Source organism: Bos taurus, chromosome 29 (assembly GCF_002263795.3).
Source record: "Bos taurus isolate L1 Dominette 01449 registration number 42190680 breed Hereford chromosome 29, ARS-UCD2.0, whole genome shotgun sequence".
Taxonomy (NCBI): domain Eukaryota; kingdom Metazoa; phylum Chordata; class Mammalia; order Artiodactyla; family Bovidae; genus Bos; species Bos taurus.
Window position 1 is genome coordinate 46,257,675 of NC_037356.1, and position 68,296 is coordinate 46,325,970.

At 55.9% G+C, this 68,296-nt stretch overlaps 3 protein-coding genes and 1 long non-coding RNA gene across 7 annotated transcripts; 1 reads left to right on the plus strand and 3 right to left on the minus strand.

Annotated features, from left to right (window-relative positions):
- Positions 1–742: 742 nt before the first annotated feature.
- MRPL21 (mitochondrial ribosomal protein L21) lies at positions 743–10,691 on the minus strand. Of its 2 annotated transcripts, NM_001076514.2 has the most exon segments (7): positions 747–860; positions 1,942–2,045; positions 2,381–2,433; positions 3,925–4,088; positions 4,702–4,787; positions 6,729–6,786; positions 10,581–10,691. In NM_001076514.2, coding segments are annotated over 7 exon segments (630 nt in total). In that variant the 5' UTR covers positions 10,681–10,691; the 3' UTR covers positions 747–795.
- An 84-nt stretch (positions 10,692–10,775) lies between these two features.
- IGHMBP2 (immunoglobulin mu DNA binding protein 2) lies at positions 10,776–35,370 on the plus strand. 2 transcript variants are annotated; one of them, XM_003588070.6, is made up of 15 exons: positions 10,776–10,889; positions 12,848–13,017; positions 15,824–16,007; positions 16,594–16,691; positions 20,155–20,318; positions 21,322–21,522; positions 23,442–23,589; positions 27,126–27,300; positions 28,833–29,015; positions 29,277–29,395; positions 29,805–29,899; positions 30,811–30,934; positions 31,537–32,364; positions 33,686–33,858; positions 34,309–35,370. In XM_003588070.6, the coding sequence occupies exons 1-15, from the start codon at positions 10,804–10,806 to the stop codon at positions 34,504–34,506; spliced, it is 2,946 nt and encodes a 981-aa protein (XP_003588118.1). In that variant the 5' UTR covers positions 10,776–10,803; the 3' UTR covers positions 34,507–35,370. The 2 variants fall into 2 exon arrangements, 1 of the variants encoding a protein (XP_003588118.1); XR_001495477.3 differs by lacking the exon at positions 34,309–35,370 and having other exon boundaries at positions 31,537–33,509; positions 33,686–33,776.
- Positions 21,522–38,867, minus strand: LOC112444924 (uncharacterized). Its single transcript, XR_009493377.1, has 3 exons — positions 36,202–38,867; positions 23,933–26,782; positions 21,522–22,747 (listed from the first exon to the last, which is right to left on the minus strand). It is a non-coding gene; the product is annotated as an uncharacterized lncRNA (long non-coding RNA).
- A 10,059-nt stretch (positions 38,868–48,926) lies between these two features.
- Positions 48,927–60,214, minus strand: LOC507247 (mas-related G-protein coupled receptor member D). Of its 2 annotated transcripts, XR_003033256.2 has the most exons (4): positions 59,591–60,214; positions 56,250–57,205; positions 51,851–54,147; positions 48,927–51,743 (listed from the first exon to the last, which is right to left on the minus strand). XR_003033256.2 is itself a non-coding variant. In XM_002699436.6 (3 exons), the coding sequence occupies exons 2-3, from the start codon at positions 57,201–57,203 to the stop codon at positions 54,121–54,123; spliced, it is 981 nt and encodes a 326-aa protein (XP_002699482.2). In that variant the 5' UTR covers positions 57,204–57,205; positions 59,591–60,214; the 3' UTR covers positions 48,928–54,120. The 2 variants fall into 2 exon arrangements, 1 of the variants encoding a protein (XP_002699482.2); XM_002699436.6 differs by having other exon boundaries at positions 48,928–54,147.
- Between the last annotated feature and the right edge of the window lie 8,082 nt (positions 60,215–68,296).

Here is a 68,296-nt window from a genome sequence, read left to right on the forward strand (position 1 = left end):
GTCTGGGAGCACCCTCCCCAAGTCCTTCCATCTGCCCTCCAGCCCTGGCCACTCTGGTTCGGGACCCTTTCCTTAGCACAGGGGTGAGCTGCCTGCCTGACCCACTCCCACGGGCCTGGGCAGCCCCCACCCTCCCAGGATCCCGAAAGGCTGCTGTCAAGATCTAGTCTGGAACTGCTCTGGCCGCTCTGCTCTGTAATTCACGTCCAGCTTCCAGAAGGTGCTGTGCTGCTGCCCTGGGGCTCCAGGCGCCGAGCCATGCCACCCACCAGCACCGTGACCCTCCTTCACTGCTGGACCCAGCGGAGCTGAAGGACGAGGGCGGGGGCTCAGTGCCCAGACCCCTGGTTTGAATCCCAGCTTCTCAGGAAAGCAAGCCACTAGCAGCAGTGACTGGATTACCCAGGAGATGGCACTTCGTTCATTTCGCCCAGAAGCGGAATCCGGATCGTGTTTCTCGCAGTCGGCTCTGGGCCCTAGCTGTGCCCGTCACGCCCCTGTGGTCCTGGAGCACCGGGGGGAGGGCAGCCAGTAACGCCAGCCTGTCTTTACAAAAGCGTCCAAGCTCCAGCCCCAGGAGGGCCATGCTTGTGATTCTTCCTGAATTCCTGGCATCTCTGGCTCAGGGAGGCTGCTGCTTACTAAGAATAAGCTCTCAGTCAGGGCGCTCAGTTTAGAACTACCCACAACGGGATTTAGCTTTTCACATCAGAGTTTTCTACAGCAAAACATAGCAACCTGGTCTCTTCAGAAAACAGATTTATTTTTATATTTCTATAAATATCAGCTGGACGGTCAACACAGACGGGGAGCAATCTCGATGGTGTTTATCCGGAGGACGGTCTGCGGGTTCACGATGACTGAGAGAGAGAAAAGGGCCGGGGCGTCGGTGCAGACCCCGATGCTGGGAACGAGCTACTGTGAGACCAGCCACCGCCCGCTCAGCCCATGGGGGTCGGACTCAGCGAGGTCCCGTGTGGTGTGTCCCTGGGGCGCACAGACCACAGGCCTCACCACTGATTCCCTGAGCCCCGTCAGATGCAGCAGGGGCTGTGACAGCCCGGGAGCCCTTGCTGCGGCTCCTGGCCTCGCCCCTCCACATGCCTGGAGACCCCCACATGGCATGGCAGGTGGGGAGGGCAGAGGCATCTGATGACCCGAGGCTCCTGGAGGAGAGCTTTCCTAATGACCTGACTCTAGGAAAGCTGGCGCTACGTCACCGGTGCGTTTTACCACCTGTGACTGAGGACTGGACCGATGCACATCTGCAGGGGGTGGGCTCCGGAGGATTCCAGCAGCCAAGGATGCTCCAGCCCGTCACACTAGATGGCAGAGTGTCTGCGTGTAACCTACACACTCCCTCCCATAAACGCTAAACCATCTCCAGATCACGTGTGTGGCCTAACGCTCTGTAAACGCCCAGTGAATAGGTGGAAACACAAAGGAAATTCTACGAAAGTAGTTGTGATTCTGCTGGTCTCACTCCTGTTGCAGAAACGTGCCATCGTGCAAGCGCGTGTGTGCCCATGTGGATGCGTGTGTGCCTGGCAGCACAAGAATGGGCTCCGCCCACCTCCGGGATGTAGGCGGCGGTCTCACCCTCCCCCTCTAAGACTGTCCCCCTGGGTGGAGGCGGGCAACCCCTGCACTCTGGGCAACGTCTCCCAACAGGGCGCCCTCGGCCTGCTTGCCCACTTCCCGGGGGGACTCCAAACGTGCTGCGGGGGTCTCAGCAGCCGCCGGTGCTCCCGGCCGCGCCTCCCAGGGCCGTGCCCTCCAGTTGGTGGCCTCTTCCCACCCCCGTCAGAGTGGGGACAGGGCCGCGCCCACCCGCTGGTCTCCAGGCGCCACAGAGGGCAGGTGCCCGTCCAACCCGCCCAGGGCAGGCCTCGGGGCAACACCCGGAGGACGGGGGCGTGGGCTCCGCTTTCCCCCACTTACTTCTCTTTCTTTTGTAGTTTTTCCTTTTCTGAAATCTCATGTTGACTCTCGGCCACGATTCTGTCTTCTCGATGACCGTGGCTTCTACTCGAACAAGGTCCTTTCTAGAAGACAGGAGAATAAACAGTGATGTACCTTCTTATTTTCCATTTTCCTGGTACTTTACACGTGAGAACTTCTAAAATAAAACTTCCTTTTCTGCAGGTTATCAGTGTTCCCCGCCCCCGCCCCCCACAGACACTACACGGTGAGGGACGGGGTCGTCTCACAGCCAGTCCTAAAAGGGCCAAACTGCAGCGAAGCAGTAACAGGCCAGAGACGTGGCCGGGACGCTCTGCACGCGGGGCACCAAACGCCCAGGAACCGCAGGGTCCACGTGTCGAGCTTGGGGCTGACTGGGTGTGACTGGGCCCCCGCCCGCCCCCCGAGGGCACGTTACCCAAGCAGGGGTCTGCCGAGGAGAGTGAAGTCGTCGGCCCCAACCAGCAGGACCTGGAACGAAACAGGCGCATCACCGAGAGAGAACAGCCACAGAACAGAGTCGCAGGACAGGCGAGACAGAGGCAGGCTGCAGAGGGGGATGGGCTCGCCGCCTCCTAGGGACACAGGCCCGTATGACTGGCACAGGCGGACGTGGGGCCTGGTGGCACATCCGGTCAGCAGATCATCTCCTCTGGAAACGGACTTAAACCTTCTCACTGAAGCATATACGTACGGGGAAAAATGCACAAACCAGACGGTGGGGGTCTTTAAGCAGTTGACAGTCCTGCAGATTCTGTGAAGATTCAGGTTCAAGGTTGTTCTTTCAATGACCCCAAAACCCTGCCCCCGCCAGGCAGCAGGAGGGCAGCCGCGCCGCCAGGGCTGGCCTCAGATGGAGACAGCCCTGCGACCCGAGTGCGGGGGGTCTTATTAGACGCTGGGAGACTTGTCTGGAATTTTACAGATCAGAAGAAAATTCGATCGCACTAAACCTAAACGTGGAAGACAGCCTGTTTTGTAAGAACATCCATGGACTCTGTATGTTAGGCCCTGACAAAGAACCTTGACCCGCTCACTCTCAGCCTGACGTGGTCTCTACTGCTGGGTTTCCTACATCATGAAAATCATCTTTACTGGGTGGGGCCTCCTACGCTTTTGTTAGTGTGAAATGTTTCAAGATAACGTCTTTTAAGAAACCCTTACAGATACAGTTCGGAAGTGTCCGATTTTAGACGTAAGAAGCAAACATGCTCTTGTCCCTGAGCCTGTGATGTGGCCCCGGGGGGCCCCACGGAGAAGGCGCTGTGCTGGCCGCGGGTGTCCCCACAGCACCTCATTCAGCTCTCAGTCACGTGGTCCTGCTCAGACCACAGGCTGCGGGAGGACCACCTGAGAAAGGGGAGCGTGATGCTGCCTGGGTGTAAATACACCAAGAAGCTATGGTCACAAAGGAGGAGTTTTAAATTATCAAGAAAACCATCTGTCATTTTACACCTTGTCAACAGTTAACTATGTCACAGAAACGGGATCTGGTGCGGAGATCTCGTATTTTATCTACAGCAGAACAGGCAAAAACCAAGCAGGCCCCTGAACACAGCAAACAGAATCCTAAGTGGAAGCTGACAAGCATGGCTAAGAACAGCACAGACCATGGAGTGGGTCTGGAGGCCAGAACATGACCGGTGTCCGGGGGGACGGCTGGAAACCAGCGCTCACTGTTTAGGACAGCAGCGGCCGCCACACCTCACGCCAGGGGAGTGCGTGAGACAGACCCACAGACACACACTCCTCCTTGGGGAAACGTGCCAAGCGTCTCCCCGTCGGGAGGGACCCTGCCAAGTCAGGGCCGCCCTCAGGGGCATCTCCCCTTGCCCCCAGGCTCCCCCACGCCCACCCAGCCAGCCTGCCCCGTCCCAGGAAGGGCGTCAGCCTTCTCCACCAGAGGCGACCCTGGGGAGCAGGGACTGAGTCCCAGATACACTGAGAAACCCATGGTCTCACCTTCTCCAGCCGAATCCGCTCTCCGCAGGCAATGTCTAACTTGTTCTCAATTAGAATCAGGTCTTCAGAGGTGACTTTCCACTGGTGGCTGGCAAAGTGCACCACGGCGAAGAGCCTGCCGTATTGGCCCCCGGCAATGAGCTCGTTCACCTTCTCCACGACCTCTGCAGGGGGAAGGGTGGCCAGGGTCACAGCTCTGCCCCTGCCCGCATGCCCTGCGCCCCCGAGAGCCGCGCGACCCTGAGCATCCATGGACTGGTGGCAGGGCGCGTGCCGGGGGCTCCTCCCTGCTCTCCCACCACATCCTTCAACCATATCTAAAACCAGGAGGAGTCCACGCGTTGCTGTGCATTTCCAGGTTTTGGAAACCGAGGACACTCACTGCCTCTGAGCGCTGGGCGCGGCCGGTACGCTACCCTCCTCCCGGCACCCAGATGGCCTCCTGGCCCCCGGCGCTGGGGCCGCTTCCACTGAGGAGCATCCTCCTTGTTCTCTCTCCCTGAACACACACGTTTCTACCAACGGCGGGGAGACTGGGCTGGACGGACCCCTGCCACCACCTGTGTCAGCTGCCTGCTACTCAGCCGGTGCCCTGGGAGGCTTTGCTAACTGAACGAGGGTTCGGATTCTGGTGTTAAGTGAACTTCAGCGTTCCTGCCTTGCCGCATCCTGTGAAGGGGAACACCCACATCGTGCCCGTCTTGGGCACCTGGAAGCGTGAGGCCCCTGTTCCGTGGCCAGGAGGCCGCCCCTCCCCCCGCTTCCGCCCCCCCTTACCTGCGTGGTGTCTGGCCTCCTCTGCAGGGTCTGGCAGCACAACTTCTGGCCAAGGTGGTGAACTCAGTGAGGTTTTAGGAACGTATCTGTAAAAGTATTTTTGCATGCAGGTCACACACACGTGAAAAGACAGTTCCAACCTGTGAGCCACAGCTGTGCTCAGCACGCCAGAAAGGACAAGGATCCAGCACGTCTCCGATGCCTGAGTGGCTGGCAGGGCAGCAGCCCCCACATTTGTGGGGGAGCAAAATCTGCCCCCCAAATGTCTCTTAGGCGTGTGGATTACTTCAAGCTGAAAACAATCAAGGCCCAAGACTCTGGAAGAAACTCTGGCAGGAGGCAGGCAGGCCTGGGGCTGCACGCAGGCGTCTGGAGATGGCGGGCCTGTCCTGAGACAGCTTCCCCAGAAAGGGTGCGGAACACGCGGGCCCCGAGGACGGGGGCTACTCTGTGTCCCACGGTCTCTGCAGGCCCCACAAACATTTATCCACCAAACACTTGCTTTTCCACCCCGACGTGGACTGCCTTCTCCCGCTCTTCAAGTCCCAGACCCCTACCCTCAACATCCTCTTTTGTCTTTAGCTGAAGGAGCTGTTTCAGCAGAGGGCTTCAGTCGTTCTGGCGAATGACTCGTTTCTCCCAGGTCTCTCCCGTGTGTACAGGTTATTAAACTTAGGTCTGATTTTCTCCTGTTAACCTGTCTCCCATCAACTGAACTCTTCGACCAGCCAGAAGACCCTGGAGAACTGGGGACACTGCTGCTTCCAGCACAGGCCAGGGCCCCCGGCACTGTCATGGCAGGTATGCTGGACACAGATGTCCCTGTTGCAGTCAACTGGCCCCCAAATTAGGTTGTGTTTTAAAGCCGTGAATCGTGTCTGAGGCTCAGGACCCCGGGTGGCCCAGCAGCAGCCAGCCAGACGAGGGACAAAGCTGCGAGGGGGCCGGGGCAGCCGTGACCGCTCAGAGCAGCGCTGGGGGGATCAGCTGGGTTCACGAAAGCGCCCCCTCAGGGTTTCTGCCTCCAGCCTCATCCGGGGAGCCCACTGCTCCTTCAGGGGAACAGCAGGCCCCGGGTCCCCCGCTGCAGGAGTGCAGGTGGCTGTACTGAGAGCTTCCTGGTGCCAGGCGCTCGCCGAAGCTCTCTTTTAAGGAATGTATTTATCTAGGTGCGGCTGACCCACAACGTTGTCAGTTTCTGTTGTACAGCAAAGTGGCTCGGTTACACGTGCGTATGTACAATTCTTTTCCTGACGATCACAGGATACTGAACGTGGTTCCCTGTGCCACAGGGAGACCTCGCCATTCACCCACGCTGCGTGTCACGCCGTGGGCCTCATGCTGGAGTAACGGTTTATACCCGCTAATCCAGTCTCCCAATCCACCCCTCCTTCACTCCTCCCCCTTGGCAGTCCTTCTAATGAGCTCTCTGGATGCAGAAATTCACTCGACTCTCATGAAAACCCATTGCGATGCAGCCTGATATCACTTCCATTTCTCCAGTCTAAATGCTCTACCAACTGAGCTATTCCTGACCCCTACTTCCATTTCTCAAAGAGGAACTGAATGAAGCCCAAGGATGACTCTGCTCACAGACCCAGGCTGCAAGGGCTGGTAGAGGACCCTGTATATTCCTACTCAAGTGTGATTTTGTTAAATTTACCTTTTTTAGTTTATATTTTTATTTATTTATTTTTTAAATCTAAATACACAGTTTAACACTAAACATGCTCCTTCAAATTACATAAGGTCCTCCAGAGAATCCGTCCTGTGATTCAACCTTCCCGGTTAGAAATTTCCCAATGAGGAATTAAAAGCTTTTCCTTAAAAAGACACAGCCACGCATGGCCCAGAACACCTTCTCTTTGGACTCTTGAGGTTCCGTCTGTATTTCTACGTGTTAAGGGTCTGAGTAAAATATTGTCCGAACAGTTAAAACTTATATATTCCTAAAAACCTAAATGTTCGAAGTTTGACTTCAGAAGAAAGGGAAGGAAGAGTCAGCAAAACCCACATTTTGATATTACCCTTGTGGAGATGAAGCGCTCTGCGAACTGAACCTCCGAGAAGCGGACCACAGGGAAGCTGAGGGACAAGAGAGACATGCGTGGTTACCAGGGGGAAACACGAACCGCCCCTCACGATGCTCAGCGCACGAGTGCTGCCAGTGTGGCTGGCCCGGCTCAAAGCACAGCACAGCGCGCTACGGGGAGGCCCAGAGAAGACTGAGGCCGTCGCTCGCTCACAGCTGCGGGCTCTCAGCACAGGCGCCAAGGGGCGTGCATCGCGCCATCGAGAAGGGCCTGAGACCGAGTCACCTACCTGCTAACTCGTTCCTCGACGCCAGGTGCCCCCAGGGTGAGGCCCTGTCCGGCACCCCAGTGTGGGAGCAGCCTCCAGGACACCCCTCCTGGGGCTCTCAGCCCCGAGCCCTGCTCCCCCCTCCAAGGGAGCGGCTCTCAGTGACAAAGAGCGTGTGGCGGGAGTGACAGGCCAGCACCTCCAGAGGAGGAGATCAGAGGGCAGCTGCCGGCCTGGCGTCCTCGCTGCAGCAGGACCGCTGCGCTGTGAGCAGCCCAGGGAGGCCCCTGGGATTCCACCTTCCCAGTTCAGGTCAGTGGCTCAGTCATGTCCGACTCTCTGCAACCCCATGGACTGCAGCACGCCAGGCTTCTCTGTCCGGGGAAGCCAGGAAGCAGCTTCTGCTGGCCCTGCTGACTCTTAGCCTGAAACAGTCTGACTTTAATCTAACCAGACGGGGAGCCAGCTCAGCCACGCCTGCATCCTGACCCTCAGTGACGGGGTGACGTAGTACATGTGAAGTTATCTTAAGCTGCTGGGTTTGCGGTAACTCAGGACACAGCATCAGATAATAATACACCTAGGGACAAAGGCACCCAGAGCCTGCTGAGAAGGGCCCAGAAACAAAATGCCCCATGCTTAGGTGCTAGAAGCAGAGGGCAGATCTCTCAGTAACTACTGTTGGTTTTTTCTGTTGAGCTATAATTTATATGCCATAAAGTTCACTCTTTTAAAGCTCACTCATTAGCAGCTGTTCCCAATTCCTGGTCTCCTGAGTTGGTTTTTCTTCCCCTCCACCATCTTGGTGTGCTTGTGGTCTAAACCTGGGTCTTTGTGCTCAGTCATGTCCCACTCTTTGTGGCCCGGTGGACTGCAGCCCGCCAGGCTCCTCTGTCCATGGGATTCTCCAGGAAAGAAGACTGGAGTGGGTTGCCCTAAAACCTGGTTCTTACCGCTTCTTTATTTATGCCCTTTCCTCTGGGATTACATCTGCTTGAATGGATTTCAGCATCAGCACACTGGTGACTCTCAAGTGGACACCTGCGGCCTGGACTCAGACACGACAGGCACCTGCCTGTCTGCTGGCATCACCTGGTCGTCACCTGACTCAGAACCTAACAAAGGCTCCTGATCTGCCCCTCCCGCCTGCTTCTCCCACACCCCTCCACATCTCGCATGATGGCGAATTCATCCTTCCAGCTGCTCAGGCCAAAAACCTCACTCATTTATGACTTTTCTCTCTCACACCCCACAGCCACCAACCTGTCAGCAAATCCCCTGCTCTTTTTGAGACATCCAGGCTCTGACCACTTCAATCAGCCAAGCTGCCTGGCTTGGAACTGATACCCTGCTCTCACCCTCGCCTCTCTGTCTGCACAGCAGCTAGAAGGCTGGGGACTTCCCTGGTGGTCAAGAGGTTAAGATGTCACATTTCACTGCAGGGGGCACAGGTTCGATACCTGGTCATGGAATTAAGATCCCACATACCGTGTGGGGTGGGCAAAAATCCCCTCAAAACCAGAAAAACAAACTATGAGGGCAGCTCAGGTTCCTATTTCGTGCAACCCCCCAAGAGCGCCCCATTTCATTCTGAGAAAAAGGCAGTCTTCACAGTGGCCAGCAGGCAGTGTGACCCCGTCTCTCTGGGCCTTGCCTCATGAGCTTCCCCTTGTTCCCTGCACACCTGCCACTTGGGCCTCCTGGTTATTCCTGGAAGATGCCAAGTACAACGGCCTATGCCTTGACTGCTCTTCCTCGGGACAACCCCAACCCCAGGAGGCCCTCTAGGCTAATCCCCTGTTTCCTCTGGGTCTCCACTCAAACACCATCTCACTAGAGAAGGCTTCCCCAACCATCCTATTTAAAACTGAACACTTTCCTCCCAACTCGTGCTTTATTTTTCTCCGTAAGACTTACCAGCTTTGAACCTGCTATGGAATTTGCTTCTTCTTAAGCTTCGAACATACTATGTAATTTGCTTCTTTGTAAAATTGCTCATCTCTGCAAACGCCTCCCCCCATCAGAATGTGAGCTCCGTAAAAACGGGTTTGTTTTACGAATTTAACTGATGTATTCACCATCCTGGACCAGAGTTTGACTTGTAATGGATGCCCAATAAATGGCGAAGGAATGAATGAAATCTTTTCTAAGCCATCAAATGAAGCCCCTGTGGAACACCCCACAGTTGGAAACTCACGACTGGCCTCTCTTGAAAGCCAGGTGGCTTAGTAGTAAAGAATCTGCCTGTCAGTGCGGGAGATGCAGGAGACTCAGGTTCGGTCCCTGGGTCAAGAAGATTCCCCAGAGGAGGAAATGGCAAGCCACTATGGTGTTCTTGCCCAAAAACTCCCATAGAGAAGCCTGGCGGGCTATAGTCCATGGGGTCACAAAGAGTTGGATACAACTGACAGACAGCACGCCTGAGAGCCATTTCACTGGTGAAAGCTCAGAAACTTTCTGCACTTGATCTGCTTCCCTGTAATTCCTGCCTATGGCCTTAGCTTAGCTCCAACCCCACAGGGAACAAATGTGCACCTTCCTGTCCCCCAGGACCATCTTTCAATCCCTGAGAACTGTGATGGTTTCCTTCAGTCACTCTTCAAGATCCTGCCTGTTCACCATTTTGGTCACCCTGTCTTTACTCAGCTCACTTCACCTGTGTTTCTCTCTGAAAACGGGGGTGGGGGGTGGGGCGGGAATTGAGCACAGCATTCTAGAGGTAGCTTTATGTTGATAGAACAAAGTAAGTCCCACCGCTTTTATAAAAACTTCCCTGCCTGCTTAAACCCAAGTTTTATTATGGAAAACGATAAGCACACAAAACTCAAGACAACAGGGAGTCCTCCTGTATCTCTTCCTAGACTCAACAGTCATCAACTCATAGCCAAGCCTGACTCATTCACAATGTCTCTGCTCCAACTCTGTGGTGTATTTTAAAGCAATTGTCAGGGTACTTCTATTAAAGATAAAGCATCTTAAAAACAAACATAACCACATCATTATCACACCTAAAAAAGGGAAAACTTTTTTACATACATAAACATACCTTCACACAAATACACACTCCAACCGTTTTGAGGAGAGGTTTATAGTGTTTTTGACCAACAAAACCTTGCTGGGCTTCATGACAACCCAGTGCCTAAAATACAGATGTAGCTTTTGCTGGATTGGTTACCTCTAGGCAAAGTCATTCACCACCGTTTTCCAGATGAGGACAAGGAAGGTTAAAGAGTGGCCTGCAGCCTGGGGAGTGACGGTTAAAACACAGGCTTTGGAGCCGGACCGAGCTATCTGATTCAGTCCTCTCCTACTTCCCTGCTGTATGACCAAGGGCAAGTTACCTGACCATTTTGAGCCTGAGTTTGCTCCCCAACTTAAATGGAGCCTATATGGAAGTTGGAGAGCTATCACCAATATTTAAGCTATTAACTAAAGGAATCAGGGTCTGAACCCAGGGTTTCCACGACCGATAATCACCGCCATCAAACAAGCGATTAACACTGGTCAGACGCAGACACACGTGGCAAGGCGCCCCGTGTGCCCAGCTTCCTCCGTTCACCCCGCGGGGCAGGCCTCACCGGCTCCGGGTCCCGACGCTCTCAGGACGCTGCGGCTGCATGCAAACGCCAGCCGCCCGAAGGTGACCGGCAGGGCCCTGGCCGCCACGGCCGCCGCCATCTTCCCACAGCGGAAGCGGAAGTGGCGCGAGCCTGGTGCGTCGACGCACCGGGTCCGGCCGGGAGCAGCGCCGCGCGCTGCAGCCGGACCTCCGCGGCTCTGGGCCCGGGCCGGACTGCGGCCATGGCCTCGACACCTGTGGAGAGCTTCGTGACCAAGCAGTTGGAACTGCTGGAGCTCGAGAGAGACGCGGAGGTCGAGGAGCGCAGGTACGGCCGCCGGCCCGGGCCTCTCGGGGTCGGCCCGGCGTCTCCCCCAGGGCCCCCTCCTCTCCCAGCTGAGACCCCACAGATGAAGCCTCCGGGGGCTCGGCCTGACAAGCTTAGGGCCGGGATTTGCCCTCCTGACTGTGAAGGGGGCTTGGCCGCCTCCAGGGATGGAAGCCTCTTCACTCTCCGGGGCGCCCGTTCCGTTTTGGGGACCCCCTTGGAAGGGTCTTCTCCCCCTGAAGTGCCCCTCTGAACTTTGCCGCGGGGGCCCAGCCTGTCTCCCCACTTCCATCCCCATCGTGTTCTCCGCCCTCTTCCCTCCTCTTCCCCCCGTCAGTGCTTGCGCCTGTTCCGTGCCGGGCCTCGAATGGGACGGAGTGGTTGGTAATGGGCCCCGGGCGACCGGTGTGAGCAGAAGGGGCCGGCGGGGGCGCGAACGGCCCGCTTCCAGCCTGACAGGTGCTGAGCTGTGTGTGCAGGCCGAATGCAGTGGAGGGGGTGAGGGAAGGACCGCCGACTCTGCGAAGCCTTAGCGGCGGATGGCTTCCTGGAGGCGGTGGTGCCTGAGCACAGCTTACAGAAGAATAGGGGTTAAAGAGTTTGTGGGGAGGAGTTTCCTGGAGGAGATGTGGGAAAGCAGCGCACCCCTGCAGCCAGGACTGGAGCCCTGAAAACGTCGGGCTTTTACCCCTAAGGCTGAAACTGAGAGCTGACATTTATTGAGGCGTGTAAAAGCACTCCACAGGCATCAGTCGCTGTAAACCCCGCATCAACTCTGGGAAATTGGTTACTACGGTAACCGATTCTCATCTTGGGTCTAAGGAGGCTGGAATGGAGAAGTTAAGTTGCTTGCCCCAGGTAACACAGGGTGAGCCAGGATTTGAGGTCACGCGGGCTGATGTTTGTACTCAACTACTGTGCTGCCTAAGTGGAGAGGATTTGATTTAGAAGTTTTTGATTATGATGATTGAGAGTGGGGACTCCTGTTGTCCTCAGTGGAATCCGGGCTCCATCATTTATGGCTGGGTGACTTTGCAGCCTTAGTCATCTTGTCTGTAAAATGAGATCATCCTTACAGCAAACCAGTGAGGTGGGGATGCAGTGATCTAAAAGTCAAGGGCTCAGCACTGACCGGAGTACAGAGTAAGCACCCGTGGAAAGATGCACAGGGGTCCGATTGAAAAGGACCTGGGGAAGAAGCTTGTATTATAGTTTTGTGTGTGTGTGTGTGTGTGTGTGTGTGTGTGTGTGTGTGTGTGAGAGAGTGAGTGTGACAAGCTGCACGTGGGATCTTAATTCCCCAACTGGGGGTTGAACCTCTGCCTCCTGAATTGGAAGCACAGTCTTCACTGCTGAATGGCCAGAGGAGTCCCTCTTATTTTATATTCTTGGGCAGAGGATGGCCCTCGGCAGTGAGGGTGCAGGAGTGGATTCTGGGTACAAATGGGGGTGCCTGGTGGGACAGTGACTCACAGGGCCCAGGAGAGAAGGCAAAGGTGAGTGGGGGCACCGCGAGGAGGGCATGGGCGGCTGTAGGAGGAACAGGTTTGAGAGGAGGCAGGTTTGGAGTTTCCTGTGCATAGACTTGGGAGAAGGCAATGGCATCCCACTCCAGTACTCTTGCCTGGAAAATCCCATGGATGGAGGAGCCTGGTGGGCTGCAGTCCATGGGGTCGCTAAGAGTCAGACACGACTGAACGACTTCACTTTCACTTTTCGCTTTCCTGCATTGGAGAAGGAAATGGCAACCCACTCCAGTGTTCTTGCCTGGAGAATCCCATGGATGGGGGAGCCTGGTGGGCTGCCGTCTGTGGGGTCGCACAGAGTCGGACACGACTGAAGTGACACAGCAGCAGCAGCAGCAGCAGTGCATAGACTTCCTCTGTTCCTCCTGCACGTTTGGAAGTAAAAACTGGTAAAATACAAATACTGAAGTCTCAACATTGGGTGTTTCCCAGATCCTGGCAGGAAAATGTCTCTCTGAAGGAACTCCAGAGCCGAGGCGTCTGTTTGCTGAAGCTGCAGGTATCCAGCCAGCGGACCGGGCTGTACGGACGGCTGCTCATTACCCTCGAGCCCAGGAGATGCGTATCTGCAGCTGTGCTTCCTAGTAACAGCTTTACTTCCGGTGTGTACCTTGTTGACAAGGGTGTGTGTTGAATATTGCAGTCTTCAGATGTGGGTTGTAAAGATCTAGTCACATAGGACCAGCTAGGGAATAAAGCATTGCAGTGGAGAACTCTCCAGCAGTTATGAGGCTTTCTGGTGGTTTAGATCGGCACTGTCCAGACCAGCAGACACCAGCTGAACAGCTGAAATATGGCTGGTGATTCCTGCCCATGTAAAATGCACAAGAGATTTTGAAGATTTAGTGCTGTAAAAAAAAGAGAGTGATTTCTATGACTACCAATCGTGTTTGGAAATGAAAATATTTTTCACATATCGGATTAAGTAAGCTACTGTTAAAATTGCCTGTTTCTTTTTGGTTGTTAATGTGGCTTCCCAGGTGACTCCGTGGTAAAGAACCAGCCTGCCAATGCAGGAGGCATGGGTTCGATCCCTAGGTTGGGAAGATTCCCTGGAGAAGAAAATGGCAGCCCACTCTAGTATTCTTTTCTGAGAAATCCCATGAACAGAGGAGCCTGGCAGGCTACAGTCCATGGTGTCACAAATAGTCGGACATGACTGAGTACACACACACAACAACACACAAACGTAGCCGTGAGAAGATGTAAGGTTACCTGTGACTCTCGCTTCTTGTTTTTTTTTTTTCCCATAATATCACAGTATATGTATTTCTTTGTTTAAATTTTATTTTTAATTGGAGGGTAATCACTTTCTAATGTTGTGTTGCTTCTGCCATGCATCAGCATGGATCAGCCGTAGGTAGACGTACGTCCCCTCCCTCCTGAACCTCCCGCCGCCTCCCCTCCCCGTAGCCCCGGACCAGACGGCTCGTTGTCCATAGCTGTGTAGTCCCAGACCTTCCTTGTACTAAGGATACTTTGGCTAAACTTGTGGCAGCTGTGTTGGAAAGAAGGGGCAGTTTGAAGAAGCTTCTTAACCTCACACCTGGGACTCTCGTTTTCAATCAGACCTGGAAACGGAGACGGCAGCACTGCCAAGCACTGCACTTTTCTGGAAAAGTCTCTCAGCCCTGATTTGGTGATGACAGGGTTTGTTGGTTTCATATTTTGACTTTCTGGCCTCTTGCCCCCCGCTTGTTGGAATCCTGGCTGCATTTGGAGACAGATGGGAGGAGGGGAAGCTGATGGTCGGAGTCAGATCTTACACAGTGTGTTGCTGAGGGGCCAGGAGTCAAGTCATCTGTCCTCTAAAGACAGTTGAGCTTTCGGCCTTACCATCAGGATTAAGTGGGCAGGACCGAATGTCCCTGCTGGGCGTTTGTAAACTCTGCAAACCAAAGGGAAAATGTATTATGTTCAGTTAAGAAGTGCTGTGGAGGGCAGGACCTTCGAGGTTGATGAGTAACTGATACACAGAAAGTTGGAGGAGGGTGGTCCTTTAGGTGGAAAAGCACAGGTCTGAAATCTGATGTGTTGCTACAGCTCCCGATCAGACATAGGTCAGGTTGGATGTTAGGTTTCCATCTTCTGCGGAGCAGTTTTAAGGCTCTGTAACTTAGAGATGTGAACTCTGCAATGTGGGGCCCATCAGGGCGGCTGGTGGGGAAGGCGCAGTGGGGTTGGAGCCCCAGCACTCAGCCCACGGAGACTCCCCCACCCCATGCACAGAACCAGACCTTGCGCCCAGGCAGGGGACTGCTGCCACCTCCTCTGTCTTTAGAAGTGGGGAGGGAGACAGGACAGATTCAAGGTACAGATGAAACCCGTTTCCTAGAAGGAAAATAGGTCTGGACTGAAATCACGCCTGGTGCCTGGTTGATGTGTGGTGTGGACTCTGACTCAGGATAAAGGGGGTGTGAGTACGTGGGGGCTCTGGCTGAATCTCCACATGGACTCTGGTTTGGGCAGAACTGTTGGTGTTCACGGGACAGAGTGCTGAGCCTGGCGGGCTTGGGCAGGAAGGGGCGTGTGGGCTGCGGTCACTGGAAGGTGGCCCTGGGCTCAGAGGGGTCGCCTGGGCCCAGCTCCTCTCTGTGTCTTGGCTTCGCCCTCTTCTGGGTTGGCTCCTTCTCAGGCCCCATGGGGTGGCATCTGCAGCCTGTCCGTCTTCTCTGGTTCCTGGTCTAGCGGGGAAGGGTGAGGGCCTCCTTCCAGCTTGCCCGGGCAAAAGTCTCAGGCTCCGATTGGCCCCAGGCTTATCCCCGAGGGGCATGTGAAGCCCTGATTCGCTTGAGTATGGGTCGAGTGCCCCGTGCCCCTCAGACTCGCCTGGTGGAGGCTGAGTCACCAGAGCTGTCATAGGGGTGGGAGGCCCAGCTGAGTGGACAGCACCCCCTTCCCTCCTTCAGCAGTGTTCCCTTTCCACCTCGAGTGCTGTCCCCCAGGTGAGCTCCTGTGGCCACTCTGCTCAGGGCCTGCCCTGCTTACCTGTCTCCCCGCAGAGCGGCCCGTCCCACATGCCCTGCAGTGACCCCGTGCTCACTCTGCCCGTCTTCTCACTGAAGCCCTTGGCGCCGACCCCGCCAGGTGGTTCTGTTTGCTTCCCTCCTCCCAAAGTGAGGGCAGGGACTGTGATTTATTCCTGATACAGACCAGCGCCCAGAACAGTGCCAGGTGCAAAGGAAGACTTTAAATATCTTACTGACTCTCATGTTTGTGTTAAACAGTTCATTTCGTGCAAGTGAATTTAATTATGTGAGTTAGAAGTATTTTTTTTTTTGCTGCTACCAACTTCATTTCTAATGAAAGTAACAGTTACAGTAGTTGAAATGTGCTGGCGTTTGTTGAATGAAGTAATTCTTGTTTAACTTTGTTCAGCGTTTACGTAACCGGTCTTTGCTCCTGCAGGTGACATCGTGGGTCTGTATGACGAAAGCGGTCAGCTGGCCACTGGGATCCTGACCCGCATCACCCAGAAAGCGGTCACCGTGGCCTTTGATGAGTCCCACGATTCCCAGCTGAGTTTGGACCAAGAGCATTCCTACAGATTGTTGAAGCTTGCCAACGACGTGACTTACAAGCGACTGAAAAAGTAAGCATACGTAACTGGAAATCACACGTACTGCTGCTGCTGCTAAGTCGCTTCAGTCGTGTCTGACTCTGTGCGACCCCATAGACGGCAGCACACCAGGCTCCCCCGCCCCTGGGATTCTCCAGGCAGGAATACTGGAGTGGGTTGCCATTGCCTTCTCCGGAAATCACACGTAACATTTTCCCTAAACATATCTCATTCCTGCTGGAGAAGACGGCAAGCACCTGGGGTCTGGGGGTTGGTTGCATGCCCCTTGAGGGAGATGGCGGGCTTCCCTGGTGGCTCAGACGGTAAAGAATCTGCCTGCAGTGTAGGAGGCCTGGGTTCGATCCCTGAGTTGGGAAGATCCCCTGGAGGAGGAAATGGCAACTCACTCCAGTATTTTTGCCTGGAGAATGAATCTCCATGGACAGAGGAGCCTGGTGGGCTCCAGTCCATGTGATCATAATGAGCTGGACATGACTGAGCAGCTGAGCATACAGCACTGCGGGAGATGGTGGGCAGTGGCGGCGGTGTTGCGGGGGCCCCAGGCGCCGTGTTAGTCCTGTTTGTCTCTAAGCTCCTCATTTTCCCCATCCCTTGGCAGAGCTCTGATTTCCCTAAAGAAGCATCACGCTGGCCCTGCGTCCTCACTCATAGAGGTCCTCTTCGGCGCATCGGACCCCAGTCCTCCCAGCGAGATGCGTAAGAGCTCTTGATTTTCCTTTCCTGATTGAAGTCACTATGGGTACTGTCGTGACCGGTGTGACCGTGACCAGTGCGATCTTGGGCGATTTTAACAAGAGTTTGCAAACGCTTGGGGAGAAGTCTAATTTAGTGTCTTTTTATAAATTTCTTTGTGTCACTTTCTTGAACAAGTCAGTTGCCTGCACACAGTGTCAAAGAAGTGGCTCATTCTGTTGTTTTTTTAAATAATGCTGTTTCTAATGTATCTGAGTATTTCATTTTGAAGGGGGAGGATATTTCTTCTGTGTCAGCGACCTGAGAGAACAGAGGATGGCTGATCATATTGGGTTGGCCCAAAGATTCGTTTGGGTTTTTCCATAAGGTGTTACTCATTGACTATGCTAAAGCCTTTGGCTATGTGGATCACAACAAGCTGTGTAATAAAAATTCCCACTCTTAAAGAGATGGGAATACCAGACTACCTTACCTGCCCCCTGAGAAACCTGTATGCAGGACAAGAAGCCATAGTTAGAACTGGACATAGAGCAATGGACTGGTTCAAATTTGGAAAAGGAGTACATCAAGGCTGTATATTGTCACCTTGCTTATTTGACTTATGCACAGTACATCATGCGAAATGCTGGACTAGGTGAATCACAAGCTAAAATCAAGACTGCTGGGAGAAATATCAAGAACCTCAGATATGCAGATGATACCACTTTAACGGCAAAAAAGTAAAGAGGAACTATAGTACTTCTTGATGAAGGTGAAAGAGGAGAGTGAAAAAGCTGGTTTAAAATTGAGCATTCAAAAAATGAAGATCATGTCATCCAGTCCCATCACTTCATGGCAAATAGATGGGGAAACAATGGAAACAGTGACAGACTTTTTTTGGCGGGGGCTCCAAAATCACTGCAGATGGTGACTGCAGCCACAAAATTTTAAAAGACTCTTGCTCCTTGGACGAAAAGCTATGTCACACCTAGACAGTGTTTTATAAAGCAGAGACATCACGCTGCCAACAAGGGTCCATCTAGTCAAACCTGTGGTTTTCCAGTAGTCACATGTGGATGTGAGAGCTGGACCACAAAGAAGACTGAGTGTCAAAGAGCTGATGCTTTCAAGCTGTGGTGTGGAGGAGACCCCTGAGAGCCCCTGGACTGCAAGGAGGTCAACCAGTCAGTCCTAAAGGAAGTCAGCCGTGAATATTCACTGGAAGCGCTGATGCTGAGGCTGAAGCTCCAGTACTTTGGCCACCTGATGCAAAGGCCCGACTCATTGGAAAAGACCGTGATGCTTGGAAAAATTGAGGGCAAAATGAGAATGGGGCAACAGAGGATAGGATGGTTGGATGGCATCATCGACTCAATGGACGTGAGTTTGAGGAAACTCAGGAGATCGTGGAGCACAGAGGGGCCTGGTGTGCTGCAGTCCATGGTGTTGTAAGGAGTCGGACACAACTTAGCAAGCGAACAACAGCGACAGCAACATACAGTGTTATGGAAAACGTAACATCCACAGTCTCTACCGAGGCGTCCACTACAGAGATGCCACGCTGACGCCATGGGCGCAGGGTGCTACCCCGACAGACTGGACTGAAACACGCTTGCATCGGAGCCTCTGAGCCAGAGCGCCTGCATGTGCCTGCTCCCCTGGATGCCGGCTGCGACCCGGGCACCTCTGCTCCCTGAGACGGCAGCGACGGCGCTGGTTCCCACCACACCTGTAGGGTGTGAACGAACCTTTTGGCCAACCCAGTGCTTTATGCCTGATAGCAGTTTTTTATGGTTTGAAGAATCTCAGTCCTCAATACATCTGATTATTTTTTCTGTGTCTTTCAAATTGAGGACAGCTTATATCTGATTGTAAGTGTGACAGGTGTTAGTCACAGAACATTTGGAAATAAAGTAGCGTATAAACAAGAGGGGGGAATCACCAAAACACGTGTCACGTAGAGTAGCCTCACTGACGGGCGTGTGTATTCAGATAGCTGTTTTTCCACATCCATGTAGATAGGGTGTTTCTTTCACTTAGACACACACACACACACACCCCCCACACACACCCACTGTTCTCACGCTGGTCTGTGCACTCTCTCATCCCCTTCAGTGTCTGGGAAAACCTCATTTTGAGAGGGGTTTGTTACCTCGTCAAGCAGCTGCCCTTCACTGAACAGTTCTCCAGATGTTGGACTTACGGTTTATGCAACATCTCTTCAGGGGTTCTAATGCAAGGGCCACCCCACGCCCTCCTCCTGTCACACTTGGGCTGATACCCTGGCAGTGTTGTCTGTAAGCTCAGGGCTGCTTCCTATGAGGTTGGCCAAAAAAGTTGTTCAGGTTTTTCTGTAACATCTTATGAACTTTTTGGCCAGCCCAATACTTTCTCAAATTCTGAAAGCACATTTAAATGAGATTTTGTTTCTGGGCTTCCCTGGTGGCTCAGTGGTGAAGAATCTGCCTGCCAGTGCAGGAGATCTGGGTTCGATCCCTGGGTTGGGAAGGTCCCCTGGAGAAGGGAATGGCAACCCACTCCAGTATTGTTGCCTGGAGAATTCCATGGACAGAAGAGCATGGAGGGCTACAGTCCATGGGGTTGTAAAAGAGTGGGACACGACTTAGCAAGCAAACAACAAGAGCCATACATACACAATTAGAGCCTGTCAGTTTTCTCAAAGAAGATTTTATTTCTGCCGGCCAGGTAGTGAGAGGCTGCTCTGAGCTGGGAAGGAAGTGAGCACTGTCCTTGCTATGTTTACAGCTGCACGCCTGCCCTGGTTGTACCCGGCGTCCAGGGGAGCAGGGGCGCGGTGTGGCGGGCCAGGACGCACGCAGGAGCTCTGGCTGCCAGGTTCCCATGCTGCCTGCAAGTGTTTCAGGCTTGCCCATCGGCCCCCTGTGCCCGCGCCGTCAGCCAGCACCGTCATCTCCGCAGTGGGCAGTGTGGGCTGGAGGCTGTGGACTCGGGGCTGGACACAGCGGCACTGGCTCTGAGCACAGAGCTTACGAAGCAGATTGTCGGTCTCGCTTATGGAAGATTCAGATTAGAAATACCATCCTGGATCTGCTAGTGATTCTTTTTCATTGTTTGCTTTTGTTTTATGGGCGCGTAAAAAGGAGCACTAGGGTGGGAACAGATATGTTCTAAGAGACATTTACTTCCCAGGAATCTGTTTTTCTGGAGCGTGAGTTGGCCGCCTTTGTCAGTAAAGGGACAGGTGGTGAACACTGCAGGCTGTGCGCGCCGGAGCAGCGGCGGGCGGCCGGGGACGGTCCCCCAGGAGCCTGCACACAGGCCTGTGGATTCCTGTCCAGGGGAAGACTTCTGAAAACCACGCAGGTTGACTTTGTGTTGCCTGCTGACCCAGGGGAGGGCCAGCTCTCTCCCTGTCACACGACATCCTGTATTTCCATCAGGGTGGGGTTGAGGGAACGGCACTGGGTCACGGGGGGCCGGAGCCTCACTGTCGCTTGTCCCGCAGCCCCGCTGACCTTCTGCAACCCCGCCCTGGACGCCTCCCAGCAGGAAGCGGTCCTGTTTGCGCTGTCCCAGAAGGAACTCGCCATTATCCACGGGCCCCCGGGCACTGGGAAGACCACCACCGTGGTGGAGATCATCCTTCAAGCTGTGAAACGGGGCTCAAAGGTGGGTGTGGGCACCGCGTCCCCACAGACACCTGTCACTCGGGTCTGCTGCGCTCGCAGGCCCCTGAAGGGCCCCAGCCAGGTTCCAGGACTCGGGTAGGAACGTTCCCAGGCGTTTACTGACTGACCGCTAGGCTGCGCCCCTGTTGGTGTCTGACAGCGCTGGGGGTGTGGGCTTGTCCTCGGGGCTGTGGGTCTGGACTGGGGAGGCCTGGGGCACTGTCCGCTGGGCCACAGTCCAGGAGCCACCCGCTCAGCACCCGTGCTGTGTGCTCAGGCCCCTGCTGGGCATGCAGGTGACCCGGCCCGTCTGTGCCCTTCAGGAGAAGGCCCTGCGGCCAGTCATGGGAGACAGACCTTTTTTGGTTAATTCAAGAGTCCCGTTAGTTGTGCAGATGGCCGGTTCCCGGTTCCTGAGATGTGGGATGCGATGGTGTGTGTTACCATGCACTTAGGTTGTTAACGGTTGAGAGAGGCTCTTTTACCCTCAACACGAGTTATCATGGATTCTGAGCACGTGAAGCGCTTGCTACCTTGCTGGGTCATAAATATTGGATAAGGATAAGAACTGGAGCAGTAACAGTCAAGATCTGTAGGTCGATGTTCCCTGGGTCCTTCTTATGAACCAGGCACCCGTCTAAGCCTTTGCAGCGTTTGCTCCTTCAGTCCTCAGAGAGACGGGTGTCCTAGCCCTGACTGACCATCCCAGGACACTTTGAGGCCTTTCCTTCTGGTTGCCGGTCAGCTTCTCTGGTCTTCGGTAGCCCCGTAGGTTCTTTCGACCTCAGGTCTAGAACCCAGATGTCGTGTCCGTGTGTGGTGGCGTGTCCGTCAGGTCATCTGCACCAGTCCTCACAGCCGGATGTTTGCCCCGTAACGTCACCAGCTGTACACGCTCCACCCTTCTCTCTTTAACCTTAGGACTTCCCACTTGTTGTAATGTAAACTTAGGTGATTTCATTTAGAAAGAAACCCCCAAGCCGAGCTCGAGCTGTGCCCCCCAGGTTCTGTGCTGTGCACCCTCTAACGTCGCTGTGGACAACTTGGTGGAGCGGCTGGCCCAGTGGAAGCAGAGGATTCTCCGCCTCGGCCACCCAGCCCGCCTCCTGGACTCCATCCAGCAGCACTCGCTGGACGCGGTCTTAGCGCGCAGCGACAGCGCCCGGATAGTGGCCGACATCAGGAGGGACATCGACCAGGCCTGGGTGAGTAGCTCTCGGCTGTGTCTGCTCCTCGTGTGGCTCTCTGATCTGCGGTCTTTGCCAGGAGTGAGTGGCATCCTCCTGGGTTTCTCTGGCCTTTGCTGAGTCACAGACCAGCCTGAAACATTGGGCCTGCCCGTATCTGCTGCAGGCCTGTGCTCAGCACCAAATGGGGACTCACTGTCTTCAGGGTGGTTTCATGAAGAGGCGAGCAGTTGTTGTGCAGGAAACATTGCTCTTAAGGGCTCCTTGTGTCTGGCATGTTGGCTGGATAATAATGGCAAGGAAAAAAAAAAAAGCAAGCCCAAAGTAAAACTCAGAAAATATGCATCCTCCCTAATTTTTCAGTCCATTAATATAAAACACACTGTAGGGGCTTCCCGGCTGGTGTGGTGGTTAGGAACCCACCTGCCAGAGCAGGGGTCCGGGAAGGCCCCATGTGCTGCGGAGCGACAAGCCCGTGTGCACCGCAGCTGTTGGCCCTGTGCGCTTGAGCCCAGAGCTGAGCTCTTGAGCTCCCCATCCCCGCTGGTGCAATGGTTAGGAACTCACCTGCCAGAGCAGGGATCCGGGAAGACCCCACGTGCTGCGGAGCGACAAGCCCGTGTGCACCGCAGCTGTTGACCCTGTGTGCTCGAGCCCGGAGCTGAGCTCTTGAGCTCCCCAGCAGGAGAAGCCACCACGATGAAAAGCCCACGCACAGCAACGAAGACCCAGCTTAGCCAGAAAGAAAAAGCAAAAAAGTGGAATGTAATCCTTGTGAGAAAGAACTTGGTAGCTGATAGATCAGTGGGTCGCACGTCCGCCCTGTGTTTGCTCACCGCCAGCCCACCTCCTTGTGTCCAGGCCTCACAGGGCTGGCGTGGAGACTCGGCCTTCTCCGAGGCCCACAGGGTAGTGGGGACTCCGGGGGCAGACAGGGCACTCGCAGGGTCACTCAGGGTTAAAGACGCTGGAGGACTGCACTGATGTGATCCATGCCACCACACATGTGGATGGCTTCATTTTCTTGTTCCTGATTATTTTTTAATTTTTTGGCCTGAGCTGCAGGTCATGTGGGATCTTAGTTCCCCAACCAGGGATCAAACCCGTGCCCCCTGCACTGGGAGCGAGCACAGTCTTACCCACTGGACAGCCGCGGAAGGCCCTCTCGGTCCTTTTTAAATCTGTGCTTTTAGGTTCTCTTCTCTGTAAGGTAGGCGTCCCTCTTGTCACTCCTCCCGAAATCCTTTCCAAGTAGAAACCACAAATAAGGAAGGGGTTATGTGTCTTTTGAGTGTGGAAGTAAGTCAAGGTCTAGGTGAACATTTAGGGGCTGAAGCAAATATTTTCCTCTCCTGACGAGTGTGGAAAACTGAGAGGAGCTCCGCCTCCCTCTGTGTAGACCACCGAAACCCAGTCCTGCAGCAGCGGGCGCCGTTTCTTCCCCGGGAGCACTGCTGATGTCTGCGGGGCGGGGCCGGCTCCCCTGGGCTGAGTTTACTGTTCTCTGGGGCCCCACGCTCTCCCCCCGGCCTCTCCCCCCGGCCTCTCCCTGTACAGCTGACAGTGGCTTTGAGGGCCCTGAGGCCAGTCAGGACGTCACCTACGTGGATCTGTTGCTCTTTGAAGAAAGACTTTAAAAAAACATATAATGTATTTCTTTGGCTGTGCTGGGTCTTCGTTGAGGCACAGGATCTTTAGTTGTGGCGCGTGGACCCTAGCTCCCTCACCAGGGGTTGAGCCCAGGCCTGCTGTGCTGGGCACACAGAGCCCTAGCCCCTGGAGCACTAGGCAAGGCCCGAGACTTTGGACTTTTTATCACCTTTGAAGGACCTTAGGGAAGTGCACCAATTGATGATAAATAAAAGTGCTTTGTGAATTAAAAGGAGCTAAAAAAAGCAAAGTTGAGTCAGAATTACTATCTTTCCTTTTCTTTGTAGGCGAAAAACAGAAAGACCCAGGATAAGAGAGAGAAGAGTAATTTTCGAGATGAAATCAAGCTGCTGAGGAAGGAGCTGAAGGACAGGGAGGAGGCAGCCATGCTGGAGAGCCTGGCGGCGGCCAGTGTGGTCCTCGCCACAAACACGGGTGAGGGGCCCTGCGTCCACTGCCCCGCCCGCCTCGGCGCCCCACGGAGGTGGGGAGTGTGCCCGCTTCCTCTGCTTTCTGAGAGCGTTTCATAGAGGTGTCTGAAATCTGGTAGAATGCACCAGTGGAGCCCCCTGGGTCTGGAGTTTTTTTCTCAGGAGGTTTTTAATTGCAAATTCAGTTTCCTTAATTGTCGTAGAATATTCAGGGTGTCTCTTCTCAAAAGAGCTTGTGTCTTTCAAGGAGTTTGTGTGTTTAAGTCTTTCAATTCCCAGGCATAAAATTGTTCATAATAACCCCTTATCATTTAAAAAAATATCTGTAGCATTTGTGACAATGTTACCTCTTTCACTTCTGAGATTGGTAACTTGCATCCTATTTTTTTTCCTCTGATCTTCTGGCAAGAGGGATATTAATTTTAGCGATCTCACAGCGCCAGCTTTTGGTGTCGGCAGCTCTCTCTGTTGTTTTCCTGTTTTCTGTTGCACTGATCTCCGTACTGGTTCATGTGATTTCTCTCTGTCTGCTCGCCTGGGTTTAATTTGCTCTTCAGTCTCTCTTTTCTTCACGTGGAAGGGGAGGGCTTTGGTTTGTATTGATTTGAGACCGTCATCTCTGTGCTGTAGGCATTTAGTGTTATGAGTGTTTCCCCGTGCACTATTTCCATGGCATCCCGTAACTTCTAACGTGCGTGTTTGCATTTTCATTCATTGTGAAATACCGTCTCATTTCCCTTTTCTTTTTTGACCCACGGTTATTTAGAATTGTGTCATTCTCTTTCCATATATTTGGGGATTTTCCAGATGTCTTCCTGTGGTTGATTTCTCGTTTAATTCCATGTGGGCAGACGATATACTGTGTACAACTTGGATCATTTCATCGAGATTTGTTTCATGGTCCAGAACATGGTCTTTGTGAGTGTTCAGTACACATTTGAAAGGAAAGCGTTCCCTGGTTTTGTTGAAGTTTCCTGTCAGCATCCTTACTGACTTCCTGTCTTCTCATCCTGTCACTTGCCGAGAGAGGGGTGTTGAAATCAGCTGTAATCGTACGTCTGTTTCCTCTTGGAGTTCTGTCAGTGTTCACCCCGTGTCCTCCGTAGCTCTCTTATTAGGGGTTTGAATGTTATGTTCTCTTTATTAATTAACCAATTTATCATTCTGAAACGACCTTCGTTATCCCTAGTATGTTCTCTTTTTTGAAACATTATTATTTAGTCGTTCAGTTGTGTCCGACTCTTTGCGACCCCATGGACTGTAGCCCGCCAGGCTTCTCTGTCCATGGGATTCTCCAGGCAAGTATACTGGAGCGGGTTGCCATGCCCTCCTCCAGGGGATCTTCCCAACCTAGGGATTGAACTCTTGTCTCTTGTCTCTTCTGCGCTGCAGTGGATCCTTTACCCCTGAGCCCCCTGGGAAGCCTTCTGACGTCTGCTTTGGTATAAAAACAGCCAGTCCAGCTGGAGACCACGTTCAGCGGCTTTAGGCCTTTCTGACGTGGCCACTTGATTCTTAAAAGCCAGTGAGTAAGAGAGTGTTCTGGCAAGCTGGGTTACAGTCTTTGGTAACATCACCATGACATGAACCCCCCATCACCTTGGCCGTATTCTGTTGGCTGGAAGCAAAGCCCGGGTCTGACCCACACTTCTGGGAAGGGGCTACGCGGGGTGTGACTGCTAGGAGGCCAGGATTGGGATTGGGTGGGCGGCCCTGAGGGTCTGTCTGCTGCAGCCTCTCAGGAGCAGAGCCCAGCTTCTGATTTACTCTGTAATCCTTGCTTTGTCCGGTTGTCTTTCAGATCAGACAGGACGAAGACAGCATTGCACTAACACCGTCACGCTGTCTATTATACTTCCCCGCGTCGTTGCCTTTACTGCTGCCTTTTGCTTCTTCTGTAAATTTGCGTTCCTCTCTAGCATCCTTCATGTCACCCTGAAGGACTCTCTTTAGTGTTTCTCGAAGGACAGGTCTCAGCTTTCTTCACCTGGGCGTACCTTTTCTCTCCTCTGTTTTCGAGGGACCGTCCTGTTGGAGACAGAGTTCTCGGCTGACCGAGGTGTACAAACGTGCCGCCCCTACGCTCTGCCTCCACGGTTTCTCATGAGACGGCGGCGGCGTCAGTCTCTGAGGATCCGCTGTACGTGATGGAGCCCCGCTTTCTCTGTCTTCCGGCAGCTTGACTGACGAGTCTGCCCGTGGCTCCCTCTGGGTAACCACTCGGAGTTTGTTGAGTCCTCTAGGTCTGTGTGCTGTTTTTTCATCAGATTCGCGAAGCTTCCAAATTCCATTATTTTTCCAGTACTCTTTTGGCCCCTTTCTCTCTCCTTTCCTTCTCGGGCTCCTGGGATGTGCTCGCTGGTGCCCTTGATGGTGTCCTGTGGGTCTCCGAGGTGCTGGGCATTGCCCTTCGTTATTTTTTTGTTCTGTTTCTCTGACTGAATAATTCCACTGGCTTGAGTTCAAGTTTGTTGGTTGCTCTGCCTGTTCAAATCTGCTGTTTAGTTCTTCCGGTGAATTTCAGTTATCATAGTTTTCAACTGCAGAGTGTGGTTTTTTTTAATGGTTTAAATCATTTATTTTTTTCTTTTTATTTTATACCAGAGTATAACTGATTTATAATGTTATGAGTTTGGGGCTTGATTTTAAAGGTAATTTCTGTCCCTTTATTGATAGTCTTGGTGGGACATCATTCTCAGACAGCCCTTTATCTCCTTAGACGAGGCTTCCTTCTTCTCTTTGTACACATTTAAAGTAGCTGATGTTAAAGTGTGTGTTTGGCAAGTCCGCCATCTGGGCCTCCTCACGAATGGTTCTGTTGATCGCTTTTCACCCGTGAGTGGCCGTACTTCGTTTTCTTGTCTGTCTTGTAACTTTTTGTTGGAGACTGACCGTTGTAAATGGTACTGTGTGGGATGCTGGAGGTCAGGTCATCTTCCCTTCCCCGGTTTGTTTCTTCTCCTTGTGGTCATTGTCTGTCCAGTGATTTTCCTGAGCGGCTCCTGTCCTGGGCGCCCCTGCAGCCCTGCTCCCTTAGCTCATGGGCAGGTGATGGTTGGACGGAGGCCCTCCAAGTCCTGGGACCGCTGAACCGCTCTGTGTCCAGGAAGAAGGAACTGGGTGTGATGGTTTTGTGTCCTTGGGCACATGGTGATTTTCGCCCAGCAGTTAATTGTTCCGTGTGTCCAGGAAAGTACCTAAAAAGAGAATTAACTAAGTTCCAAATTCAGAAAATGACACAGAAGTAGTATTTACAATCAAGGCAGCCTTCTTTGGGGTCCCAGCCCCAGAAGGGAGATTGACTTTGGTGAGCGAAGTGTTGGGGTGGCCCATGGCTGGGGCTCACCACTTCACACCTAGACACAGGGGCTGGAGCCCCAAGCCCTGGAACACCCTGCTGCCCCTCATCCCAAGAGGCAAACGCACCGTGCAAGCCTTAACGCGCAGCCAGACTGTGAGCCGGTGGCTTGTTGGGTCTCTTCCGGGGTGACCGCCGCTGTCAGCGCCTCTGTGAAGGCTCACGGCTCCGGTTTCCACCAGGCGCCTCTGCGGATGGCCCGCTAAAGCTGCTGCCTGACAGCCACTTTGACATGGTGGTCATCGACGAGTGTGCCCAGGCCCTGGAAGCCAGCTGCTGGATCCCCTTGCTGAAGGCCCGGAAGTGCATCCTGGCCGGAGACCACAAGCAGCTGCCTCCCACCATCGTCTCCCACAAGTGAGACCCCTCCGCCCCTCTCCCGCCACCCCCTTGTGTGTCCCTCCAAGTCCAGCTCAGAAGCCCAGGCTCACCCAGAGGCCCTGGACCAGTGGGGAAGCCCGGCCCATGGACTGAGTTAAGATTGTGGGGGGCAGGTGGCTCCCTCAGCATCTGAGCCCCACTTAGGGGAGGGAAACCCCGGGGTCATTTTGATTGAAGGTGTAGTTTCAGTTACCCCCACACAGAGGAAGTAGGCTCTCACGATGTGTGACTCACAGACCCCAGAGGTGGCGGGGGTGGTGAGCAGGGGTGGGCGGCTGGCTGGCCCGGGTCAGCAGCGGGCAGGGCTGGAGGGCAGGTGGCAGACCTGTCACCTACAAGGTATAAGGTAGTCGGGCGGAAGTCACTAGCCTTTCCCCGGCTTTGGTCTCTATGGGGATCGTGGAAGGGGCCCCGGGTGAAGCAGAGCAGGAGCTGATGGTGGGAACTCTGAGCTCAGGGCCTTCTCTGGACGCGCGGACGCTGGTGTGAGCTGGCGGTCACGCTGTGACACCCCCGGGGCTGCGGCTCCAAGAACACAGCTGTTGCTCACCGCCAGGTGTGCCGTCCACCGCGCGTGCCCATGCTGCTCCTTCAGACCACAGCTTGGTCAGACCTGAGCCCCGTGAGGGTGGGCCACCTGCAGTGTGCTCAGGCCCCGCCTGTTGAGTGGATGTCCCCTAATGCGGCAGGTGGAGGTGTGAGACTTGGGTGTGCGAGCAAGGCTGTCGGTGGAGCCGGCAAGAGGGGAACGGGGACCCCAACGCTGAGAGGTGTGCAGGTCAGGGTCCCACAGGGAAAGGGCGTCCAGCCGCCAGGGGCTTCAGAGTGAGGATCTAGAGGGGACTTCGGGCTGGATAAAGCGGGGACGGGAGTGTGCTTTGGAGGACTGTCCTGTGGGAGCCAGATGTCCGGGTAGGGGTGGGCATGGATGCTGTCCAGGAGGAGGGCTCGGGGGCCTGGGCTCAGCGGCTGGTTCCTGAGGAGGCCTGAGGGGCCTGCGGAGCAGCCCTCTGTGTGGACCATGTGCCCTTGGGGAGGCGCACGGAACTGTGTCTGGGGGGAAGTCGGGTGATTTGGGGGACGTGTGGGCTGGGTCGTGCTGTGTGTTTCTGGGTTTGCGGTTGGGACTGGGGTCCCTTCACCCTTCACGCCCACGGCTCTGCTGTTGGTAGACGCCTGTACTGAACAGTGGTAACCCAGGGAGGTTAGGAGGGAGTGCGGGGCTGAAGTAGGGCCGGGCACCATCCCTCGGTGGGCCGAGGGCGGCTCTGTGCCGGGCGGCCTGGCTGGGTCCCAGCTCCGTGGCTCGCTGGTGGACGTGGGCACTTCCGGGGGGCCGTTCCCTTAGTTCTGGGAGGGAAGTGGGCTGAGGTTTGAGGGCTGCCTCCCGCCCGGCCCCTGGTTCAGGCTGCCCTCGGGACTCGGGCCCCTTTGAGGGCTGCCTCCCGCCTGGCCCCTGGTTCAGGCTGCCTCGGGACTCGGGCCCCCTCGCTGCTGTCCCCGGGCAGGGCCGCGCTGGCGGGGCTGTCGCTCAGCCTGATGGAGCGCCTGGCGGAGCGGCACGGAGCCGGGGCGCTGCGGATGCTGACGGTGCAGTACCGCATGCACCAGGCCATCGCACGCTGGGCCTCGGAGGCCCTGTACCACGGGCAGCTCACCGCCCACCCTTCTGTGGCCGGGCACCTCCTGAGGTGAGTGACTCTGCTGTACCCCGCCCTCTGTCCCCTGAACCGCATTCTGTAAAGATGTGGGTATGGAGGTCGCCTCTGAGACTGGATTTCTGGCCAGAGCACTGGGTCAGGCTCCTCCAGGATGAGGTCCTCCAATCACAATGACTGTGCTCCCCTCCCCCTGCTGTCTGCTGTGGGGTCAGGGCTGGGGAGGGGCGGGAAGGGCAGCAGGTCCCTGCCTGTCGCTGGGGCCTCCCATGTTCAGTGTCGGCCTGTGTGCAGGGACCTCCCGGGCGTGGCGGCCACCGAGGAGACGGGCGTGCCCCTGCTGCTGGTGGACACGGCTGGCTGTGGGCTGCTGGAGCTGGAGGAGGACGACGAGCAGTCCAAAGGAAACCCCGGTGAGCAGGCTGGCCCGGGCCCCTCTCAGCGGTCTGCATCAGAGAGGAGCCGCGTGAGGGCAGGGCTGGGGGGTCCTGAGCCAGGCGCCCTGGGCGGTGGGGCACTGTGGGTGTGCTTGACAGGCGGGCAGCCCCAGGTCAAGGCAGAGGGGGCCCAGGCAGCGAGGGGCCCCCCTCGGGGCAGCCAGCTGGATGGGGCGCACACCTGCTCCTCACTGAGAAAGGAGGCCCGTCCGCGGGGGCCCTGGGCCTTGTGTGTGGGGTCCGGCGTCCCCTCCCAGGAGGCCACTGGAGGCCGAGCGTGAGGGCCGCCTGTCGTCACAGCTGGAAAAGCGCTTAGGAAACCAGGGCCGGTGACGGGCGTCCGTGGAGCGCCCCTTGTGCTGAAGGGCCGCCTGTCTCCCCCCAGGTGAAGTGCGCCTCGTCGGCCTGCACGTCCAGGCGCTGGTGGACGCGGGCGTCCGGGCCGCCGACATCGCCGTCATCACGCCGTACAACCTGCAGGTGTGTGTCAGGGTGACTCCCCACCGGAGGGGCCGGCGGAGAGGGTGGTTGACGGGCTCTGGTGGCCGAGAGCTGCAGGGTGCAACTGACCTCGTCACGACTGCATCCAGGGCTCAGATGGCCTCAGCAGGAGCTCCGTCTGTCTGCCCCTGGCGGTGCCTTCCCCACCCCGTCCCGGGCTCTCACTGGCTCCCTGTGTCAGCTAACTGCCGGGCCTGCTCGCGGGGCCAGGCAGCCTCAGGCTGGCCTCCGTCCACGCGCTCCTGGGGTGGCCTGTCTCACGGTGTCCCCACGGGAGCCTTGGCTTGGAGTCTCCAGTCCGGCTCAGGTTGGCCCACACCTGAGCTGGTGGCTGTGGCCAGTTGCCAGGTTCTTGCCCCTCCCGAGTCAGCTCTCTGGCTCGTGGAACACCGCAGGGCTGGGTGTCTCCGGAGGCTTCCTGGGGAAGGTCGGGGGCGCCGCCTGGTGAAGGGTGCGGTGGGCAGCAGACGCCCTAGACATCGCCTCCCTTCTCTTGGGCTTTTTTCCCATCTCCCCTCTCAGGGCCTGTGTGCTCATAAGGCAAAGCCTGTCTCATTTGGTAGGAAGAACTATGCTTCCCAGATCGTGAGGTCTGTGCATGAGATGCCGTCCCGGTTCAGAGGTGCACGCCTGGGGGTGTTTGAGCCCAAGCCGTGGTGGCGTGAGCGTCCGTGCTGGGGTGTGGGTCACCCCTGCCACGTTTGTGTGCTGCTTTGTCGTTCATGAACACACCCGTGGGAAGCGAGGTGCTCAGAAGCCGTCACCCCGAGGCTGCTGCGGGCCTCCTGGGCCGAGCGGCTGTGCGGGGTCAGGCCTCCGCTGGGTTAAAGGGCAGCGTGTGGGGCCGCCCCGACGTGAGCTGTGGTGCGAAGCCTTGCTCGGTGTTGCAGGTGGACCTGCTCAGACAGAGCCTCGCACACAGGCTCCCGGAGCTTGAGATAAGGTCCGTCGATGGCTTCCAGGGCCGGGAGAAGGAGGCTGTGATCCTGTCCTTCGTCAGATCCAACAGGAAAGGTGCGGGGCTGGGGCTTCCACGTAGTCCAGTGGTTAGGACCCGGCGTTTCTGCTGTCCAGGGTCTGGGTTTGATCCCTGGTCGGGGAACTAGGATCTCACGAGCCTCTCGAAGTGGTTGTGGAGGTGGCCCCCGAGAGCCCAGAGCTCACCTCCTGGCCCCACGGCCAGTATAGCCTCAGGGCCTGGTTTCTGCAGCCAGGGCTGATGGATGTTCCATCGGGTAAGAAGCTTTTTCCCAGAAACAGTTGTTAGTGAATGGGCTCTGTCAGGTCGAAAACAGACAAGGAGGGGTAAAGTGAAGCCAGGAGGAGCGCACCGCAAGGTCCCTCGCATGTTGGCTGGGGCCCCAGGCTGTGTCCTGGGTCTGGGCTCCAGCAGAGGACTCTGTACTGACTTGGGGACGAGCAGCAGGCGTCACTGCCAGAGCCCCAGGCAGGACTAGAGAACTGTCCTAGACAGCAGCCGGGGGAGCCTGTGGACGGGACCCACGGCTGTGGGGCGGACGGAGCGCGGGCGGTCCTCTGGGGGAGGGCAGCGGACGGGGGAGCCTGCCTTCCTGTCCCTTAGTCTCTGCTGTCCGTGCCCCCGGGCTGGTGTTCAGGTGAAGTGGGCTTCCTCGCCGAGGACCGGCGCATCAACGTGGCGGTCACCCGCGCGCGGCGGCACGTGGCCGTGGTCTGTGACTCCCGCACCGTCAGCAACCACGCCTTCCTGAAGACCCTGGTGGACTACCTCACGGAGCATGGCGAGGTGCGCACGGCCTTTGAGTATCTTGACGACATTGTCCCCGAGAACTACTCCCACGAGGGTGCCCAGGCAGGCGGAAAGCCCCGGGGCTCTGCCGCGACAGCCAGGAGGGCCCCCGGGGGGACCAGGCCGGGCCGGAAGAAGCCGAGCGGGGCGCCCTTGGGCTCCTCTGAGCCGCAGCCTCAGCCCAGCCTCAATGGAGGCGGCGGCTGGGAGGGTGCCGGGAGCAGAGACGGCGCAGACAGCTTCAGGGCCGCGATTGTGGAGTTCGTGGAGAGTGAGAAGACGCAGCTGGAGTTCCCTGCCTCCCTGAACCCGCGCGACAGGCTGCGGGTCCACCAGATCGCGGAGGAGTTCGGGCTGAGGCACGACAGCACCGGGAAGGGGAGGGAACGCTTCATCACGGTGAGCAAGAGGCCCCCGCCCACCCCCGAGGCGCCGCCCACCCCCGCGGGGCCCGATGGCAGAGCCCCTCTGCGTCCAGAGACCCCCAGCTGCAAGCAGCCGGAGCCCCCCGTCAGGGACTCGAGCGGCCGGGACCAGCCGGACCTGAAGGCGCTGCACCTGGAGGGACTGCAGAGGGCGGGGGCCCAGCAGGAGCAGCGGGCCAGGGAGGGGCCCCGCGCCCTGGGCCCCGCGCCCCGCAAGTTACCGGAAAAGAAGAAGAAGAAAGATGCGAGAGGTAAGTTGGCTCGTGGGAGCGCAGGCGTGGCGTCCCCTCCACTGGGAGGGTGAGGCCCACCTGCCACCATGAAGAAGCAAGGCGCCTCCCGCGGGCCCCTGCCTGGGTCCTGGATCTTGAACCCTAAGCCCCCGGGGACCACACTGGCCTCAGCGGTCTCTGTCCTCAGGGCCTAGTATAGGGTCCGGTCGGGCCACCGGAGCTCCTCCTGCAGGGAGAGGGCCGGAGGAGCAGCCGCGGCTGGCAGGGCCCGGGCGCACAGAGGGTCACGGCGACCTGCACGGCCGCGACATTCCTTCCACGGGCTCTGGGGTCCCCGGCAGGGCCGTGTGCCCCTGCGTCACGCTCTGTGCCACGCTGGCCTCCGCCGGGCACCCGGGGTCAGTTTGCTCCGCCCGCCACCCACCCCGACGCAGTGTCACGCTGAAGCTGAGAGTCCAGGGCACAGCCTGGCTTTTCTGCATGAGCCTTGTCACAGCCACGTCCCTCCAGGCAAGGCCGTGGGGTTGGTCCTCTTCCCTGGGCCCCCGAGCCCTGGGAAGCACCGCCCAGACCCCGCCTCGGGCCTGTCTGCGCTGGCTCCTGTCGTGAGCGGCCCCTGTGTGCGGTCTCTGTGCTGGGGGACAGGAGACGCCGTCCCCCGCCCCCCACGGGAGCGGACACCCGACTCCTGCCTCCACCACGCTCAGAACACGTGACTGCACGGGCGTGGCCGCAGGATGGTCCTCCTTTGGGGGTGGGGTGTGGGTGGCGACCACGTGAGAATGGTGCCCTGCGGAGTCGTCGCCCACACCAGGGGAGCTGGAGCCGCCGGGTGCTTCTTCAAGCCGCCAGAATTAAAAACGCCGCTTAGGGATTATAGACTCCTTCCCCCTTCTGAGCGTTTCCTTACAACTTTAAAGGATTCCCACACAACTGTCTGGTTATAGGTGTTATGTTTCCTTACACTGGGCCGTGAATGAATATGCTGTGTTTCCCTGGATGGCAGGGTTAGTCTGGGGATTTGAAATTACAGTCAGCAACGTAGAGGATATGCTCATATTTAAATGCTCTCTGGATTTGTGCGGGTGAGCTTTGAGGCGCGCGCGCCCTGTCTGCCGGCCCCTTCCGGACGCTCCCAGCTGCACCATCCGCTGCGCTGTCCGGTGAGGGCCATGGGCTCGTGAGGGACCCGCTCCGTCAGCGTCTGCTCACGCGCGGCAGCCCTGAGGGCAGGGGTCGGGCCAGGCTGCTCGACGGGCAGACGTGGGCCCTGCGGGGAGTTGGCATCCTACTTCCTTGTCCTCGCCTGCTGGGGTGACTGACGCCTGTCTCCCCACAGGACCCGCGGCCATAGAACTGCCCGCTGAGGAGGACTTTGATGCCCTGGTCTTGGCTGCCATCAAGGCGGACAACACCTGCGGCTTCGCCAAGTGCACGGCCAGCGTCGTGACCCTGGGCCAGCTCTGCTTGCACTGCGGCCGCCGCTACTGCCTCAGCCACCACCTGCCCGAGGTCCGCGGCCCTGGGGGAGAGTGGCGGGCTTCGTCTCCAGATCCTGGGCTGGTGGGCTCCGGGCAAACCATGGGCCTGTGTGTGTGTGTCGTGCGCATACAGACTGGGCCTGTGCGGGTGTGAGTGACCCCTAAGTGGACCCTGCCCTGCCGGGGAGGCACGGTACCCCGCCCCGCACTGCCGTCTGCTTGGTGGAGGGTCTGTGCTGAGCCCAAGGCAGGGGGCAGGAAGCATTTGGGGCTCTAGCCACCAGCCCTGCCAGGGCATGGACCCTTCCTGCCCCCCGACCCCACACTGGGAGCCCGTGGGTGAGAGTCAGCATGTGGAAAGAGCAGGGAGCCCCTCCGAGGGCGATGCTGGGGCTTCGTGGCCCCCGAGTGCTGTGTGGGTGGAACTGGGGCCTCGTCTGTCCCCACTCCTGGCCCAGCACTGCCTGTTGTGTCCCCCCAGGTCCATGGTTGTGGGGAGAGGGCTCGCGCCCACGCTCGGCAGAGGATCAGCCGGGAAGGGGTCCTCTACCCCGGCAGTGGGACCAAGGACAGGTCCCTGGACCCCGCCAAGCGGGCCCAGCTGCAGAGGAGGCTGGACAAGAAGCTGGACGAACTGACCGGCCAGAGGCGGAGCAAGAGGAAGGAGAAGGGCAAGTGAGGCGGGCGCCCTGCCGCCCCCGTGGCCTCTGGGACCAGCGGGACCTGCAGTGCCTTTCCCTTCCTGGTGGCGGCTCTACGCGGTCGCGTGGCAGCCAGACCCACATCGGCCCCCGGCCGCGGGGTGAAGTGCCTGCCAAGGACCCAGCGATGAGCTTCTCTGACGACTCGGGACAAGGCGGAGAGGCTGGGGGATCCCAGCCCAGGCCGCTTTTCAGGGCTGCTGTTGGGGGTGGGAGCCCTCGTGCGCTCCCCACCCCCACCCCGAGGGCCTCCTGCAAGCCCGCCCTCCAGGGAGCGCTGTGGGCTGCTGCTGCCGGGTCGTGCTCTCCCCTGGACTGGGGCCTGGGCCTGCGACCCTGTGAAGGTGACAGACGGCCTCACGGCCCAGGGTGGCAGCTCCCCGCCCTTCAGGTCAGACAGGACGGAGGACGTCTCAGAGCCAGCGCTTCTCCCGGATGTCCCCACTCGCGGCTTGGCCCGCAGCTGGTCTGTGACCTCACTGGGGCCGGTTCCTGTCTCTCTTCCCTGGGGGCCGCAGTGACCCCACCCTGACCCCAACCAACGCGACTCTGGCCGTTCTGGTGCCCTGGAGGTCGGAGGTCATGTCTGGGTGTGGTTTGGGGAGGCTCCCTGCCATGCCACCCATCCGTGTCACTGTCTGCAGTGGTGGTCTCAGGGAAGAGCCCCCTAGAGCCCCGGCCTAGCCAAGCCTGCAGACCCGAAGCCCCCGGAGGGATGCTCCAGGGTCCCTTCTGGAAGAGAACCTCTGATGGATGTTTTATTTTATTCTCAGAGCTTTATTTGTTTCAAAGGAATATAAATTATTTAAACATTAAGTGAAAACATGCACACAGCCACAGTGCGTTTCGTGATGCGGTTCTTCTGTTTTCACTCTGGCCTGGTTTAGAGGGGTTTGCACCCCCTTTCCCAGGGTGGCTGAGAGCCCGCTGAGCACACAGGGCCTCGGGAGGAGGGGGGACACTTGCCCCGGGCACAGCTGACGCAGGAGAAAGCATTCCTGCTCTGCTGGACGTTTCTATCAACCAGGAGGGAAGTTTCAGATTGGCACATGTAGGGGTGTAACCTGGACAGGGACACACGGGGCCCAGCTTGGAGGAAAGAGGTTGGTGGGGAGGAGGGCGGTCTCTCTGGAGCTGTGCCTCTGGGAAGAGAGGCCCGGCCAGCTTGGGGGATGCTGCCCTTGGTTCATCTCCTTCCCCATCACTGACTGCCTCACCGCCATGGACCACGCCTCCCCGCCGCCCCTCATCCCCACCTGGGGGGCCTGGGAGCGGCTGGTGATTAGGTGTCTGTTCTGACTTCCATCACCCTAGGAAGCCCAGTTTTTCTCTTTTTGTGCCGTCGGGCCCTGGAGGCCGCTTACCCAGCACCTCCATGGATCCTGACCTCCCCCCAGACCCACAGGTTTGTCTGCCCTGCTTCTGACAGTGCTGGCCCTGCCCCCAGCCTGGCGGCCCTCTCTGTGCCACCTCCTGTGGGGATGTGCCCCCTGCCCATGCCAGTGCCTCCAAGCACACGGCGCCTCCCCCTCCCCATTCCATAGATATCTACCTGCACATGTTCCCTCCAGCTCCCCTTCTGTGGATGCCCACCTGCACACGGCCCCTCCACCTCCCCTTCCATGGATGCACACGGCCCTTTCCCCTCCCCCTTCTGTGAATGCCTTCCTTACTTGCTCTCATCTGGTGGCTTTAGGACTGAACTGTCCGGGAAGAGGAAGGAGGGTCTCCAGGGGCCACACAGTCTGAGGATGATCCAGGTCAGCACAGAGAGTGCTGTTGAGTGCAGAGCCACCATTTCCGCTGCTCGAGCGCCCTGGCTGCTGGGAAATTTGGACAGGGCGACCCGGTCACGAGGCGTGTGCGTCAGAAGCATCCTTTTGTGGTTGCTGAAGGGCCCCGTGGCAGCTCTCTCCTCCCAAAGGGTGCTAATCCCTGCCTCTGTGTTAATAAGCCCTGATCCTCTTGCCACAGGGAGGCTCTGGGTCCTCCGCCGGATCAGAGAACACATCTGAATGGCCACAGCAGGGCCAGGTTTGGCGACGGGTTAGAATTCAAGCAGGATCCACCAGGATCTGCCCCCTGGGTCCACACACAGGTGCTAAAAGATGCTGGCTCTTCCACTGGGGATGACCTGCAGCCACCCCTCCTGCCACCTTGAGGAAGCCCGTCTGCAGGAGAGAAGGAGGCGAACACAGAAGCAGAGTCAAACCAGGGTGTGGGAGTAACCGGCTCACGATGTCTGAACACCTGTATGCAGCCATACCTGATCCCCAACCCATTCTTCTCAGTGTCTCAGACTAATACATCCCCTTTTCTAGATGAGAAAATCTGCCCTGGGTTTCCATTCCTTGCAGCTAAAAGGATCTGCCCTGATCCAATTGTGCCCACGACTGTGTATCTTACTGGGCCTGTCCAGTCCTGGCACAGAGGTGGTGCCCAGTCAGGGCCCCTCCCCTCATTAGGGAAAGAGCAGGCCCTGTATCTTCATCTGTGTGCTCCCTCAGTGGGCCAGCCCACTAGGAAGAGCTCCAAGCAGAGGAGGAAGGCAGCCCTGTGTGGCGGGGTGGTGGGAGCCCCGAGCTGTGAGCTCTGAGTGTGGATCCAGCTCTGTTTGACGTGGCTTCGGCAGGTGGCTCCCCTTTGAGCCCATCTGCTCCTCTGTCACAGGGACCGGGGAATGGGCCACCTTGCCAGCTGTGCTGAGATGTCCACAGAGAGGCAGTGGGCAGTGTATTGGTGAGGTCTGGGCTGTGCTACTGGGCTCCATGGCAGGAACCCCCAGCCCCACATGGGGTCCTCATCTCTGCCACTGCCCTCCACTCAAGCCGGGTTTGATGCGTGGTTAAAATGTAGTGAGTTGAAACAGCACAGAAGGTTTCCATTTCTCATCCCAGAGAGATTTTGTTCAGAAAGTATTTGTAGCTTAAAAAATGTTGTGGAGTTCCCTGGTGGCTCAGACGGTAAAGAATCTGCCTGCAAAGCAGGGGACCTGGGTTTGACCCCTCAATCAGAATGATCCCCTGGAGAAGGAAATTGCAACCTACTCCAGTATTCTTGCCTGGAGAATCCCATGGACAGAGGAGTCTGATGGGCTACAGTCCATGGGGTCTCAAGGAGTCAGACAAGACTGAGTGACTAACCCTCAACCTGGAAAGGGTAGCCCAGAAAAGGAGAGAACAGCCCAAACCAGAGGAGCGTGGTCTGCCGGCTCCTGTAGGAGCAACTGGTGTTGGAGTCCCTTCTGGGTGGTCGTGCGTCTTCTCCTCTGTGGGGGGCACCCATGTGGGGGCCTGCTGTTTTCTTCTTTTTGCTGTGGGGGTGATACAACACAGCATGGAGCCCTGGCTTTGGAGCATGTCAGCCCTGGGGCACATGCTCAGATCTGCCTTGTACAGGCTGTGTGGCCGTGGGGCTCAGTTTCCTCATCTGTCAAATGGGGACATAACAGGACACCTCACAGGGTTGCTATGAAGCTCAAAGTCTTTAAACTCACGAGGCTCTTGACACAGTGCTCCTGTGCTCAGGAAGTATCTGCTGTCCTTGACGTCTTGTTGCAGAGCTGAGATGGCACAGGTGGCTTCTCCTCCAGGTTCACCAAGTGATGTTTCCTGCGCTTGGCCAAGGCCAGGGTGCCTGGGGCCCCAGGAACTGCCAGCCGACAATGCTGTATGTCAAGCCCCGTGCCTGGGCTCGGGGGGGGCATCTTGAGCTTCCTTCCATGCAACAGGTGCACCCTCCTCGCCTGCTGGTGGGCTGTGGGCAGCAGTGGGCCCTGCCCTGCCCTGCCCTGTGTTTACCTGGGTTTGTTTGGAGCGTTACCAGGTGATCAGAGAGGGTTGATGGGCACCCGGCTGCTGTGGGGATGGTTTAGGCCTGACTTACAACCTGGCATTTGACAGGAACTGTGTTCCATGCCAGGAGCATTGCAAAAGCTGCAGCCTTATTTGGTCTGGAAACTTCTCTGCTCGGAGGAAAAGTGGAGCCAGGGAGCCGATCTGGACTCACCCTGGGCGGCCAGAGCCTTAGTGATGCCAGCTTGGGTTGTCCGGCTCGTGAATTCTTCTCATCTCTCACTTCTCTCTTTGTGGTGGGCTGCCTGCCCTTTTCAGCGACGGTTCCCCCCTTTTCTGCCAGAACCACCGCTCAGCTCTCTGTCCCCAGCCCACAACTGCCGATGAGTTATTTTGCTGCACAGCTTCAGTGAGGTGGGGCGATCGTACCATGAAATCCACCCATTGCCAGCGTGCAACACAACAAGTTCTAGTAAATGCACAAGACTGTGCCACCCTTCACCCCGCCCCCCCCTCATGTTCCCTAATGCAGTATTAGGGCAGGAAGTCCCCTTCCATCCTTAATTTGCTGGGAATTTTTGTTGATTTATTTATAAATTTTTATTAGTGGTTTTATTTTTTAATCACAAATGGTTTTGGACTTTGTCATAGGTTTTCCATTCCTGTGGGGATGACCACGTGGGATTCATCTTTTATACATAGCTCTCTGGTGGTGGTTTGTCTTTCAGCTGCTAAGTCGTGTCCGACTCCTTGCGCCCCCATGGACTGCAGCACTCCAGGCTTCCCTGTCCTTCACCATCTCCCGGAGTTTGCCCAAACTCATGTCCGTTGAGTCAGTGATGTCATCCAACCATCTCATACAGTGGATTGCGTGAATTGAATTTTGAATGTTAAACCAACCTTGAATTCCTAGGGTAAATCCCACTGGTCACAGCATACAATGTTTGCATATGTTGCTGATGGGGGTATGTGATCAGAAACATTTGGAAATCACTGTTTCAGCGTCTGTTGCAGATCTGAAGCGAGTCTCCTTAGGGCAGGGTCCCCAGTCTTTTTGGTATCAGGGATCGGTTTCATGGAAGACAGCGTTTCCGCGTGTGGGGGTGGAGGGGGATGGGTTTAGGACGATTCAAGTGCATTACATTTTCGGGCATTTTAATCTAATGGTGCCGCTGATCTGACCGAGAGGACCGATTGGTCTATAGTCCAGAGGCTGGGGCTCCCTACCTTAGGGGGAAGCCGTACTTGGATTCTTTTCATGAACTCAGTTAGGGATTCCAGGACCCAGAGAGAGAGAAACCCAGCAGAGGGCTGCTCACGCCCGTCTTTCCCTCTCAAACATGTCCTGAGGCTGCCACGTCGCTCGCTTCAGCCTTCAACCCCACAGATTCAGCAGTCAGAGGGGCCTGCCCCTGGGACTGGCCTGCTCACCTTTCTCAGGGGTGGATGGAACTGGCTTTTGGGGTGAGTTGGGGTTGAAACCCACCTGTGCCCAGCCGAACAAGTCTGGTGAAACCAGCTGCGGCCCCCTCAGAGGAAGGGCTTTCCGTTACTTTTTTTTTGCTGTGCTGTACAACATGTGGGATCTTAGTTTCCCGACCAGGAATTGAACCCAGGCTCTGGGCAGTGAAAGCACAGAGTCCTAACCACTGGACTATCGGGGAATTCCCTTTTTTTAAAAAAAATTTGCTCAGAGATGCTGCGGAGGCTGCTGGTGACCCCGGACAGACAGAGGCTGTGACTAGCCATGTGGGGCTGCCCGGGGCTGGCTTTCACAGCCAAACCAGGGCAGGGAACTTCCGGTCGAGGCTCTTCAGTGAAGGGAGCATCCTGGTGTCTTTTATGCCCGTTCCTGGAGCGAGAGGACAGAGGTCACGGCTTGCTGGTGAGCCTCCTCCCTGGGTTCAGCACGTGGAGCCCCAGCAAGCCCCGTAGGGACTGCTGCCCCGCCGCCGAATGTCCAGGGAACACCCCTCCCTGTGAGAGCCGGCAGGTCCCCGATCATCTGGGAATGAACTTGTCTTTTGCTCCCCCAGCACAGAGCCAGCCCTCTTCCGGTCCTCGGCAAGCCTGGGGACAGTGGTCATGCCTCTCTGTTCTTTATTCCCCCTGGTGAGACCCCACGGGGTCCCCCGGCTCCCATCACGAAGGGCAGGAGGTACAGAGCTCAGGCTTCTGGTCAGGACAGCGTCACTAGTTGGGTCTCAAGTTGGGGCAGGACCCTCACCCCGATCCCTGACCCGACACTCAGCAGTCCTAATAAAATGGAAAAGGAATTCTAAACACATGGAGCCACACCCCCCTCAAAGATAAACATCCCCGTGTTCCAGAAAACAGACAGAAACTGGGCGGTCAGAGGCGGGAAGCTGCTGGGCCTGCTGGGCTCCTGGTCTGGTTGGGGCTTTCCTGTTCGTCAGAGGCAGAAAGGCTGCTCCCGTTGCTATGGCCACATAACAAATTTACCCAAAACTCTGTGGTATAAAACTACCGTTTATCCTGTTCCCTGTTCTGGGCTCAGGAATTTGGACAGAACTCAGCAGGACCCAGCGATTCAAGACGCTGGCCTGTGGCTCAAAGCGGGAGGACTCCGGTGAAACCAGCCCCTGGCACATCGGGGTCAGGCCGATGCCTGTCTCCAGCTAAGGCCTTCTTTCTGCTCGGCTTCCCCTGAGCCCACCCTGGGTCCTCACTCTCTTGCCCTGAGCGGCTGTTCCCCATAAGCCAGACTCCCGAGTCCTGAATCCCCCTGTGCTTCTGGGAAACGGGGCCTGAGCCACTCGGGGCCTTAATGCCAATTACATGCTGATGGCACCCCAAGGATTATCTTCTCTACGATCTTCCCTAGCTCCAAATATAAGTCTGCTCGCATCTGCCCTTGGGTATTTAGAGGCATCCGGAACTCAACGCGTCCCTGTCTGAGGGCCCGATCAGCCCCTGGGTGGTGGACTGGATGGTGGCCCCCAAAAGCTATGCCCACATCCCGATACCCAGAACCTATGAATGAGATCTTTTTGGATAAAGGGTATTTGTAGATGTAATTAAGGATCTCAAGGTGGCATCATCCTGCTGGCTCATGGGCCCTCAAGCCAATGACAGGTGCCCTTATAAGAGACAAAAGAAGATAGATGGGACGGAGGAGGGGGGCACCTGGAGGAGGAGGCAGAGGCTGGAGGGATGTGGCCCGGATCCAGGAGCACCTGGAGCCCCGGAAGCTGGGACACGCAGGAAGGCTTCTTCCTCCCCTAGGGCCCTGGGAATGAGTGCAGCCCTGCTGACCCCTTGATTTTGGACTTGTGGCCTCCAGAGCCAGGGGCAGACAAGTTTCTGTGTTTCAAGCTGCCCCAGGACACTGACACGCCTTCTAATCCTGCAGCTCTTTCAGGTCACCCGCCGGGCACCCTCACAGCCATCCTGTTCACCTCTTTCTCACCCCCGCACAGACCTGCCAGCAAGTGCCCTGCCTTCACCCGCCGGGCACCCTCACAGCCATCCTGTTCACCTCTTTCTCACCCCCGCACAGACCTGCCAGCAAGTGCGCTGTGCCCTGCCTTCAGACCATGCTGGAATCTGCCCGCATCTCCCCCTCCTCTGTGGCTGCCCTGGCTCCCACGCAGCCTGTCTGACCTGGATCCCGGCCCAGCCTCCGCCCCGTCTGCCCTGCACTCTGCCTCGGGGTCCCCACCTGTTTCACAACGTCCTTCTCCCCCATGTCCTCTTTGCTCTGCTTCATTCTGTGATGCCAGGCTGATGCTCCGCAAACCGCATCCGTATCTGCCAGGGTCCAGCCCTGGCTGATCCAGGGTATTCGAAGTGGGGACGGCGTCGGCGAGGATCAGGATACAATAACTTCAATTAGATATTAATTAAAGATGTAAAGAGTAATAGGATGAGGATAGCTCAGTAGGAAAATTCAGTGGAGAAAAGAGGCTGAGTAGCTTGGTTTATGCAGGAGACCAATAAAACTTCAAGACAAGAAGTTTGCACCACTTACGTAGGCCGCAGGCGTCCTTCCATTCTTCCGAAGGAGAGGAGACACTGAGGCCTCCCCGGTCGGATCTTAGAAGCCCAGGCATAATTAGTAAGCATGGCGGGTTCCGCGCTCCAGATGGAGACTCAGCCAGAGTGAGAGAGAGACATGGGGAGACCAGTATTTCGAGAAACTGATCCCAATTCTTTATTTTCCATGGTCTACTTTTATACACTGAGATGTTATGCAAAAGTCACGCGGGGTCAGCAGTCCTGACTTTTATCAAAGTCAGGTGCTTCATACAAATGTATACAGAGGTCTTAGGGGTGTTACATCATCTTCTGGCCAGGGGGGCCTGCTGACAATTTATGACCCTCTCCTTGTGACAGCGGTCAGTCAACCAGGACACTTATTTCTCCAGGGGTGATTATTCTTAAAAGAGATGCCACCCAAATAAAGTTACATTCCTATAGGGTGAGGGTGTAGTGGGTTTTAGCTAAGGAAAGAATGTACTTAGCCTAAGGTCTAACGTGATTAATATCAAAGGTTAATACCTATTTCTTCTATATATTCATTAACGTGTGTAAGGGCGGGGGATGTGGAGACTTAGCAACAAATATTGGCTCAACAAATGAAAAACCCTTCACCAATACAATTTCTAATCAGCCCATTATACTTATACTAATAGTTTTCTAACTTTTCTAAGGAACCTGTTTTTAGAAGGTTTAAAGCATCTCATGCCTCTCACGGTTGGGAGGCTGTGAGCAATCACATGTGGCCGGACAAGCCTGTCAGGCAGGCTAGAGAACCTTCAGAGGAGTTTGTAGGTTAAAACACTCTTGTCACGCCCAGGAGTTTTTATTAACTGGAGCTCTAGGTTAACTCCTTCTCCGAAAGAGGTGGTGGGGGACAGCCCCCCGTAAAGTCAGAGGTGTAGGTGAGAGCACAAAGTAATAAAGCAGGCAGGCTCTGGTTATGGGGGTAGATGCTCGAGGATTTCCAGGGGGACTCCTGAGGCTCGATCCCGCCTTTGCGTATGTCGAGCCTCCTTCCTCATGACCTTTGCCACGGGCGGAGTGCCTCACTCTGGCCCCCAACACTTATCCCCCGGTCCTTCCGGGGCTGGGCCCCTCCTGTCCTCCCAGTGCTGGGGGTGACGGCTAGCCGCTCGTTTTCTCTGCGCAGCTGGAGTCCCGTGAGGCGATCCTGGGTCTCAAGTGCCCACGGTGAGTCCCCTTTTTCCTGACTGGAATCCACTGGCACACTCGTCTCCCAGCTTCCAGCCTGGCACCCATGAGCTGGTCTCCACAGAGCAGTTGGAGGGTGGGGGCGAGGGGTGGTCCTGACACACACACACAAGCGGGCCAGAGTTTGCCAGAAGAGAGAGGGCTCTGGGGTTCCGGTGAAGTTTCAGAGCTTAGCAAAGTGGGACACAGGACTTCCCTGGTGGAGCAGTGGATAAGCATCTGCCTGCCATTGCAGGGGACACAGGTTCCATTCCTGGTCCGGGAGGATTCCACACGCCGAGGAGCGGCTGAGCCACAGTTGCTGAGCCCGAGCCCGGGAGCCTGCGAGCTGCAGCTGCTGAAGCCTGAGTGCCCTGGAGCCTGCGCTCTGCAACAGGAGAGACCACCGCAACAAGAAGCCCACACACAACTGGAGAGGAGCCTGCACAAAGCTACTGCACAAAACGAAGACCCAGCACAGCCAAAAAAAAGAAAAAGTGGAATACACAGGACTTTATAATTAACACTGCACTGTTACAGTATCTGCCTCCCTCCTCCAGCTAGATTGGTGTTTTGTTTTTTCTTTTTTTAAAAAATTTATTATTATTATTTTTACAGTAGGTTCTTGATGGTTATCTATTTTAAATACAGCAGTGTGTACATTCCAACCCCAAATTCCCAATCTATCCCTTAACCCCTACCCTCCCCCACTGGTATCCATAAATTCTTTCTCTATGTCTCTGTTTCTGTTTCTGTTTTATAAGTAAGTTCATCTATATCATTTTCTTTTTTAAAGATTCTGCTTGTAAGGGGTATCACATATTTGTCTTTCTCTGACTTACTTCACTTAGTATGATAATCTCTAGGTTCATCCATGTTGTTGCAAATGGCATTATGTCACTCTTTCTAATGGCTAATATTCCATGGTTTATACAGTAAGTTCCCTACAAACAAATGTGTTTGGTTCCAAGATCGAGTTCCTAAGTCCAATTTATTCATGAGTCCAACAGGTAGCCTAAGTACCGGCTAACGCAGTCGGCCATACAGCACTGCACTGTAATAGGTTTATGAAGTGGGCCGTTTTCTAAAGTCTTTCTTGAATTCGTTAGTTTTGTTTATGGTTTAGGGTTTGGTTTGTCGGCCTCCAGGCACGTGGGATCTTAGCTTCCCGATCAGGGACTGAACTCGTGCCCACCCCTTGTACTGGAACGCGAAATCTTAACCGCTGGGCCACTAGGGAAGTCCTGCATGGAATAGGTTTCTAATACTTTTCACACAAATAACACATAAGATACAAACACAAAAAATAAAGAAAACGACTTTGATCTAATAGTACAGTACCTTGAAAAGTACGACGCTACCAGCTACATCACAGCTGTTTTCAGGCTTGATTCCAGACACCCCGGGCTTGAAACAAAGGTGTGCTCTACGCAGTTCCGTGCAGTACACAGAAGCACAGCCGCCTGTAGAGGTGCACACACGAGACAGTGTACACCAGACACACGACTGGACGTGTAAACACTCATTAGCATCTTTGAAAGTTCGCAACTTGAAGATTCACATGTAGGGGACTTACTGTATGTACCAAGCATTTTGCTTTTTTGTTTGTTTTTTATTAACTGTGGGCTACCCTGGTAGCTCAGTTCAGTTCAGGCTCTCGGTTGTGTCCAACTCTTTGCAACCCCATGGACTGCAGGACACCAGGCTTCCCTGTCCATCACCAACTCCTGGAGCTTACTCAAACTCATGTCCATTGAGTCGATGATACCATCCAACCCCCTCATCCTCTGTTGACCCCTTCTCTTCCTGCCTTCAATCTTTCCCAGCATCAAGGTCTTTTCTAGTGAGTCAGTTCTTCGCATCATAGCACAACCTGGTAAAAAAAATAAAATCCGCCTGCAATGCAGGAGATACAAGTTTGACTCCTGGGTCAGGAAGATCCCCTGGAGAAGGGATAGGCTACCCACTCAAGTATTCTTAGGCTTCCCTGGTGGCTCAGATGGTAAAGAATCTGCCTGCAATGTGGAAGACCTGGGTTCGATCCCTGGATTGGAAAAATCCTCTGGAGGAGGGCAAGGCAACCCACTCCACTAGTCTTGCATGGAGAATACCCATGAACAGAGGAGCCTGGCAGCCTACAGTCCATGGGGTCACAAAGAGTTGGACACAACTGAGCAACTAAGCACAGCACAGCATTAACTGTAGGCCGCACCCGAATGGCGGACTTGAAATCAACATGGTGAGCTGCGACCAGGGACTTTAACAAACAGTGGCATGAAATAGAAGGGGCAGGATGGAGTGATCAGACGGTGACACACGCGGTCAGAGGAGGCGCTGTCTGATGAAACTTTACTCAGGGCTCTGTGTGTGCACGATTGTGATGTAAATGCATTTCTTTCAGTGAGTCTTGGTTCACGGTGTTTATAAGCTTCATGGGGGTGGGTTTGCACCTGTCTCGCCCCCGGATCCCCCTCCTGGGGCTTCTGATCATCTGTCCAGCGCATGACTGGGGCTCGCCCCTCTGCAGCCGGGCGGAGCTCTCTGATGGTTCTGCGCTGGGAGGTTTTCTGAGGTCATCTTGCTGTGGATTTTCTTCTCTGTGACGTCTCTCTGCCCTTTCTCTGGATTTCCCCTCGTGCACAGGGCAAATCTGGACATATTTTCTTTTTACATTTTCCGTTTTCTCTCTCTTGGTCTTTTGCTTTCTTTCTGTGAGCTGTTCCTCAGGCTTATTTGCCCAACCCTCATATTGATATTCAGGTTTTAAAAATTGCTACGATCACATTTTATCGCGATTTGAGAACTCCTTCCTTTCCCTCGTCTCTCTCCTCCTTCCTCTCTTGGGGTGCAGTGCCCTGCTCCCTGCGCCCCTCTTCCTGCAGTCGTTTTATTCCATATTTCCGTCATCTGCCTTTGCTGGAGGGCTCTCCTCAGACACCTGGTCCTTGTCCACTTGGATCCGGTGAGGCCTGCATGCTCAGATGCTCACGGGCTCCTTGACCTAGGGCTCTGCCGGGGAGCCAGCTGCCGGGCCCCGGAGCCAGGGGTCGGAGGTCAGTGTCCGTCTCTCCCCTTGGACTTGTCGGACTCCTGGCAGCGCCAGGGCAGGTGGGCTCGCGGCATCTGCTGCTCATCTCTCCTCCTCACACCCTTTCCTCTGCGTGGGATCCCTGCCCTGACTGTGTCCCTGGCCCCAGAGCAGAGGGGCCCGTCTTACTCACCGCAGAGACGAAACCTGCGCCGACTCTTCTCCTGGGTCTGGGGAGGGGGCTTCGCTGAGTAGCACCTCGGATCTGATCATCAGACTGTGTCTTTTTAAAATTAATTAACTTATTTATTTTGGCTGAGCTGGGGCTCGCAGTTTTGATGGGTTTTCGCTAGTTGATGAGAGTGGGGCTGCTCTTCGTCGCAGCCCAGGAGCTTCTCGCTTCTGTGGCTTCTCCTGTTGCAGAGCATCGGCTCTAGGCACGCAGGCTCAGTAGCTGTGGTCCTCGGGCTTCGCTGTGGGATCTTTCAAGATCAGGGATCGAACCTGCGTCTCCTGCACTGGCAGCCGGATTCTTATCCACTGCACCCCAAGGGAAGTCCCAGGTCCCTTTTCTTTTTTAAAAAAAAATTGTGGTAAAATACACATAACATAGAATGTACCATCTTAACCGTTTTGAAGGGTACAACTCAGTGGCATTGAGTAATATTATACAGCCATCACCACTGTCCACTTCCAGAACTTTCTCATCTCCCTGAAAGGAAATTGTGCCCCCTAAACCGTATTCCCTACCCCAGCCCCTGGTCACCTCAACTTTCTTTTTTAAAATTATTTTTTAACTTTATTCTTAAATTAAAAAAAAATTAAACAATCTTTGATCACATCCCACGGCCTGCAGGACCTTGGTTCCTTGACCGGGCTCCGTGGGTTACACCCACACCCCCTGCGCTGGAAGGCAGAGTCTTAACCGCTGGACCACCAGGGAATTCCTACCTCTATTCTACTTTCAGTCTCTAAAGCGATTGCTTCTCTGAAAGGCTTTCCTACCTCCTTGTTAGTTTATTGCCCTACACCCCCTTCCTCAGCACCTAAGGACCCCCACTTCCCGAGCTTCTGGTGATTCTGTGGAATCAGTCGATTTGCCTCAGGAGTGGCCTTCGGTTGATGTATGCCTTCAATCTGCCATCTGATCTCTGGGTTGGGAAGATCCCCTGGAGGAAGGCACGGCAACCCACTCCAGCATTCTTGCCTGGAGAATTCCACGGACAGAGGACCCTGGTGGGGTCACAAAGAGGCAGACACAACTGAGTGACTAACTTTCACTTGCCATCTTTACCCCAAAGTTCCTCTATAATATTTAGGAATTCATCTTTTTTGCAGATACTTTGTAAAAATCAAATGGTAGAATCATCTTATAATCACATTGTGTAATCATTGAATGTTAATGTTTAAGGATAAAAATGGGATGCAGAACTAGTGATTCAGTAGGCTCCGATTTATGTAAGAGCTTCCCACGTGGCACAGTAGTAAAGAATCCGCCTGCCTATGCAGGAGACATGAGTTCGATCCCTGGGTTGAGAAGATTCTCTGGAGGAGCAAATGGCAACCCACTCCAGTATCGTGGCCTGGAGAACTCCATGGATCGAAGACGCTGGGCAGCCACACAGTCCATGAGGTCACAAAGAGCCGGACACAACTGAGTGTCTGAGCACATGTGCTATGTATGTAAAAGACACCCACGTGCGTAAAGAAGAAGGAAAGTTGTAAGGCCAAATTCAAACATCTCTGACCTTTGGGATTTGGTCTAGTGCTTGTCATTTTATTCAGTTCTTGCACTTTTTAAAAGTTTTCCACAGTGCTGAGTGTGGTCCTGTGATCAGTAGGGAACAGATCCCTGCAGGGTGCTTCTCCATCCTGGGCATCCTGTGGTCCTGGTTGGCTGGGGGTGGGCCTGGGTCTTACATAGGTGGGAGGAGGGGGAGATCTGCCCGATTTGTATTCTAGAAAAGTCCTTCTGGGGATGACCAAGAGGAGGAGGTGTCTTCAATGAACCAGAATCATGGAGGACGGGGTAGGTAGCCAGAGTCTGGAAGCGTGGCCAGGCAGAGAAGGCTGAGGGGCACAGCTGCTGAATATTCACGGGTTAAATCATCAGAATTTGTGGCCTGATCCCCGTGGGGTGAGGGCCTGGGAAGACGTCCATATTTCTGGCTTGGGTGAAGGGTGACTTAATGGTTCAGGAAGTCCCGCCCAAATGTTCTTAATAATAATCGTATTCCTCTCATTTCTAATTCACACATGCAGCCCAGAAGGTCTGCATGCCTGGCAGCGTGAGAGGGTGAGGAATTCTGGATTTTCCAGGCCTGTCAGTCAGGGAGATTGGCAGCTGCCAACAGTATGTTCCCCTGGACCGCTGCGGGCCCTCGCAGGGTGGGGTGGCGGGGGAGGGCGGGGCAGGAAAACTGCAGCCCCCCGGGGGGAGGGGAGCTTCCAGGGAGATCTCCGTCCTCCACGGAGAGAGGCGGCCAGCGCCCTGTGTCTGGCCGTCCTCAAGCCGGCCGGATGGGGTCCGAGCCCTGGCTCTCCCTGGCCCAGGGTCTGTCCCATGTAGGCATCACTGCGTGTGTATCGGATGGACGACTCGATGTTACGTATTTATGTGGCTCTGACATCTGGCCCGTTGTCTATGGCACCGTTCAGCTGCTGTATTCCCCCTCCCCCAACTCTGGCCAGCTCCTTCAGGACATCTTTTTAAGGTAAAATTCACAGGACGTAAAATTAACCACTTTATTTCATTGTTTTGTTTTGGTCATGTGGCCTGTGGGATGTTAGTTTCCCGACCAGGGATCAAACCCATGCCCCCTGCATCGGAAGCACGGAGGCTTAACCACTGGACTTTCAGGGAATTCCTAAAATTAACCATTTAAAAGATAATTTATTTTTGGGTGTGCTGGGTCTTCACTGCTGCACAGGCTTTCCCTCGGGTTGCAGTGCGAGGGAGTCTCACTGCGGTGGCTTCTCTCCTTGTGGAGTATGGCTGGTAGGGAACCCAAGCTTCAGTAGCTGTGGCTCCCGGGCTCCAGAGCACAGGCTTGATAGTTGCAGCACACGGGCTTAGTTGCTCCACAGCGTGTGGGATCTTCCTGGGTCTGGGATGGAACCTGTGTGTCCTGCACGGGCAGGCAGATTCTTTACCACTGAGCCTTCCCTTTACCGGGGAAGCCCTAAAACCAGCCATCTTAAAGTGAGCCTTTCAGTGGCATTCTTAATGTTGCAAAGCTATCATCTCATTATTGTCGTTCAGTGGCTAAGTCATGGCGGACCCTGCGACCCCATGGACTGCAGCACGCCCGACTTCCCTATCCTTTACCATCTCCCCGAGTTCGCTCACATTGATGTCCACTGCGTCAGCGACGCCATCCAACCATCTCATCCCATCTCTCACCTCTATCTGGTTCCAAAATGTTTTCATCCCTCTAGAAGGAAACCCCAGATCCACCAGCAGTCACTGCCCAGTCCCTGAGTCCCAGCCTCAGGCAACCACAAACCTCCTTTCTGTCTCTTTGGATTCACTTACTTTGGACATTTAATACAAATGGAATCGTACAATATAGCCTTGAGTGTCTGGCTTTTTTCACTGAACCTTGTCAAGATTCATCCACGTGTCAGTGTGAATTCCTTCTTACACCTGAACACTGTTGTATGGTATGGCCCGACCACATCTTGTTATCCATCGGGGTGGTAGACATTTGGACTTTCCGACTTTCTGGTTACTGTGAGTAGTACTGCTGGGAACATTCGAGTGCGAGCTTTTACCTGAAGCTGTTTTTACTTCTCTTGGAGTGGAAGTGCTGGGTCAGATGGTCACCCTGTGTCCCTTGGATTTCTTGAACAGCACATGGTGGCTGAGCCTTCTGGCCTGCCCTTGAGCCAGGCTCTTTAGGACTGTGAGGCAGGGATGACCGTTCCCACCATGGCTGGACCGGCCTCCGAGCCTCTGCACCATGGAGGTGCCTCCTTCAGATGGAGGAGCCGGGTTAGTGCTGGTGAGGGCAGGGCGGGCCCCCATGACCCGGGCTGTTGAGGAGCAACCTCAGAGAGCTGGCTGACCCCAGAGACCCAGGGAAGAGCTGGGAGGGGGCGCCCCTGAGGGACGGTGGCCAAGTGGGCCACCGTGGAAGGAGGGCTCCGCTCAGGGCTCACCCTCCGGACTCCCCCTCTCACTCCCCACTGCTCCTGGAAGAGGGAGCCGGGGCTCAGCGGTGAGTGATGACCAGTGGGTTCCAACCCCCAGTGTAGCCCAGAGTTATGATCTTGATCATTGGCTATGCTGTGTCCCCCAACCTCTGAAATTTCACTTTACCACGCATTGCATTGAGCCAAGAATTACACTGAGTCTTCTTGAAAAAAAAAAAAAATTGGAAAAACGAATGATGAAACCATTCTCACTCTGCTTACCCAGCTGGGCCCTTTTAATGGTTTGCAGATCGCCCTCCGTGTGTTTGCGCATTTTTACAGCGTTACCATCCGGCTGCTCATACCCTTGTGTGTTCTGCTATTTTCCACTTAATGTGTCATAAACATTGTCCCATGTTTTAAAAATATTTGTCACAATCGTCATTCAAAACTGCTTCATCGTATTACATCACGGAGCTCCCCCAGAATTCAGTAAACCATTTTCCCGATGTTATTTGGATCAAGGGTTGCCAAACGGTTGCCCTCAGACCCAATCTGGGCCCCTGGCCCTTTCTTTGGGTACAGCCCACGAGCGAAGAATGACTTTTACATTTAGTAATGGTTGAAAAAACTCAGAAGACTATTTTGTGACATACGAGATGGGTAGAAAATGCAAGCGTCAGTGCCTATTAATGAAGCTTATTTTATTTTTGTGTATTTGTGTCTGGCTGCCCTGGGCCTTGGTTGCTGCGCAAGGGCTTTCCTGTAGTTGGGGCGAGCGGGGGCTTCTCGCCGCAGCGGCTTCTCTCGTTGTGGAGCAGCAGGCTCTGGAGCACGTGAGCTTTGTCAGTTGTGGCGCAACGGGCTTAGTTACCCCTTGGCATGTGGGATCCTCCCAGACTGGGGATCGAACCTGTGTCCTCTGCGTTGGCCGGTGGATTCTTAACCGTTGGACCACCAGGGAAGTCTGAAATATTTCGCTGTAGTGATTCCATTCCACTCTCAGTTTTAGCATATGTAAGTATGTTACCCAGTTTAAAATACTGAGGATCTGATTCTGATACAACTAAGAGAGAAACATGGAAAACAGGACCCTAAGTCCGTGCAAAAGTGTTATTGGCTGAAAAGGTTAGGAGGCGAAGCATCTGCCGTGATTCAGCTAATCAGTCTCACCTGGTTCAGTGAATGCTTTGTCTGCCAGAAGCACTCTGTAGCATCCTACTTTAGTGATCTTTCAGGCAGCAACAGGCTAAAGTATCCCTACAAGGAGTTGCTTTTTCCTAATTAAAAAAAAAATAGCTCCAAGTCCCCTGAGAGATATTAGTCCGAATTTATTCTGTTTTAAAATGCTCAGTTTGTGGTCATTTGTTACATAAGCTACAGGAAATAAGCATGCCTGGTAAAGACTCCTCCAGCCTCTGCCCAGGGAGCTGGGGAGGGGGGTGTCCCTGACTGTGTGTGTGTGTGTGTGAGTGTGTGTGCGTGAGTGTGCACACGCTTAGTGGTGTCCGACTGTTCACAACCCTGTGGACTGTAGCCCGCCAAGCTCGTCTGTCCGTGGGATTTTCCAGGCAAGAATACTGCAGTGGGTTGCCATGCCCTCCTCCAGGGGATCTTCCCGACCTGGGGATCGAACTCGCATCTCTTGCATCTCCTGCATCAGCAGGCGGGTTCTTTGCCGCTAGCACAATCTGGGAAACCCAGTGCGTGTAGCTTCACCTTTTCTCCAGGTTTCAGGACGAGCTTCGCCTCTGCTCTGTCTTATCTGGAGCCACCACGTGCAACCCCCGGGTTGGTTCGTTCTAGGATGGAGGATACTAAGCTTTCATCTGTTCGTCTGTTTACTGTTAACCTGCAACTTCGTGCCAGGCTCCGGATTTGCTGAAAAGTATGGTGGCTCAGACAGTAAAGAACCCCCTTGCCAATGCAGGAGACCCAGGTTTGATTCCCAGACTAGGAAGATCCCCTGGAGAAGGCCATGGCAACCCAGTCCAGTATTCCTGCCTGGAGAATCCCACGGACAGAGGAGCCTGGCGGGCTGCCGTCCCTGGGGTCACAGAGTCTGGCACGACTGAGCGACGGAACTGCAACAGCCGGTTGCCATATTTTGTTTCCGGGCCGAATGGCTCTGTGTTTAGTTTCCTTCTTCTGCGTCCTCCTGGCTCTCGCCCAGTCAGACCGCAGGGAGCCAGGTCTGAAAGGGCAAACGTCCCCTTGGCAAAGGGAGCCGATACGCGCCTCTGGGGGCACGGGGGTTGGGCAGCAGAGTGGACGGGAGCGGACTGGAATGGAGCTGTCTGACCAGGCTGGAGGGAGTCATCCTGATGGCCCCCGGTCGTCCCGGCCTCCCCGGCCACCCTGGATCTCCTGGTTATCCCCACCTGGGTCCCCTCATCCAGCCCCCTTGGTCAGCCTCGCTGCCCTGTTTACTACCCTGGCCTGAGTGTGCCCTGGGCTCTGTGAGTCCGAAGCGGAGTTCCTAAGTCAAGGACGGGCACAGCCTTGCCCTGGAAAATGAGGCCTAGGTGATGTAAGAGCCACATCAGTCCCGGCCTTACCTGGGATGGAAGCTCCTCCTCTGAGATCCCACGAGTCCCCGTGCGGGCTGACATCTTTTACCTGACCCTTGGTGGATCCAGGGACAGGATGGAGAGGGCCTGGGATGGCTCAGGCAGGGCTGGGCTATGCCCACCCAGCTCTAACGCAGCTCGGGTCTCCTCCGCAGAAGGCCCCAGGATGACACTTCTCAGCGCTTGCTGATAGATGGAGGCCAGACCAGCACACAGCAGCCTGGTGGGGGCGGGGAGGTGGCTGTCTCCACTTTACAGATGAGAAGACAGCTCTGCGAGGCCAGAAGGTCCCCACGGAGGTGATGGCGGAGCCAAGTCTCAAAGCCAGAGCCAGTCCTTTCCCCGCCCCCGATCGCTGTGGTCCCTCAGTGAGGGCGGGGCCTTCCCGCCTTCTCATCCCACTTTGCCGTCACCCAGGACTGACTCCTGCATGGGATGCGGGACTCAGGAACCACAAGCCCACTCACTGCAGTGGTGGGTTTAATTCTCAAAGTTACAACTCCATCCAATTCTGACTTGTTTACAAGTAATACACCTTAACAGATAAGGATACAGAAAGCTTGAAAGTCACAGAAAGAGAAGATGCACCGCACGAACAGCAAGACAAGAAAGCTGATGGAGCTGCGATAATATCAAATAGACTGTAAGGAATTGACACCTCTCGATTCACGAGGGCAGCTTCATATTTTACCACTAAAGCTCCAATTCCCCAGGATAGAACACCCCTAAGCTCGTATGCTCCAAATAACACAGCCTCAAAACAGATAAAGCAAAGAAGCAGCCCATGCGCAAGCTTGCTTGTTCATTCTGGAAGTCAGATTTTGGTGACGGATGGCAGTCTTTGCCATCAGCCTTCGGCAAGGTTGTAAAGAATCAGGCCTTCCTCTTCGGGAGTTTACCCTACAGAGGGGAGAAAAAAAATATCACATATGCATGAAACAGCCGAAGACCAGTGGTCGGCTCCGGGTGAGGATGGTGTGGGTTATGTGCTATGGACATCAACAGGCAGACACACACATCACTCACTTTCATTCACTTGTGCCTACATGAATGCCAAGGCTCCCATCTGGGCATGGGGGAGGGCCCTCATGGAGTGTGTCATTTGAGGAGGGCCCTCTCGGAGATCAGAGAAGGCAATGGCAACCCACTCCAGTACTCTTGCCTGGAAAATCCCATGGACGGAGGAGCCTGGTAGGCTGCAGTCCATGGGGTCACGAAGAGTTGGACACCACTAAAGTGACTTAGCAGCAGCAGCAGCTCTTGGAGATGAGTATGGACTGGAGCCATCTGGGTTACCACCCCACCCCACGATCGTGGCTGCTGTTCCCTGGGCCCCCAGGCCTGCCTGCCCAGCGGCACATTCCACAAACATGTCCTGGGCCCCTCTCTGTGTCGGGCATTGTCCTCGGTGTGGAGCACAGCTGTGACCCAGATGGACACAGTCCCTCTTGGTGAGCCTGTAGTACACAGCGGGGAGCCCACAGGGCAAGTGGAGTGGGGTGGGAGGTCCAGAGGGGTGTGTGTGCTGTATTATTTTATGTAAGGCAGTCAGGAAAGGCCTCTCTGAAGAGGTGACACTTGAGTGATGACCTGAAGGAAATGAGGGAGAGAGCTCTGCACGCAGCTGGGGGAGGAGCATTCTGGGCAGAGAGAACAGCAGGTGCAAAGGCCCTGAGGCAGACTGGAGCTGGTGGGTGGGGTTGCAGGAGGGGTGGTCAGAGGGCACGGAGCTGGGTGGGGGAGACCATTGCTGCCCAGGGGTCCATGCAGAGGAGGCAGAAGAGCCCCAAAGGAGTGAGTGGATGAAGCCAGGGTGCACCTGTGAGCACCCCGTGAGCATCGACACTCGACCTGCTCGAGCTGCTGTTAAATGCCCGTTTAAATGTTAAACACCACCTATTAAATGCCTGCTGTATGCGTGGTCCATGCAGGGTGCCCACTGCTGCAGAGTGTGGCTGAGCAGAAACCGCCTGCCCTTGTGACTCTTGGTGAGCACGGACCCAGCGGGGTGGCAGTCCCACCCCAGGCCTCTGTTTCTGGCCTGTAGGCCTCTGGGTGAACAGGGCGGCACAGGGACCCAGGGCCTTGATGGATCCCGTAGCTCCCAGGGCCCTGCCCCTCTCAGCCACCTCCGCACTCTGGCTGGGTCCAGGACCCTGGGGATCCCAGAGTGTCTGCCAGGTACGCTCCTCCGTCCACTTTGGGCCGCCCGCCCCGGTGCTGGCGCCACGCACGCCTTCTCTCGCCCGTGGCCCACGGCCCGGTCAGCGCCATCTGTGCTGCTCCCGTGGGGCATGCGGGCTGCCCCTGCAGCCTGTCACCCGTTCTGGCACTCAGCTGCTGCGTGTCCAGTGAAGACACAGAACCACCAGGACTTCCCTGGCGGTCTCGTGGCTAAGGCTCTGCACTCGCCATGCACGGGGCCCGGGCTTGATCCCTGGTCAGGGAACAAGATACTGCGTGCTGCAACTCAAAAACCCTGCGTGCCGCAGTGAAGATGCATGCGGAGAAAAAGATTCTGCAGCTGAGACCCGGGGCAGCCAAGGAAATCAGTGTTAAAAATAATACTGAACCACCTAGATACAATGGACACTGGCCCTCACCCTGAGCCCCCTGACCACTGCCCCAGTTGCCCTGCCTCTCCCAGGACCTCTCTGATGATCCAACAACTGAAGGGTTGGGACCTGGCGGTGGGGGGCACCCGCCAAAGCTGTGGGGTGGCTAACAGCTCTGTGCTGTTCACCTGACTGCTGTCAAGAGTTCCTGTGTCCCCGGGCCCGGGACCTCAGCTTCCTCCTCACTGCCTCGCACGCTCGCCGCCCCCCCCCCCCGCCCCCCCCCCCGGGACCTGTGGCACAGCAGCTGTTTGCCTCTGGAGTGACTGCTGGATGCTGGGCTTGGGAAAGGGAGGGAGCTGGGCAGGGAGCCGCGGGGCAGGGCTCACATGGCTGGCATACGGTGGGCGGCTCGGGGCAGGGCTCCAGAGGCTCTCAGACCCTCACCTCGTCACTGGGGTCAGTGGAGGGCATCTCCCGCTCCTCCAGCTCAGGCTCCTCCTGCAGCACCCTGCTGAGCACGGCTCCCAGGGGCTCCCTCAGGCTCAAGCGGCCCCCACTGCCCACCAGGAAATAGATCATCGGTTTGGTGCTGCTGCTCACGGACAGAGAGAAGCAGGTGAAATGGCCGAAGAGAGTCTTCGCGCTCTGGGGCAGGTCCAGCCAGTAGAGCAGGAACCCAGAGATGCCGAGGGGCAGGGCGCAGGCGAAGAACACGAAGACGCAGAGCAGGACGGCCACGTAGAGGCGCGTGAGCGGCCGCTGCCACGGGGGCGAGCTCCTCTGCACCTGGATGCAGAGGGCCATGCCGGACAGGGCCATGATGGGTGTGAAGCTGACCAGGGTGAAGAAGTGCAAGACGGTCTCCGCCTTGGACCCCAGCCACGAGTGGGGATGCTCAGCCTCGTCATGGAAGTACCAGGCCGGCACGATGAGCAGGACGGCCAGCAGCCAGAACACGGCGCACACCGCAGCTGACAGGCGCCGGTGCCAGCGGCCCCGGTACCAGGTGGGGAAGAGGCCGGGGAGGCAGGACTGGGCACTGGCGGCTGTCAGCAGGCTCAGGCTCACGGTGTAGGCCAGGTACCCGGCGCTCCTCACCGCCCGGGGGCCCAGGCGGTGCATGTGGATCCCCCAGGAGCTGGTGCTCAGGACGGTCAGCATGGCCGAGCAGAGGAGGAAGAGGAGGTCAGCCACGGCCAGGTGGAGCAGGTAGATGCCCAGTGGGCCCCTCCGCCGCTGGAAGCCCAGCAGCCAGACCACCAGGCCGTTGCCCACGATGCCGCCCACACAGGTGAACACGACCAGCGCGTCCAGCACCTCCCGTACTGTGTCGGGGGGCGCCGGGGTGGGGCCTGGACTGCTGCTCCTGGAGCCGCTGCTGTTGAGAGTGTTCTCCATCCCTGACAACAGTGGGGAGAGAGCTGAGGGCCACAGAGCTGGGGTCCCTGAAGCTCAGGTACCCCCCACCCCCAGGGAGTCCTCTGGTTATACCAGCTGCCACTCTTTGGAGCCATCGCTGGCCACACCAGGCCACCTTCCCTCATTCCTAATTCAGGTTACGTGCTCCCGGCTCTGGGGCAGGCCAGGGTCCGTTTCTGTTGCTGGATGTGACGGTGGCCAAGCTCGGGGCAAGGCTCTGAGTCCCCAGGCTTGGCCGTCCGTACCTGCTGCAGGCCTGGCCTCCACCCTGCTGGGGGCGGGTCCCTCGGAGCCTCTGAGTGGCTACTACTCCCGGGCCTGCAGTGGTCAGCGTGGGTGGGCAGAGTGCCATGCATGGCTGGTCACTGTGAGGTGCCCCCTGGAAGAGGTGGTGGGCACTGCTCCTCCCCTGGGCCTGGCACCTCGCACCCCATCATAGTGGGGGGATCAAGTGGGACACAGCATGCTCGGTGAGCTCCCTGACCCCTGACCTCCCCAGGTGCCAGAGTGCGCCCTGCGGTCAGCACGGCCCCTCTGCAGTTACTGCGGGGCTTGCCTCCTGCCAGACCCAGCTGTGAGCACCACGCTGGGCCCAGGGAGGGCACGATCCACACAACACCTGCCGTGTGGCTGACGGCCTGGGCGCCCCAGCCCTGACGTGTGTCCACACTCTGACGGGCCTGCGCGTCCCTCCACCCGGGGCTGGTTTCATTCCTTTTGTCCACTGACTGCCTGATCTGACCCCTTCGCCCTCCACCCGGGCACGCGGGGCTCAGAGGCCCAGGGTGGCAAAGCTCAGCATCCTCGGGGCTCGGCCGGGACCTGGGGCGGACTCCACAGCCTGGGACTGGAAGCACCACGTGGCCTTGCTCTCTGGGCCTGCGGCACCCGCCAGGGTCACGGTCCTCACACCCACTCACAGGGCTCAGCTGCCTCCTCGGACCCACATGTGAGGGCAGGGTCCCCTGGGAACCCGGCTCACACGTCAAGGCCCTGGGTGCGGAATCAGGGAATCGGTCTCTGGGGCAGCTGCTACTTTATTTTACAAAGGTTGTTTCTTTCTGAATTAATGGTGTAATGGATTGTATCACTTCTAACCAATATTCATACATGCTCGGTCGCTTAGTCGTGTCCAACTCTTTGCGACCCCATGGACTGTAGCCCACCAGGCTCCTCTGTCCGTGGGGATTCTCCGGGCAAAAGACTGCTGGAGTGAGTGGCCATGTCCTCCTCCAGGGGATCTTCCCGACCCAGGGATGGAACCCGCCTCTCTTATGGTCTCCCACATTGGCAGACGGGTTCTTTACCTCTAGTGCCACCTGGGAAACCCCAGTGATATTCATATTACTGATCATATTGTTTATTCTCAAACTGGTCACTGAGGCCTCCTAGTGCCCAGCCTGGGTGAGGGTGGGGGATGGGACCTGAACGAGGCCCCTTCCCAGTCCCAAGGGACCCACACCCCCTCCTACCTCCCCCCAGAGTCAGGGCCGAGAGATGCTGCTCAAGGCTGAAGGGGCTGCTGGGGGAGGGGGGTGGCAGCCACGGCCCCAGGCCGTGTGCCCTTAACCTCTCCTTACAAGAGACCCTGAGTCCACCACCCGATTGTCCTCCTGCAGATGTGTGTGGAGGACAGCGTGGGGTCTGACCACTGAAGGCTTCAGAAGGATCAGGAACCTCGGGATGCTGCATTCCACCAGGAGAGTCCTCCCACCCCTGCGCTGCCTCAGGGCCCCCTCCTCCCCTGCTGGACCCCCCACCTTTGGCTCAGACACCAGCACATGTACCCCCAACTCTCCAGTGTCCAGCCTGGAGTTGTGACCTCCTCCAGCCCCCTGGAGACCCCTCCCCATCTGCTGAGAGGGCCACGCAGGTCCTTTGGGCTATGGTCATCGGGTGGGGCACGGATATCAGGGACGGGGGGGCCGGCCAGCCTCAGCCCCCTGACAGTGATTCTCGGCCTGGACGCCCATCACTGGATGGCAGAGCTGGGCACTTGGCAGGCGGGGGTCTCCCATAGACGTCTGTCAGACGAGAGGAGGCGTCCGGGCCATGAGAGTCCCTCCCGTCCCTGGCACCCTCAGTGAGGACTGTCTGTGTTCGCCTCGAGCTGGGGGCACTTGCTGGGGGCACCCAGGGCGGGGCTGTTCCCACGTGGGGCTCATGGCACAGCCGGCCCTGGGGATGGGAGGAACTCACCAGACCTAAGGGCCACTTTCCCACCCGTCTTTCCCACGAAAGAGACTTGGGACCGTCCAGGCCTTGGGTCCGCCCGAACCCCAGCCCCAGAACGAGCGGCCTTGCTCAGGGTGCGCTTGCCGTACGGGGTAAGGTCTGACCCTGGGCTTGAAGCAGCGGCTTCTTACCTGGCTCGCCTGTGCCGTCCGCGCCTGGAGGAGGACCCAGCTCCTGAAGGCCTGGGTGGCTCCCTGGGGCCCGGCCCTTCGGCTTCTCTGGCCACAGGTCTGGCTTCAGGCTTGCAGAGTCCGACGGGCCGGTCCCCAGGATCCACCCCAGGCTCTGCCTCCTCCTCTGAGGAGAGACTCCCAATCCGTCTACGGGAAGCAGGGCCCTTGGGGGACCAGCTGCATTAGGCCTCTCCCTGCAGGAGCCCAAGGCTGCGGGCTAATGGGCTGCCCAGGAGGCCCCAAAGGAGGGCGGGGGCATGGAGAAGCACCAGTAGCCAGCCCCTCACCCAGCCCGGCCTCCACAGGGAAGGTTCGGGGCACTGGGCTTTGGGAGGGTCTCTAGCTGGGAGCTCCGGGGTCCACTGAGAGCCCGGTGCCTCTGGAAGCCAGGAGACCATGAGGCTCGCCCTGCAGGGTCGGGGCTGGCAGAACACCTGCATGGAAACTTCTGGATCTCTGAAGCTCCTCACTGCAGGAGGTGGAAAGACAGACCCTGGATAGGGAACCCCCAAGAGGGTTTAAGGCCCAGTTCAACTCCGGCTGTCACGTGACTCTGGGAGACTTCTGTCCCCTCGGCCTGTTCCTCTATGTGTAACAGGAAGTTTCCACAGAGGCTTCAAGGGAAGGTGTGGCAGCGATGCGGGGCTGGGGGAGGTGGCAGGTTTGCTGGGGGAGGGGGACAAAAGGATTTCTTTGGGGCAAACCTCTGATGGGCAGCGACCCCAGCCCTGGCCAGGGGCCCTGCCTCTCACCAGGGAAGCACAGAGGCCTGCCCTGCCCCAGAAGGGGGTCCTGTGTGTTGGGATGGGGGTGCCTGTCAGCATGGCACGTGGGAACCCCAGACGCAGGCTCCTCCAGGGTGAGGGAGGCAGTCAGGAGCCAGCCCCACCCCCAGCTCGACATGCACCCTAGGGTGTACCTTGGCGAGCTGCTAACTATCTGTGACAAAGTTCCCTCGTGGTGGCACATGTCCATCTCATAGAACGGTTGGCACCTGCCCGTTGCTGCAAATGCAGCGTCTTCCAAGCAGATGGACCACTTGCCATGGTTCCCAGTTGTTGCTCAGTTGCTCATTCTTGTCTGACTTTGTGACCCCGTGGACTGCAGCACACCAGGCTCCCCTGTCCTTCACTATCTCCCAGAATTTGCTCAAATTCACGTCCATTGAGTCAGTGATGCCATCTAATCATCTCATCCTCTGCTGCCCTCTTCTTATTTTGCCTTCAGTCTTTCCCAGCATCAGGGTCTTTTGCAATGAATCAGCTCTTCGCATCAGGTGGCCCAAGTATTGGAGTTTCAGCTTCAGCATCAGTCCTTCCAATGAATATTCAGGACTGATTTCTTTTAGGATTGACTGGTTTGACCGCCTTGCAGTCCAAGGGACTCTCAAGAGTCTTTTCCAACATTACACTTCAAAAGCATCAATTCTTCAGCACTCAGCCTTCTTTATGGTCCAACTCTCACATTAGTACATGACTACTGGAAAAAACACAGCTTTGACGATATGGACCCTTGTCAGCAAAGTGGTGTCTCTGCTTTTTAATACACTGTCTAGGTTTGTCATAGCTTTCCTTCCACGGAACAAGCAGCGGCCTTTGAAGGACAGATGAGCATTCTGCAGGGAAGGGGTCAGCTGTGAGCCCTCATCGGGCCCAGAGAGGGTGAATCCATCCATGATGGTGCCCATCCAGTCAGAACTTTCCAGAAGCCCCTTCCTCCCACTGCTCTGAAGTGAGAATTACCACTACGGAGGAGGCAGGAGGAGGAGAGGCCTGAGGGGAGACGCCCACAGTCCAAGAGGAGATCACCACCCACCCGGTCTGTGACAGCAGACTCCATCTTGTTTCTGAAACCAGACTTTGTTGTCTGTCCAGGGAAGTCGGGGCCTGGCCAAGTTTTCCTCCAAAGCTGGGGAAGAACTGACACCTCTAAGTAAACATTGAGGAGTCAGAGGAGAAACAAGAAGCAGGTCTTTCTGATCATGCCCCTTGGATTCCGCTTGTCACCAATCAGATGGGGCCAAGATCCCCCTGGGGACACCCTTAACCTTGACAACTGCATGGACAGGAGACAGGAATTTGACCCCATTTGACTTGTAATAAGGGTGTTGAAAATCTTCCTCTTAGGATGTGAAAGTCCTGAATGGAACCAAGCCTTCTCTAGGTGATGAGGTATTCCTTGGGAATTCCATGGCAGTCCAGTGGTTAGGACTCTGAGCTTTCACTTCGGAGGGCCCAGGTTTGATCCCAGGTCGGGGCACTAAGATCCCACAAGCCTCATATCGTGCAAAAAAAAAAAAACAAAAACCTTTCAATGTGAATCAGTATTTGATATTGACCATATATGGCACCCCACTCCAGTACTCTTGCCTGGAAAATCCCATGGATGGAGGAGCCTGGTAGGCTGCAGTCCATGGGGTCGCTAAGAGTTGGACACGACTGAGCGACTTCCCTTTCACTTTTCACTGTCATGCATTGGAGAAGGAAATGGCAACCCACTCCAGTGTTCTTGCCTGGAGAATCCCAGGGACGGGGGAGCCTGGTGGGCTTCCCGTCTATGGGGTCGCACAGAGTCGGACACGACTGAAGCGACTTAGCAGTAGCAGTAACATATCACATCAGATCAGATCAGATCAGTCGCTCAGTCGTGTCCGACTCTTCAGGGCCCCATGAATCGCAGCACGCCAGGCCTCCCTGTCCATCACCAACTCCCAGAGTTCACGGAGACTCACGTCCATCGAATCAGTGATGCCATTCAGCCATCTCATCCTCTGTCGTCCCCTTCTCCTCCTGCCCCCAATCCCTCCCAGCATCAGAGTCTTTTCTAATGAGTCAACTCTTTGCATGAGGTGGCCAAAGTACTGAATATCAGTATGTTCAATGATCACTCATTCATTCATCAACATGCATTTAGGAGGTGCCAGCTGGGCTCCAGGGACCGTGCCGGGTGCTGGGAATCCAGCCTTGAAGAAGCTCCAGGCAATAGATGAGCAAAGACACAAGAAGATGCTGAGTGCCGTAGGTGGGACAGCGGAGCTCAGGGCACTACTGCTCTAGAGTGTACTGCGGGAAGCCCTCCCCCGCACGCAGGTCCGTGCTGAGATCTTCATGGCGCGAGTGAGCCAATTATACTGAGCTCGGGGGTGGGGGGGAAGTGAGTTCCACGCCAAGAAAACGGCAGATGAAAAGCTCTGGGTCAGAAGAGCTCTGGGTGTGTTTGAGCAGCAGGATGATGCAAGAAGGGAGGGGAAGACAGGGTGTGATAAAGGCCCGGGATGGGTCAGGCGGTTCTCAGCGCGGCTTGAGCCGGCTTGCTTTCTGGGTAAGGGGGCGGGGCCTCGCTCCAGTGACCCCACCCCCACCCCCCAGTAGCAGCGTGGGCTTCCTGGGCACCTGTTCACAAGGGCTTGTTTTTGTAAAAAGCTGAGATCTCATCCACATACCACAAAATTCACCCCTAAAAGCATGACACTTCAGTAGTTTTTAGTCAATTCACAGAGTTGTGCAACCACACCATCTGATTTCAGAATATTTCATCACCTCGCCCCAAAAACCCTACCCGATAACAACACCCCCACCTCCGCTGTGTCTTAGGGGAGGTGCCTGTACCGGACATTTCACATACCCAGAATCATAAGATACGTGGCCTTCTGTGTCTGGCCTTGGGCACTGAAAATGCTCTTCAAGGGCCATCCACCTGTAGCCTGTGTCAGAGGGTCATTCCCTTTTTTGGGGGGAGGTGCTATGCTGGGTCTTCACTGCTACGTGGGCTCTTCTCTAGTTATGGCGAGCAGGGGCTGCTCTCTAGCTGCAGTGCTCGGGCTTCTCACTGCAGTAGCTCCTCTTGTGGAACACAAATTCTAGGGCCCTTGGGCTCAACGGCTGTGGCTCCCAGGGTCTAGAGCACAGGTTCAGCAGTTGTGGTGCTCCGGCTTAGTTGCTCTGTGGCATGAGGGATCTTCAGAGATCAGGGATCAAACCTGTGTCTCCCTCATTGGCAGGTGGACTCTTTACCACTGAGCCACCAGGGAAGCCCCAGAGCACCATTCCTTCTTCACGGCTGAGTAATATTCCACAGTGTGGATGGACCACAGTTTATCCATAATCTACTAATGGACATTGGTTACAATGAATACGTGTTGTGGATTTATGAATGATGCAAATGTAGTGTGGCTCTCACGAAGCTTGCCGCTGTGAGCATCCATGCATGAGTTTTGTGGACGTGTGTTTTCAGTTCTGTCCGGTGGAAGGTGAAGCTTCAACTGAATTTGACTCATCCTCCTTCCCCCGTTTTATCTCCCTTCTGGAATCCACGGAGAACCTTCGCTTGCCTCACTCTGAGGAGTGGGAAGGGCGGTTCCCTTATGAATAAGGGAATGGTGTCTGCTCCCCACACTGGGAGACCTCCCGGGGCATGGGCTTCCTAACCCAGGGCTATGCGGTCTGCTTGCCGCATCCTTCCAGGGCACCATAATGGGGGGCGGGCAGACTCAGAGGCCAAGGGGAGTGGGTTGGGGGACAATGCCTGGCTTTACCCTGAAGCTCTCCCTGGACGCCCAAGTTCTCAGTGCACAGGAGCCACCCTCCCTGGGAGCATCCCGAGGAGATGGCTGTGCCCCACTCAGAGGGCACCTGATGGGCTGTGGGTGCTGCCCAGCTCTCAGGTGGCTCCTGGGCTGGGGCTGGCACTGCCCCTCGGCCACACGCTCTGGGCTCTGCCTGTCCTCCCACCCTCCAGCCTTGGAGGCTCACTTCCATCCATCAGGCCGCTGCCTGGACCTCCAACTCTAATTCTGCTTCTCTTTTCATGTTCCATTTTCATGACGGAATTTTAAAGCGATAAGCAATAGAGAGACGAGTGCAGCGAGCCCTCAGGTTCCCGTCTCCCAGGTTCAACAGTTGTCACCGTTCTGCTGTTCTTGTTTAATCAGGCCCAGTACCCCGCTTTTTGTCTTTTCTTCTGGAATGTTTTAAAGTAAATCCCAGGTATTGTATCATTTCATTCCTAAACACGAAGACGCTTATATGCACCTCTCAGTACAGCGTTACAGCCAACAGAACGAATGCCAGTTCCTTCCCAGCATCCAACCCCCTGCTTCTCTGACTGGTCCCGCTGCCCTCGGGGATGGAGCTGGGACCCCAGCAAGGCCCACCCTCCCCTTCACCTGCCGGCTGCTCTCACTCTGCTCTTCTCCGAGTGGTTTCCAAGCCTCTGAGCATCTTGGATCCATTATTTCATTAGGAGCTGCAAATGGATGGTGTCTTAATCTGGTCATTCTGAGCCCTGCTTCCCAGTAAACAAGAACTCCCTGCATCACCTAAAATGTGGTCCTTACACTCTGTTGGCAGAAAGTGAAAAGGAACTAAAAAGCCTCTTGATGAGGGTGAAAGAGGAGAGTGAAAAAGCTGGCTTGAAACTCACCATTCAAAACATTAAGATCATGGCATCCAGTACCATTACTTTCAGACAAATAGATGGGGAGAAAGTGGAAACAGTGACAGATTTTTCTTTTCTTGGAAAGAAAATCACTGCAGATGGTGACTGCAGCCATGAAACTTAAAAGATGCTTCCTCCTTGGAAGGAAAGCTAAAAAGCAGAGACATTGCTTTGATCACACCAGTTAATCCTAAAGGAAATCAACTCTGAATATTCACTGAACGGACTGAAGCTGAAGCTGACACTCTAATACTTTGGCCACCTGAGGGGAAGAGCTGACTCATTGGAAAAGACCCTGATGCTGGGAAAGATTGAAGGCAGGAGGAGAAAGGGCCGACAGAGGATGAGATGGTTGGATGGCATCACTGACTCAATGGACATGAATCTGAGCAAACTCTGATGACAAATCTAGACAGTATATTAAAAAGCAGAGACATTGCTTTGATCACACCAGTTAATCCTAAAAGAAATCAACCCTGAATATTCATTGGAAGGACTGAAGCTGAAGCTGACGCTCCAATACTTGGGCCACCTGAGGGGAAGAGCTGACTCATTGGAAAAGACCCTGATGCTGGGAAAGATTGAAGGCAGGAGGAGAAAGAGCTGACAGAGGATGAGATGGTTGGATGGCATCAGCAACTCAATGGACATAAATCTGAGCAAACTCTGGGAGATGGTGGAGGACAGAGGAAGCTGGTGTGCTGCAGTTCATGGGGTCGCAAAGAGTTGGAGAAAAGCTGGTTTAAATGCTCACTCTTTCCATTCCCTCATCAGTTTTCAGATACATGAGTTGTCATACCAACCTCCAGATGTGACCAGGGAAGCATACGGCTGGGTTTTCATAAGAGACTCAGGAATTCACCCATTTCTGATGTGCTTCATCTGATCTTTGGACTGGCCAGTGGGAACCTCCCCAGATATTCCTAACATCTCATGTATGGCATAAACTTTTGGGGCTGAATTTTGGGGACTTACAGTTTTTTAATCCAAAAGATCCCTACCTTGCGAATTAAAAGCTTGGGTAACACCTTGGCTACAAGAGCTGACTTCAAAACGGAATTGCTTTGGACAGAGCTCCAGGCTGGGGCCCCCAGGGGGACTGAGATGAGCAGCGGAGACCTTTCAAACCGTCAGGTGTCACGCGGCCTTCATCTTCTTGGGCTCATGGTGACAGGTGATGATCCCTGTCATCTTCTTGGGCCTCGTGGTGACAGGTGATGATCCCTGCCATCTTCTTGGCCTCGTGGTGACAGGTGATGATCCCTGTCATCTTCTTGGGCCTCATGGTGACAGGTGATGATCCCTGCCATCTTCTTGGGCCTCATGGTGACAGGTGATGATCCCTGTCATCTTCTTGGGCCTCGTGGTGACAGGTGATGATCCCTCTGTGGGCCCCGGCGTTGGACCCTCCTGGAGCTGAAGTCCTGAGGCTGATCCTAATGTTGGTCATCACAGGTGAGGGTGGGCCTACAGGGAGCTGCAGAAGGACAGGATGGGCAGCAAGCCTGGAGGGCGGGAGGAGCCCCCCCACACTGCCGTGCCACCTGACCCTGGACTGAGAGGGGGCAGACAATGACGGGGACCTCGGGGACGTGGGCACCCAGCCTTGTTTCTTACCCCCATGGGAAGCCCGTGAAGCCCCTCCCACCTCAGTTTCCTCATCTGTAACACCGGCAATATGACTTCTAACTCTGGGGGCCGAGGATTCTGCTGCTAACCAAGCTCAAGGTCAGAGCCCAGTCACAGCCCACGTGGCATTGGCCGTCAGGGACAGTGATCACCTGTTGGTGATCTAGAAGAAGTTGTAACTAGAGTCTTTGCAGATGTAGCCAAATGAAGATGAGATCATCGGGGGCGGGGGCCCTAATCCAACACGCATGGCATTTCATTGTCACTCATGCCGGGGGCGCAGAGTGACGGTGGCCCGGGTGTGACTCATGCTGGGGAACTTAGCATGCCAGAAGAAGGCTTTGGCCACCATCCTTGGGAGGCTCCTGAATTGGGCCAAGTGTCTCCTGTGCCCAGATGTGGCTGTGGGAGGGGAGGCAGCCAGCGTGGGGTTACCTTGGCTCCATCCAGCTGGGCTGCTCTGCAGAGGGAGGCTGGAGGCAAGGGAGGGGTCTTGGACACCGCGTCGTCCACTCAGGAAGGTCTTGGGGACACAGGGTCTGTGTTCATTGTCTCCAGGCCTGTTGGGAAGGGAGAAGGGCCAGCCTTGGAGTTCAAAGCCCGAGTCTGGGCCGAGCCAGCCACGATGGGCTGCTGCGATAAGCATCGCCAGGCCCGGGCAGCTTCAGGCTCCCCCAGGGTCCTGCTCGGTGTCACAACAGCCTCGGGGAAGCCCACTGGGTGGAAGGGATTCTATGTCTCTTGTTTGTCCTAGTGAAGTCTGTGTGTGTGCTCAGTCAACTCCCTGCGATCCCATGGACTGTAGCCCGCCAGGCACCTCTGTCCATGGGATTCTCCAGGCAAGGATACTGGAGTGGGTTGCCATTTCTTCCTCCAAGGAATCTTCCTGACCCAGGGATTGAAACCATGCCTCCTGCAGCTCCTACACTGCAGGTGCATTCTTTTACTGCTGAGCTACCGTAGCGAGGTCTAAAAGGAGAACAAAAATTGCCCCAAATAAAAATGAAAATTTTTATTTTCATTTTTCACAAATCAGTTTTTTCCATTAAAGTGGATGAAGGAAAAATGTACTTTTTCCACTTTGCATTTTCCCCTTTGAATAGAAGTTTATTGCGTCCGCAGGATGGAAGTGAACAGGTGGGGGAGGGATTCAGGCTGGCATGTCCCACACTTGGGCACCCTGGATGGGACAGCTGGTCCTCAGGGATGTGGTGAGTGGCTGGTTGTCCCCACGGGCAGAAGAGATGCCGACAGAGGAGTGGGCTGGGGTCACCCAGGGGGAACTTGGCTCGTCCAGCCTTGGATCTGGGACTGTGGCGCCCCCTGCGAGTCCTCTTGCCTGCTGCCCGCTGCAGCATCCTGTCCTTTGGGGGATGGGGCCCAGCCCACCCATGATCTGGAACCTGGGGCCTCAGCTGCTGCCCTTGGCCTGGGACCCCCGGGCAGGGCCAGCTTGGGGGGCGGTGTCCTGATGCTCCTGGAAGTCCTATCGCTAGGATCAGAATCCGTGTCCTCTGAGGCAGGAACACGACCTCAAAAGTCCAATGTGCGGAGCTGAGAGGCAGAGGGAGGCGGGCTGTCCTGGGCCACAGCCTCACC

Bases quoted from the DNA above. Each gene is read 5' to 3' on its own strand.
- MRPL21 (XM_005227374.3), bottom strand. From the start codon at position 10,621: ATGCAGCCGCAGCGTCCTGAGAGCGTCGGGACCCGGAGCCG. The intron at 4,788-10,580 runs GTGAGGCCTGCC...ATACTTTTACAG, and splicing joins AGCGTCGGGACCCGGAGCCG to ATACGTTCCTAAAACCTCAC. The intron at 4,089-4,701 runs GTAAGGGGGGGC...TTCCCCCTGCAG, and splicing joins GGAGGCCAGACACCACGCAG to AGGTCGTGGAGAAGGTGAAC.
- IGHMBP2 (XM_003588070.6), top strand. From the start codon at position 10,804: ATGGCCTCGACACCTGTGGAGAGCTTCGTGACCAAGCAGTTGGAACTG. The intron at 16,008-16,593 runs GTAAGCATACGT...ATCCCTTGGCAG, and splicing joins ACTTACAAGCGACTGAAAAA to AGCTCTGATTTCCCTAAAGA. The intron at 27,301-28,832 runs GTGAGACCCCTC...GTCCCCGGGCAG, and splicing joins CCCACCATCGTCTCCCACAA to GGCCGCGCTGGCGGGGCTGT.
- LOC507247 (XM_002699436.6), bottom strand. From the start codon at position 57,203: ATGGAGAACACTCTCAACAGCAGCGGCTCCAGGAGCAGCAGTCCAGGC. The intron at 54,148-56,249 runs GTGAGGGTCTGA...TCCCCTCTGTAG, and splicing joins CCACTGACCCCAGTGACGAG to GGTAAACTCCCGAAGAGGAA.